The following is a 72089-nucleotide window of genomic DNA, read 5'->3' on the forward strand; positions in this document are numbered from 1 at the left end:
GGACTCCACGTTGTTGAAACGCCTCAAGGATGATCAATGGAAACAGGACGCACCTGAGCTCAACTTCGATTCTCATTGCAAAGGGTGTGAATACTTACACTACCGGTCAAAAGTTTTTCTTTATTTTTGCTATTTTCTACATTGTAGAATGATAGTGAAGACATCAAAACTATGAAATAACACATATGAAATCATGTAGTAACCAGAAAAGTGTTAAACAAATCAAAATATATTTTAAGTTGGAGATTCTTCAAATAGCCACCCTTTGCCTTGATGACAGCTTTGAACACTTTTTGCATTCTCTCAACCAGCTTCACGAGGTAGTCACCTGGAATGCATTTTTCTTAAAAGTTAATTTGCGGAATAACACTTTTTTGGTTACTACATGATTCATATCTGTTATTTCATAGTTTTGATGTCTTCACTATTATTCTACAATGTAGGAAATAGTACAAATAAAGAAAAACCCTTGAATGAGTCGGTGTTCTAAAACTTTTGACCAGTAGCATATATAAATAAGTTATTCTAAAAACCTGTTTTCACTTTGTCTTTATGTGGTGTTGTGTGTAGATTGAGAGAAAAAAGTATTTAATAAATGTTTTAATAAGGCTGTAACGTAACTAAATGTGGAAAACGTCAAGTGGTCTGAATGCTTTTTGAAAGCACTGTACTTGAGTATAGCTACGCTAAGTAGCTAGCTCACTTTTGTATGATTGTATTTACATGTGCACATATGAACCACGCTAATGATGTGTATTTTAGAAGGTTACTTTCTAAGAAATGTGTATCTAGTTGTCGCATGCTAATTGATAACTGCTAGCTAGCTTTGTGATAGGCGACGGCTAGTCTTCCATTTCGTCCTAGCTAGCTATTTTTAGCTTCTGTTATTGTTAGCTTTCCATTGGTTTATGTTTTATTTAATATTCAGGCATAAAATGGATTTGAATGTATTTGAAAATGTGTGTTTGCTACTGGAATTAATGTGAACAGATACTTTTCAACAAATAAATCATTTTGAATTATGGCTGTCAGAATTAAATCAGTTAATTCAAGTTAGTTAGTGCTAAGCGATACGTGCTTTTTGAAGTTGGCCCAGTTTCGGTTTGATTTTTTTTTTAAACACGGTATTCGCAATTTTATTAAATTTTTTACATTAAATGCACTATGTATTACATAGGTTGAATGCTGCAACACCACAGAATCAAACTATTATTAACAGTCCCATTGTCACGAATACCACCGAAGGTGGCTCCCCTTCCTGTTCGGGTGGCGCCGGTCTACTAGCTGCCACCGGTCCCTTTTTCCTTTTAGTTTGTTTTTGTCTAACTGTTTTCACCTGTTCCTTGTTGGGGTTTTGGGGTGGGTGTTATTTAAGTTAGTTTTGCCCGCTGGTGTTTGTGCGGGCTTGTTGTTATTGTTACGTTTGTGGTGTATCGTTGTCATTTGGGTTTTCGCTGTCCGTCCGGGTTTTGTAACTAAGGTTTTGGGTTTGTTTGCACCTGTGTTTAGGGCTTCACCCATGTTTGGACCTGTTAATTTGTAGAGGACATGAAAGCTTTTTTCCCCGTTTACTTTTGCTCTCTGCGTCTGACTCCACACCCATCACTCACCCACCGTTACACCCATGATGGTAGTGACTGCACAATACTGTCTGCTTATCAACCATCATTTAGTCAGATGACTTTTCTTTAATAAAACATGTCAGTTGTGTAAATTACATTTGATTTAGGCCTGTTTGATGACGTTATTATTTCATTCCAAGTCATCATCTCATCTCTATAGAGCTGCTTCCTATGCTGTCTTTAAAGTAAATAAGGCATACTTTTATTACTGCTGAATACCAACCATCATTTTTAGATCAAGTCATTTCAGGTAAAGATACCTCATGAATCAACTATTCTACCCCTCTCGATCGAGCATTCTTCGGCTTCTTCTCTCTGCTTCAGACTCGACAAGTATGGATTATGGTCATTGTAATTACTTACCATGTTTTCAGGGCTAAACTATGTAGAATATTGGCCTTTTGGAAACCACAACTCCCTACTACATCGGCAAAGTTCTGGCTTGATCTGATTTCTCTCTTGAGAAACTGCGTATTGCGTCACAAACAAAAAAATGAGCGAAATGGAATTAAAATAATAGAACCGACATCGGTCCATTAGTTGTTTAAAAAACAAAAAATAACATTTTGGGTAATTGCTCAGCACTCAATTTTAGTGCACTCTTTTTTTAAAAAATCGTGATTAATCGCATGGTCTGAAAGCATTTAAAATACACTGAAAACATCCAAAATACATAATCTATACAGCAAAAAACAATGATGCAATGGAAAGAAAATGACAATGAGTCTAAATAAAGTGTGCTTTATCAATTTACCAAAATTTGCTAACAGATACTTTACACAAAGTCAAAACATATTCTTGTAATGCTTTTGATATAAAAAATCGTAAATTACAGCTCAATTCGAGCTAATTCTGAATTTGGAATTAACAGTACACTGGGAGAGAAACCCATTGTTGGCCCTCTTGGTCTAATGGTCAAGACATTGGCTACTCCAGTGGGAGACCTGGGTGCTAATCCTGCCATTGACAAAGCACATACAGTATGTCAAATGTAGAATATCACATGTGAAGTGTTGGGAAACAACCTTTGAGTCATGTGAAACTTCACAGGTGTCCAAAAACCGTGTGTCTGATTGGTGACATTTTTCACGTGATTCATTCAAACATATGTCTTCATACCTGTATCTGAAAACCACATGTATTTTTTTGCAGGTGATTTTGTTGACTTTATTTTTGTAAGGCTTGGGCTGCGTCAACCTAACATGAGATGCATGCCATCATGCCATGGTGGAAACATTTAAGGTATATGACTAACAGGCTACTGTTTACACTTAAACATGATACATATCTCCCAAAAGTAAATATTTGCATAGATATCAGTAACAAATCAAAGCCCTAATTGTTTGACAGAATTGATCAAATGTGGTAAGAAGATAAAATATGAAAAATATGGATATGATGTCTGATATTTGAATGCATGCTGGGGATTTCCAAATATTCAAGCATCATGTTGTCACTAGGGATTGTGTTTTTTAGGTTTACTGAGTGTTGGCAGACGCCTGATCCGACCGATTTGTCCTGCACAGAGTTTAAAATTAGGAGTGCCAGAATCAATCGCGTTTTCTAGCCTATTTGTGCCTGTGCCAGCTTCTACTGGTGGTACGTCATTATCTGCGCGCACAGTTTATACTGCATATGCTTGGGGGCCCCGCGGTGCCATCGCGCTCACATTCAACAGGAGGCAAGTGGTGGATGCGGATGGAAACTTATACTTCGTATTTGCCATCTTCACCAAAGTAGAGGCATGCACTCAAAGCTAAAATTCTAAATGTGATGCGTTCAGGCGACTGCGGTGGAGTCGAAGCTGACAGGTCTTTTTATTCAAAGTTGAGATAATTTTTACTGGCGTATTGCGGATAGGTGCGTTGCGCGCGGTGGTGCAGCTAACTACTCTGTTTCTCTAAAGATTTCAAGGACACAGCCTGAAAAAATACTTATTCCACAGTAGGAAGTGACAACAGAAGTCACAATGGCAGCTGTGGCACTCAATGGATCGAACACAACAACGGGGAACTTTACGAATCAGTTTGTTCAGCCGCCTTGGCAAGTTGCCCTGTGGTCGGTCGCCTACAGCTCCGTTTTGGCGGTGGCTGTGTTCGGAAACCTCATCGTCATATGGATAATTCTCGCCCACAAACGAATGCGGACAGTCACCAACTATTTCCTTTTGAACTTGGCATTTTCGGACGCATCCATGGCCGCCTTCAACACATTAATTAATTTCATATATGCTGCCCACGGAGACTGGTACTTCGGAGAGGCTTATTGCAGGTTTCACAACTTTTTCCCTGTCACCTCCGTGTTCGCAAGCATCTATTCGATGACTGCAATTGCTGTTGATAGGTAGGCAACTGAAGCTGATCATGCCTACTTTTTAAATCAATAATGGTATTTATGTATTATGATTAACTATGAATTATTATGATAATGACGGTGATATATACACTTTATTATTCAGCACTTCTCTTGATTCATTACAAGCATTTTCCACCAGTAAAAAAACCATAGGATTCACTCTTCATGCTCAGCACTCTTCACCCCCCCCCCCCCCATCTCCCTCAAGTTGTTATTGAATGGAGATCACACACCATGGCTGTTTAAGGAAATGTACATTTCATTGTTTATTCTAGCTAGGCAGTAGGCTGTGTGTGTGTGTGTGTGTGTGTGTGTGTGTGTGTGTGTGTGTGTGTGTGTGTGTGTGTGTGTGTGTGTGTGTGTGTGTGTGTGTGTGTGTGTGTGTGTGTGTGTGTGTGTGTGTGTGTGTGTGTGTGTGTGTGTGTGTGCATACCTGCATGTGATGACAGTGGGTTGTGTGAGTTAGTGTGTGTGTGTGTGTGTGTGTGTGTGTGTGTGTGTGTGTGTGTGTGTGCATGCCTGTGTGTGTGCATGCCTGTGTGTGTGTATGCCTGTGTATGTGTGTAGGGTATATATTGTGTGTGAGCGTGTGTCTGTGCATGCATGCATGAATGTTAATTTGTGTGTGTGTTCGTTCGTGCCTACGTGTGTCTATGCTGGGGAGGGCAGTCTATTGCATGTGTAATCATGAGTTTGCGTGCGTGCATGATGCGTGCCTGTGTGTCTGTGTATGTGGATGCCTGCGTACAAGCATGTGTGTACATTTATGCCTTCGGAAGTCAGTGGAGAGGTTCAAAGCAGCACCGACCACAGAGGATTTTTTTTTTTTTTTTTAAAGATTAGTAACTGTAAAATTAGCAATGCTTTTCATCTTCTTGATGGAGGTCAGGGCAGGTGAAAAATATTTCTTAATAATAATATAATAATATATGCCATTTAGCTGACGCTTTTATCCAAAGCGACTTACAGTCATGTGTGCATACATTCTACGTATGGGTGGTCCCGGGAATCGAACCCACTACCCTGGCGTTACAAGCGCCATGCTCTACCAACTGAGCCACAGAAGGACCACTTACCTTGGCAGTCATATCAAGACACATGGACTATCCAGACTACTGCCATCTGTCCAGACCATCAGAGCACAGCTGTATTACAGGCTCTATGTTGGAAATGTCCTTGTGATTCAAACTGTGAATCTAGACGGAGCTGGTGTCAGGTTTCTGTAGTGTGTTCTGGCATATCAGTAACTGCAGGTTTGCCATCATTATGGCCCTGCTACGCTATAGACGACAGGCATCTGGTATTGCCGTCAGTCATCAGCCCATTGAGGGAATGCTTCCTTTGAAATCACTGAAAGCTGCTATACTATCCATGTTGTGCTCGCGTTGTGTCACGTCCAATGGCAGCGTTGCGAGCTCAAGAATCTCTGAGGTTCAGTTCTCGGTGGCTGACACACGTGTTAATTCCATCTTGTGAATTTAAATAATCAGAAATAAAGTTGATTTTGGTTGCATATGGCCTCCACTATAGACACCATTGGTTAATTTTACCAAGATTTATGAAGCCAAGAAGATACTGGCGAGAATAAACTCTAGCTTGCTACATTGATTATTTTCAGCAACATGTGTAATCAGAGGATCATTTAGTACAACCACTAGCAACAATTTAATGAGTACTTGTGAGAAACTGGACTAAAAATAAAAATAGAATAAGGACGCTCTTCCCCTCTGCTCCTCTGCTCTCAAAACAACATGCTCTGTGTAGCAGGTAGAATGTCACATTGACACAATGTCACATTGACTGATGGCCTACTTGCATGTGGGGTGGCAGAGTATTGTGTGTGTGTGTGTGTGTGCGTGCACGGGCGATCATATGCTTGCATCTGCGTAGGGGGTGGCAGTGTAGCGTGTGAGTGCGTGCACCTGTTTGTGTGTGTAGGTATACACTCATATGACCAAAAATAAATACAGAAACGCCAGTAACCACTCTTCACTGGCCTTTACTGACACTCGAGGAAACCAAAACCTACGTTTGGACAACGCCCCTAATTACAGTCGTTTGACAAATTGGCACAAGCCCGCACTGTTATTGGACATTGTCAGACGCTAATATCTTATTAATGGCGTCTTCAGGGGGTGTCACTGGGGAAGCCTACACACATTCATTCCGGTGATGGAGGTGCCTCTGAGGGTTGTGTTAGTGTGCGTCCACTTCACATCAGTTGACCATTCAGAGAAACGCTACCCCTTAGATAAATGTGTAGTTAAATATTGATAGTATGCTTGGATCGGCGCTGCGTTGCCAACTCCTATGGTCATTATTATTCCTTGTCATGCCAATACATGGCTTGATTATGATCATAGGAGCTGGCTATAGCACAAACGGATCTGGTGTTAACTATGAAGTGCATTGATATACAGTGTATGCACTGTATACACAGAGAGTCATCTCGGCTCTCTTCTTATTTCTGTAAGAAATTGATTGGTTGATTGGTTGCAGTGAATTTAAATGATTCACTCATTTGACAGCAGATTGATTGGAATTGGCGTTTTAGCTGAGTAGTATTCACTCAACGGGGTGTCAGTCAAACACTATGAGTTGCTGTCCTACTGTTGACACCATTCTCCGATAGTCTGCTAAAGAGATGAGACAGAGAAGACAGGACTTGTTGTTTTGACCTCAAAGTGAATTGTTTCCCGACACAACAGGCCTGAAGGGTTGTTTATACCCTAGCCAAAGCCAGATGCCAGACTTGGTTTGTAAAAATAACGCACGCACACATGCACACACGCACACACACACACACACACACACACACACACACACACACACACACTTCCATAAAAGGCATGCATGTACACACACACACCCTTGCATCAAACACAAGTGGCTTGACACACACACACACACACACACACACACACACACACACACACACACACACACACACACACACACACACACACACACACACACACACACACACACACACACACACACAAACACAAATCCCCCAATGGCTCTCTTGTCACTTAATGAGATTATCATTTCAAATGGGACTCTGGCTGATTTGATATTGATCAATATCCCCATGTTACATCATATACTGTAGAGCTATGGTGTGATTAATGGAGGAGAAGCAGTGAGTGTGAGCCACTGGTATCTCCTGCAAAGCTGCGACAACACAAAAGGAGCACCCTTTAGCTCTGCTCTCCATGACCTTCCTGCAGCCGAGGCAGACAAATTCCATCTTTTTAAGTTTGATCACCCCATGCCAGAGATGAGGAGAACAAGAGGACAAGAGAACATAGATTTGACCCAGATTGAAACACATAACCTCCAGTCCTACTTGTTGCATGGCTGAACTGATGTGCAGCGCAATCTAGACAGTCTGTCGCATTGGAAATGGCACAGGGTTGCAATGTGGTGGCCAACCGCAAATGTGCCCCCCCTTCTGTTAAGGGCAGAATGTGCCCCCATTCCACCCCTCCTTCCCTATTTCCTGTGTGAACAGCACTTCAGATAAGACTCCTACACACACCTATTATAAGAAAAACGGCAAGACATCCTCCCACACACACTCACTTTTAGCGGGAAGAGTGTGACGAGGTGCCAGTCTGTCAGCAAGTGTATTCTTTGAGATGGGACTGATTAGATTTACCATTGTTGGTAGTTGACACTCTTCAAGCAAGTTCCTCACTTCATTATTCTTCGTTGTTCTTAGACGGTCATGTTAGGCAGAGCAGCCCATAACTGATGTTACCGGCTGAGACTATGCAAGTTACAGAATCATTAAAGATCCAATATGCAGATGTTTTTTTTTTTTATCTCAATATCAAATAATTTCTGCATAAAAATGAAGTACCTTACTGTGATTGTTTTCAATTAGAATCGTCAAAAAGAAACAAGAATAGCGTCTTCGCAGAAAGTAATTTCTCAAGTAAGTTAGCTGTTATTGGCGGAGGTGGTGTCACCAGGCAGGATAAAACTCCATCCCAACAAAATAGGCTGAATTTAGGTGGTCTTTTCAAACAGCTCTTACACTTAAAGGTCATTATCATAATATTCCGATTTTTACATTCCGATTATTCCAACCTCATAGTGTGGAAATATATATAGAACACAGATAAATCCAGTTTTTGACTGCACTGGACCTTTAATGAATGAAATGCTCAAATTCTTTCATTGCTAATTTTGTGATGCAAAGGGAGAGTAAAGACATTTTAGAAGACTGATGTGTAGGCTACTGCAGGATTTTCAACCTCTACCCTTTTCATGCATTACTTCCACCCTTCATCCCTTTTATGCCTAAAGAAATGACAAAATGCTTCATTGCAAGTATCAATTTTGGTCGAAGCTGGGTATTGCTTTCGCCTAAGAAAAGGACGTCAGGAAAACACCATAATGAGATTTCTGTGATGAAATACAATGAAGCCCTGAAAGAGCAGCCCCCCCACACACACACACACACACACACACTTCATTCACCTGGACTGCTACTGAAGTTAAATTGACTAATTCCTCTCATCTCAATACCAGGGCCCAAGTGCCACTCAGACTAAATGCCAAGTGCTTACAGACAAGTTAAGGGACTGCACGGACTGCTCTCTAGTGTCTTTCCTTTGGGGGATTTCCGTCTGTCATTGAGGTGGCAGCCAGGGCTCTGAAAGTTATCAGAAACAGAGTCCGGAAGGGAACTTGTCTGTTTGCGAGGCACTTCATTCAAGGAAAGGAGATGATAATTAGCATTAGCATCAACGAGCCATGGCTCTCAGTAATGGACAGTCATAAATTGAGGCAAATCAGAGGACACAGCAGGATAATAAAGTGTGTCCCCAGGCTTACAGCGTGTTTAGAGTAATCTCCCACTAATTTGGCGATCCATTGTTTCAGCTTTGTTCCTGGCTTTGCTCTAAAGCCTCTGGTTTGATATGAATGAATCCATGTTACAATAGAGACCGCCAGACCTCAAGTGGAACATCTTTGTGTTTTGGAAACACAGGAGACCAAGAAAGGAGCAAGGTTGCAGTCAATTCCTTCTCAATTCAGTACAGGAATTGAATTAAATCATTCAAATTGCATGTCAAACATGTTATATAATCTTCACCCATTCATTGAAGTTATTTGCCACTACTAAAACTAAATGAACCTCTCTGGGATACTCGGGACGGTAAGCGTCTCACCCTGCCAACAGCCAGTAAATGTGCAGGGCGCCAAATTCAAAACAACAAAAATCTCATAATTAAAATTCCTCAAGCATAAGTATTTTACACCATTTTAAAGTTAAAATTGTCGTTAATCCAGCCACAGTGTCCGATTTCAAAAAGGCTTTACAGCGAAAGCACCACAAAGGATTATGTTAGGTCACCACCAAGTCACAGAAAAACACAGTCATTTTTCCTGCCAAAGAGTGGTGTCACAATAAGCAGAAATATAGATCAAATTAATCACTAAACTTTGATGATTTTCATCAGATGACACTTATAGAACTTCATGTTACACAATAGATGTATGTTTGGTTCATGGAACTTTAGATAAACTTCTCCTTAATGTAACCACTGTGTCAGATTTTTAAAAAAACTTTACGGAAAAAGCATACCATGCAATAATCTTAGTACGGCGCTCAGAGCCCAAACCAGTCAGAGAAATATCCACCATGTTGGGTAGTAAACATTAGTCAGAAATAGCATTATAAATATTCACTTACCTTTGATGATCTTCATCAGAATGCACTCCCAGGAATCCCAATTCCACAATAAATGTTTGATTTGTTCGATAATGTCCATCATTTCTGTCCAAATAGATACTTTTGTTAGCGCGTTTGCTAAACAAATTGAAACTCACGAACCGCGTTCACTAGGACCAGACAAAATGTCAAAAAGTTCCGTTACAGTCCGTAGAAACATGTCAAACGATGTATAGAATCAATGTTTAGGATGTTAACATTAATCTTCAATATTGTTCCAACCAGAGAATTCCTTTGTCTGTAGAAAAGCAATGGAACGAGGGCTAACTCTCTCATGACCGCGCGTCACAAGCCTGTTGCATTCTGCCAGACCACTGACTCAAACAGCCCTTATGAGCCCTTCCTTTACAGTAGAAGCCTCAAATAAGTTTCTAAAGACGGTTGACATCTAGTGGAAGCCTTAGGAAGTGCAACATGACCAATATCCCACTATCTTCAATAGATTAAATGAAATTAAATTAATGAGCGGACTTCCTCTGATTCAGAGGGGTTGGGTAAAATGCGAAGACCCATTTCAGTTGAATGCACTCAGTTGTACAACTGACTAGGTATCCCCCTTTCCCTTTCCTTATGTTTGCCCTTCAACCCCATTTCGACATCTTGACCCCTGCAGGTACATGGCCATCATCCACCCTCTGAAGCCACGGCTGTCGGCCACAGCCACCAAGGTGGTGATCATGTGTATCTGGGCGCTGGCTGTGGTGCTGGCCTTCCCCCTCTGTTTCTACTCCACCATCCGCATCCTGCCCCGCCGGACCATCTGCTATGTGGCCTGGCCCCGCAAGGAGGACGACCCCTTCATGTGAGTAACGGCACCTTTAGCCCAGTAGCCTCCTTTGTAGACTAGCCTCCTTCAAGCCTTATAAAAAATATACAGTATATACAGTTGAGGTCAGAAGGTTACATACACCTTAGCCAAATACAGTTTTTCACAATTCCTGACATTTAATCCTAGTAAGAATACCCTGTTTTAGGTCAATTAGGATCACCACTTTATTTTAAGAATGTGAAATGTCAGAATAATAGTGGAGAGAATGATTTATTTCAGCTTTTATTTCTTTCATCACATTCCCAGTGGGTCAGAAGTTTACATACACTCAATTAGTATTTAGTAGCATTGCCTCTAAATTGTTTAACTTGGGTCAAATGTTTCGGGGAGCCTTCATCAAGCTTCCCACAATAAGTTGAGTGCATTTTGTCCCATTCCTCCTGACAGAGCTGGTGTAACTGAGTTTTAATGACTCCAACCTAAGTGTATGTAAACCTCCGACTTCAACTGTATCTTTAAAGTTTCTTTGTTTATTGGATTGAGAGAGATCGAGGTGAAAGGCAGGAGAGAGAGTGCTGAAAACACAGTAGGTCAGATTTGAACTCATGCTGCCTCATTCTAGACGTCTATATGATTACTTCATATGAGACGCGTTTAACACCCTCTTTCATCATCAGAAGTGTCTTCATTTCACTCCGTTTTACATGGTTACACATTATGGTAGCTTATGCATTATGGGAACACTGCTGCTACCTCGCTCTCCAACCAAGGCTCATGAATTGAGGATCAAACTGAAGTGGGGAGGATATTCAGCAACTCTTGCAGGACAGTGGAAGTTGTTATTTCACCTCGTGGCCTTCTTCAGGGTTGCATTATGGTGCATTATAGACAGCCATATTGTGCCGGAGCGCTCATCACACATTGGCTGTGAAAATGGAAAGACGTGACTGTACCAGTTGAGATAGAGATGATTAGCTTGCCCTCTCTAGGTTAGCTTAGCATAGCCCTTCTTTTAAATCTTCTCTCTACATGTCAATGTGTTATCTCACCTCATCCATTTTGCTGTGTTACAGTATAAATGCGTCATCCTATTAGCACCTACAGTTGGCTTCTCTCTCTCTCTCTCTCTCTCTCTCTCTCTCTCTCTCACCTTCTGCTTTTCTCCTCTCTGGAAGTACACACTGGTCCTCTCTCTCTCTCTCTCTCTCTCTCTCTCTCTCAGATTTGAACTGCTCTTTTTATCATGTCTAGTTTACCTTACTCCATATTTTCCTCCCTCCTCTCATCCCTTACTTCTCTGCCCACATATCCTCTTTAAAAATGGGCCAGAGCCATCGTTGTTGTTTCTAATCAATCATCTTTGTTTACATTCTGGTTTTCTTCTCCTCCCTGTCATGCCCAGGTTTCATATCCTTGTGATGCTACTGGTCTACCTACTGCCCCTAATGGTAATGGGCATCACCTACACCATCGTCGGGGTGACACTGTGGGGGGGAGAGATCCCGGGGATTCATCTGACAACTACCACGGCCAGCTCCGGGCCAAGAGGAAGGTAAAATCCAGATTAGACCCAGGATAATAACCCACGACACAACAAACACAATGTATTTAACGATGCTCTGTCAGTACCACTGACCCAGAAAAGGCATCTCTGGTTCTGGGGTGACAGCGCTTCAGGTCTCAGGAACTTTAAGGCAGTAGCAATGCTATGTACGCCATCCACAATGATTTTCACAGACAGAGAGATTAATTGTTGTGTAATGAGTTTTTGACTGTATCTTCAAAGTGCCAAAAAAATCACTCTAGTGAGTTGGCAAAGGGTTAGTGTACTAGGGCGACATACAATACATCAAAACACACATACTACACACATACTGTACTAGGGGGACAAACTCAGAGTGTGTTCATAACAAGATAATGGAGGATTTACTGTATCTTTATGTGTTTCTTCATTCACAATAACTATTACGTTACAGTCTGGGTCACCTAATCCATCACATTGGTCAATCTCCGTAGACGTTAACCTAGCAACACAACCTGATCGCTGCAACACAGCACAGACCTTTAAGTCTATGAAAAACGAGTTTGAGACGTTAGTTTTTTCTGACTCGTGGTCGCCGTTCCTCCATCGACCTTGTTTTTTTGACATAGTTGCTTTTTGACATGCAGCGCTAGCTTTGAATGCTAATGGACTCCTGAGGCACTGTGAGCTTGGCCCTCCATCTCGTACTGATGTCAAAAGTCAAACACTTGGATATACTCTCCGGACTGTCTACTCTGTGAGTCACGGGAAAACTCAGACAGTGAGAACAGTTGACTTGTCAGTGTTGTTTTCTGGTTTTGAGAATAAAATGTGCTTCCTAAGAAAGTGGTTGTGTTAAACAGAAACCGGAAAAATTCATTGGAAACTGCCCCGGATTTTTGGTACACACTCCAATAAACAGATTGCATTTTGTTTGGGATTTTGACCCATTTTGTCTCTTAGAAATTTGTGTCAATGGGATTCAGTATCGACCACAGTGGGTGGGTCAGGCCCTGTCCATCCTGGCAGTAAGACTAAGAGGCTCCTTATTAAAGGGGCAATCTGGGATTCAATCAACAACGAAGCTGACACCCTACCACTTTTTTGCTAAACAGCTAAGGTATGGGGCTGGATAAATGTAACCACTCTCAAATTCATAGATGAAGATATGGATGCAAGAACTGGCCATCCATTTGAGTTAAAACATGTTTGTACTAATTCCAGATTGTCCCTTTAAACTGGGAGCCCTGCTGGGCAAATGGCCTTAGGCCGACAGGAAATATGGGAGATGCACCTCCACTGGGAATTAATATGAGTGATAAGGATTGGACTGGAGGCACTAGAGTGTCCACGCTCTACAGACCACAGAGACAAGAGAGATGGAGTGTGAAGTTGGCTAAAACACGAATGGACCAGGCGAGGCTATTGTATGTGAAGAGACCTTTCTATGTATCCGAACAATACCTCTGGATAAACCATAGAGTTTCAACCGTGAGAAGGTCACCTCCACCCCCAGGCCCATATTCATAAAGCATCTCGGAGTTGGAGTGCTGATCTAGTTTTGCCTGTAAGATCACAATGAACTAGATGGTAACTTTACATGAAGTAAAGTAGTTGGGCTTGATTTAGCTCTTTAAAAGTATTTTTGTGGTAGTGGAAGAAGTTTTACTTGACTATTTAAAGCAAAGCAGTTACTGTACATATAGTCAAAGTTAAATGTAGAAAAATAATTGGTCTGATTACTTTGATATACTACTATATATCAATCGTATTACCTTGGACTGTTTCGGCAGTTAGATCACACATTTAATCAGAAATAACTATACTAGGACTACTACACTTGTATACACTCTGCTACTAGAACACGACACTATATGCAAACTGTAATAATAGAACACAGAAGACAATGAGGCATTGCTTAAGTTTTATACAAATAAACCCCCCAAAAAATCACTATGTATTTGGATGAGAGTCCTCTCTGGACTGGAGGGAGATGAGTGGGAAGAGGGACCCACTGGCTGGAAAAGGGGAACCCCTTCCCTCTGAGCACCTTTAAACCCAAGGGACACACACATGTTACCTGAGCATAGTGTACATAGGGCCCTATAAAATCTATTTGATTTTTTGCCTGATTCGTCTTGTTTCTTCCCATATTCCGTTTCCTCCAATTCGTTTTTTCATGTTTCATTTCCCTCCTCATTTAAAAAAAAGGTTTTTGCTCTCAAAACCACACTTTGTAAAGAGAAAAACAGCACCAGTGGATGTTCTAAGTCCATAACAATGCGTAAACCTCATCAAGGGTTGCTTTTGAGGTCTGGAAAAAATATACATTTAGATTTTGGGTGTGTTGCAAGAGTTTGCAAAACAAATGGCCTTGGTTGTTTTTTCATTAGCATCATCACTATTGGCTACACAAAGTGTAGACACGCACGCACGCACATGCACACACACACACACACACACACACACACACACACACACACACACACGCACACGTTCCTGTGCTGTTTCAGAAAGCTGCAGGAAAATAAACATGACTGATGCTGACTGACTGAACCGAATAGACTACACAACTCTCCTTCATTTAAAATGCCTATGTTGACCCGTGTAAAAATTGAAAGAAGTTTTCACACGCAATAAAAAACAACGGGAAAAAGTTTTCCCCTTTAGCCTACGTATCAGATTCTAGTGTGTTGTTATTAGGGGTGTGGCAACCTGCCTATACTCGTATTCGTATCCATAAATTGACAGTTGATATTCGTGAATGGAAAAGTGTTTTATTATGCCTAAATATATGTTGGAAAAATATCTATCTGCAGGTTTATAGGACAAAACAGATGCAGATTAGGAACAGCATGCGGATGTGTGTGACTGTGTCTGTGTGTCTTGTCCTCCAAACCTGGAGGGCAAGCTGGCAGACAAGTTTGCTGTCACTCAGTCAGGATGCAGATCAGTGTTTCGTCTTCTTTCCCTCCTCTCACTTCGCTTGTTAGGTATAATTCACATTGATAGCTGCTAGCAAACGTCCTCCCTCGCCTATTGATTTATCATAGTAGCAGGCTGACAGGAGGCCGCAGTAATTTATATGATTAGGCCGAATCATGCGCTCAGAAGTGATTAGGTGAAATATGAAGCGAGTGAACGGAGACGGCTTCCATCTATCCAATCAGGGTAGCACTCTTCTACTTACAGACAGGAAAACTAGCCCGTTGAGTTATTTAGAGCATGGTGTACGATACTGAGAAGGAAGACGACACGCTCTTGGCTTGGCTGCCTCCTTGTAGCTTCTTTCTTGGTGTTCACAATTCTTCATCATCATTACACTATTGTTCTAAATTCAATCACCCTCCTCACGGTTTTTGCCTTCGCTGTCCCATGGGCTCCTCTGTGTGTGTGATTATTAATAGCAACGGTTCTGTTTGGGACCTCAGTGAAGAGACATGAGAGAGCTGTTAGCTGACGTTAGCTACTTTACATCACTCTGACAAACTGCTGTAACTTTTGATTGTTAGCAGATATTTTTGTTCCGATTTGAATAGTAGAGAAGTAGTGTACGATTTCATATGCTCTAACTTTTTGTCGAACTTGCTGGGAAAGTGGGTGTCACGTAAACGTCTGTCAGACCAAAGATGTTAAATGGAGTTAAAGGAATTGGTTCTCTCGTCTTTCAAGTAAAAAACAAACATGGCGGCGTGCACAAACTACCCATCGTCGGATAACTTTAGATTACTAGAAAGTGTTTTACTCAATTATTTCGATCAATGGTGAGCTCACCCGTGATGTGATGAATTATAAATAGTAATTGCTATTTCCTAATTCATATTGTAGTTTCTGTCAGCCGAGAGTTATCTAAATATGACAGCTTGTGTTATGTTAATCTTTTCTCAGTTAGCGCTAGGACAAATGTAGCCTACATTTTGCGGTTTGGAGAATTGTACTTCTCTGAATGTCTGAACATTACTACATCCAAAAATAAACTGTTCACATTCAGGACCTAACTTTGTAAGGACTGTGTTTGTGCAAAATGTTTCTGAAAAAACAGTGGCCAGCTCAAATGCTGACTGTTGCATCAATCGAAAAACACTAAACAACTAATGACCACAACCACAAAACGACTGACCACCACCACTGACCACAACTATGGACCACAACATCAACTGCTGACCACAACCACACAAATACAGAACACCACAACTACTGACCAAAACTACAGACCACACAACTATTGAACCACACAACTACTGACCATAACCACACAACTACTGACCAAATCTACAGACCACTTCTAACTAAGCATTCTAATCACACTGGTTTGAGCGTACGCTGCAGGGACCACTGTAGAAGGATCACACCTGTTTCTTGGTACGTGTGAAAAGTTTAAAAAGTATCAAATATATTTTGTTTATTTAAAAAGTATAAGATCAGCACTCCTACTCTGAAGCGCTTTATAAATATGGGCCCAGGTGAATGGGGTTCAGATAAGGTTAGGTGCACAGAGACAGTCTGAGTAGGGTGTTAGTGGCCTCAGGTACTGTTCTGCTCTGTCAGGCCACACTGAGCCTAGCTGTTAACTCTTAAGTTTCTTATTATCCTGTTTTCCAAAAATGAAATCAAAATTTGCTTGAGGAGTAGAGCACTGTATTGTCATGATCTGGATCCATTTGATGCGCACATACTGGATTATCTTTACAAGCCAAAGGTACTGTTAGACGAATGCCTGAATAATGGAAAATTGTGTACCCATGGTGCTGATCAAGTGCTGATCATGGTGCTGATCAATAGGGACTGTGGATGTTCTTTGCCATTAAACATATCTTGAATTGAACTGGCGCTGTCTAAAGGTTTCCTCTATTCCTCTATTCTGGGTCATTCTCTAGCTAGAGGACTCCTGATATCTCCAGGATTGATAAGTATAATTATTGTCTTTATATTTTGTTGTCTGGTTCTGTATTTTTTTAAATGTCTTTCTGCTTTAAATGCTGCCTGTGTTCCCAGCAGCGTACTTGGTGGTTAATGTGCAGATTATTGTTGACACATCAACCAGGATTAAGGGGGGCGGGGCAATTTGTGACTGTTGTTGTTTTGGTAATCAGTGGATGTATTAGAGGGGGAGTGGTTTCTCCTCTCCTAGGCAATTCGTACCGACCAGGAGGTATGCTCTTCACCTTTGCAAGGCAATTAGCAATTAGTATTAGTTCTTTAGACTCCCCTGTTTTCTCAGCGGCAGCTGAAACCGATGATCTCGTTGCAAAACTAAGACCGTCACCGAAACAAAGACGGTTCTGCAGAGTTGTTTGAGGTAGGAAAGAGAGGAAGGCTCCACACCACTCTCTCACTTGAGTATCTTACCTAGATATTTTCAGATGTGTGTTTTTTTTTTTATACCTGTTCACTCATCTCACTGAAAGCTGTCCAGATCCTCCCCATCCCTTGGCTGCAACCCTTCTAATTTAGTGTACCCTGTGTGCACAACCCATGTGGGATTCCTGGTCTCTGCCGATCTGCTGTCAAAAACGCGGAGTTCATCTCAGCCTATTGTGCCCTTCAGTCCCTTGACTTTTTGGCCCTGACGGAGTCATGGATCCCCACAGAGAATAGTGCTACTCCAGCTGCTCTCTTCATCTGACTACATTTTCTCTCATAGTCAGAGCTTCTGGTGGTGGCACAGGGCTACTCATTTCTCGTAAGTGGAGGTTTTTTCTTTTCTCCCTCGCTCATCTGTCCATCTACTCATTTGAATGCCATGCTGTAACTAACTTGTGCACTCAAGATTGACAATTTTGTCATCTTACATCATCAATGAGCTTGACACCTTGATAAACTAATTTCCTGACAATGGCTCACAGCTCTTTGTACTTGGTGACTTCAACCTCCCGACGTCTGCCTTCAATTCATTTATTTCTTACTCTTTCTTTACCCTCCTTGCCTATTCTGACCTCACCCTTTCCTAGTCCCCTCCCAATCACAAGGCAGTGAATACGCTTGACCTCATCTTTACTAGAGGCTGTTTGGCCCTTCCTTCCTGCTTCGTGGCTGAGTGACTAATTGTGAGCTTACAGAACAAGGGCAGCTGAGTGAAAATGGAGGAAAAACAAAACTTCCAGAGGACCTATCAACCTTTCACTCCCTCCTCTCTACCTCTTCCTCTTTATCCACTGCTAAAGCCACATTATATCACTCCAAATGTCAAGCTTCTGCCTCTAACCCTAGGAAACTATTTACTTGGTGGTTCCAAACTTCTTGCATTTTAAGAATGATGGAGGCCACTGAATTCTTGGGGACTTTCAATGCTGCTGACATTTTTTGGTACCCTTTCACAGATCTGTGCCTCGACACAACCCTGTCTCGGAGCTCTACGGACAATTCCTTCGATGGCTTGGCTTTTTGCTCTGACATGCACTGTCAGCTGTGGGACCTTACGTATACAGGTGTGTGCCTTTCCAAATAATGTCCAATCAATTCAATTTACCAGGGGCGGCAGGGTAGCCTAGTGTTTAGAGCGTTGGACTAGTAACCGAAAGGTTGCAAGTTCAAACCCCAGAGCTGAAAAGGTACAAATCTGTCGTTCTGCCCCTGAACAGGCAGTTAACCCACTGATCCGAGGCAGTCATTGAAAATAAAAATGTGTTCTTAAAAAATCAAGTTGTAGAAACATCAAGGAATATCAATGGAAACAGGATAAACCTGAGCTCAATTTCTAGTCTCATAGCAAAGGGTCTGAATTCTTATGTAATTAAGGTATTTCTGTTATTTCAACAACAAAATGTTTCAACCTTTTTTCTCTTTGTCATAATTGGGTGTTGGGTTAAATAAAAAAATGACATCAATCTACACACATTTTAGAACAAGGCTGTAATGTAACAAAATGCGGGAGAAGTCAAGGGGCCTAAAAGCGTTCCAAATGCACTGTATATCAGCTTGGATGTTGGCCCACCACCTCAAGTTCAACCTCGACAAGGTGAAGCTGCTCTTCCTTCCGGGGAAGGCCTGTCCACTCCAACACTTCTCCATCACGGTTGACAACTCCACGGTCCTAATCCAGGTGCTTCTCATCTCCCGTCTGGACTACTGTGACTTGCTGTTGTCTGGGCTCCACGCTTGTGCCATCAAACACCTGCAACGTATCCAGAACACTGCAGCCCACCTGGTGTTCAACCTTCCGAAGTTCTCCCATTTCGCCCTACTCCCCAGCACTCTCCACTGGCTTCCAGTCGAAACTCACATCCACTACAAGACCATTGTACTTGACTATGAAGCAGCAAGAGGAACTGCACCTTCCTACCATCAGTCTATGCTCAAACCCAACACCCCAACCCAAGCACTCCATTTTGCCACCTCTGGTCTCTTGACCCCTCCACCCCTACGGGAGGGCAGTTCCCACTCAGCCCAGTCCAAGCTCTTCTCTGTCCTGGCACCCCAATAGTGGAACCAGCTTCCCCCTGAAGCTAGGACAGCAGAGTCCCTGCCCATCTTCCAAAAACATCTGAAATTCTACCTCTTCAAAGAGTAACTTAAATAATCCCACAGCAACACCCCCCCCTCGCACTTCACCCCGATCCACATACCCCATGTTTATACAAAGTATTGCAGCTTAATATTATGCACATTTACTTCATCAGTGCTGAAGTTATCAATCAAGCTCCAACACTACTTTTTATTCAAGCAGAAACATCTAAACCAGGGGGGTGCATTGCAGCCAACAGGCAGTAAGCAGCACTGTGCTAAGCAATACCACTGGCCCTGCGTTTCTTAAAATGCTACGAAACGGGAGATTACACGCACCTGTGTGTTAAAGCAAACTTTCTTGCAACCAAAAACCCACAAGAATAAGCCAGAAAAAAAGTTGATCTCTCGTTGTTACCGTGTCAAATGATTATGATATCAGACAGCTGCATCGAGGTTCTCTACTCCCGCCCCCGAAGAAATGTCGACCTATTAGGAGCATCAGAAACTGTAAGGATGCTAAATGTAACAACACTTATTGGATTATAATAGGCCTATATTTCATTCAAACGTTTCATCTTAAATGGTAAAATAATATATGCCATTTGAAATAACTTTGTTAGCTTACATTTTCATTTGATAAAGTAAAGGCTGTATAACTCAATCACGGTTGACATGATTTAGTTACACATTTCAAATATGGACAGTCAAGGGATATTTTACCCCCAATCTTGATATGAAATTACCATACCAGAATTATTTTCAGTTAAAAACAGTTGTATTTAATGGATTACATCAATTGCAATCGAATAAAAAAAAAAAGTAGGAGTAGGCTACACCAATATCATGTCATTGCTCTGTGGTTTAATACAGGCTAGAAAGAGCCCAATCATAAACCTTTAGCTGAACAAATACCACTTTCTCTATAGAGTTCGCCAGCTTGTAGTCTTAAAACTCGGAAATGACTTACCTCTGGGTCATTCAGCCAATCCTATAGTGAAAATTAAGGGGGAAAGAATAGGGATTTGGGATAAACGCCAAAAATAAGGTCTGATGTTAACACAAGCTTAGGAGATCTTATACATTTTCTTCTTTGAGGAGATTTTATACATTTTCTTCTTTGAGGTAATATCAGTCAGTTAACATCACCTTTATGAATTATGAAGACTTCATGTGCTTTGTTTTATTTTATTATAATGAACAAAAATATAAACACAACATGTAAAGTGTCCCATGTTTCATGAGCTGAAATAAAATATCCCAGAAATTGATCATATGCACAAAAAGCTTTTTTTTTTTTCTCAAATGTTAGATTATATCCCTGTTAGTGAACATTTCTCCTTTGCCAAGATAATCCAGCCACCTGACAGGTCTGGAATATGAAGAAGGTGATAAAACAGCATGACCATTACACAGGTGCACCTTGTGCTGGGGACAATACAATGTTAATTTCTCTACTGTGAACCGCCTCCAATGTCGTTTTAGAGAATTTGGCAGTACGTCCAACCGGCTTCACAACCGCAGAACACGTGTAACCAAGCCAGCTCAGGTCCTCCACATCGGGCTTCTTCACCTGTGGGATCGTCAGAGACCAGCCACCCGGACAGCTGATGAAACTGTGGGTTTGCATAACCGAAGAATTTCTGCACAAACTGTCAGAAACCATCATTGGGAAGCTAATCTGTGTGCTCATCGTATTCACCAGGGTCTTGACCAGTCTGCAGTTTGTCGCCATAACCGACTTCAGTGGGCAAATGCTCACCTTCGATGGCGACTGGCATGCTGGAGATGTGTGCTCTTCACAGATGAATCCTGGTTTCAACTGTACCGGGGCAGATGGCAAACGATGTGTATGGCATCATGTTGACGAGCAGTTTGCTGATGTCAACGTTGTGAACAGAGTTCCTCGGGGTGGTGGGGTTATGGTATGGGCAGGTATAAGCCACGGACAATAAACACAATTGCATTTTATCGATGTCAATTTCAATGCACAGAGATACTGTGACGAGATCGAGAGGCCCATTGTTGTGCCATTCATCCACCGCCATGACCGCATGATTATCAGCATGATAATACACAGCCCCATGTTGCAAGGATCTGTACACAATTCCTAAAAGCTGAAAATGTCCCAGTTCTTCCATGGCCTGCATACTCACCAGACATGTCACCCATTGAGCACGTTTGGGATGCTCTGGATCAACGTGTACGACAGCCTGTTCCAATTCCCGCCAATGTCCAGCAACTTCGCACAGCCATTGGAGAGTAGTGGGTCAACATTCCACAGGCCACAATCAACAGCCTGAGCACCTCTATGCGTTGCGCTGCGTGAGGAAAATGTTGGTCACACCAGATGCTGACTGATCCACGCCCCTACCTTATTTTTTAAATGTATCTGTTACCAACAGATTGTAACGGTCGTCGTATGAAGGAGAAGAGGAGGACCAAAATGCAGCGTGGTAAGTGTCCATATTGATCATTTATTATCATAAGAACACTAAACAAAATAACAACGAAGCATGAACGAAACGAAACAGTCATGTCTGGTGTAGACACAAAACTGACAACAATCACCCACGAAACACAATAGAAAACAGGCTCCCTAAATATGGTTCCCAATTAGGGACAACGATTGACAGTTGCCTCTGATTGAGAACCATACCAGGCCAAACACAGAAATAGCAAATCATATAAAAACGAACATAGACAACCCACCCAACTCACGCCCTGACCATACTAAAACAAAGACATAACAAAAGAACTAAGGTCAGAATGTGACACAGAAGCATATCTGTATTCCCAGTCATGTGAAATCCATAGATTAGGGCCTAATGAATGTTTCAATTGACTGATTTCCTTATATGAACTGTAACTCAGTAAAATCTTTGAAATTGTTGCATGTTGCATTTATATTTTTGTTCCGTGTACATACATTCTTAAATAATTTTTTCTGTTATCCAAATAACGCCCAAAATCGCCATTCATTTCCACATTTGCTTTGTCCATAGCGGAGTTAGTGCTTACAAAAAGACGCCATTACTTTTTCTCTCCATAGTATGTCCTCTAATTTTTAAATGGTTAGCAGCAGCTGTCAATAATTAGAACAGAGAAAAAGCAATATTGTCCATTATGTTTTGTTAAAAGTGGAAGCCTACTTTTACCTCAGCACACACCAGAGGCTGTTTGCGTTCTCCCATTGAAGTGGAGTGGTACATATAATACATATAGTACAGATAATGGGCGCGAGAGTTTAAGATCTTCCAATAGGGTCCCTGAATCTTTTGACTTGCCCACTCTGTCATATTTTTGTTTATCATCCCTCAGTTACATAGCAAACCAAGTGGCTGGGCTACCATTTTGTTGTGGGCCTTTGTTTGAAAGGCTTTGAAGATAGATAATTTCTTCTGATGTATTTTTCGGGGCATTCCATCGCGAGGCCATGAGAAAGGTGAACAGTATATACAGTGAATTAAATACTAATCTCGGGTCACCGGCAGCCTAATTGATCTTTCTCGCTTTCTCAGCCAGGTGAGATGGACATGTTATTATTAACATGAGCACAGGTCAGGTTGGAAGTGTGTCAGGAAGCATTGACTAGCTATAAAAGCCATAATTCCCATCATTATTACATCCCGTCATCTCCATTCAACTGAAATGACGTCGGAGGAGGCTTGCATCTCCTTTTGTTGCTTGGACCCTCCACCATGCAGACCAGGCCTGGTAGTCCAGGTCATATTTGGTCCCAGTCTGTTGGCATACACAAAAGCTCTATCTCTGGGCAAAAATGACATAAGGCTTATGACCAATGCCTTGTAATGACACCTGAGAATCCATTATCCCATCTGGGTAAAGAGTGAAGTCGCTCGAAGAATCATCGATTCAGAGTGTCTGGCAGCGAAGCAGGATTTGAAAGCAGTTTGATGTATTTTGCTGTTGACGTGTGGGTGGTGGATAGATGGATTACCTGGGGAGACCTGAATTTTTTGCCTTTTAAAAAATCCAATAAGACTGTTTGGTAATCCCCACGGTACACACACATGTGATACACGGGCTCCTTCGGAGCTGGGCAGATAGGAGGGCAGGAGTAATCCTCCCAGTCTGACTGTTCATGCATTCCAAATGGTACCCTATTCCCTATATAATGTGCCCAGCGAAAGTCTACACATCCTTTGCATAGTCTTCACATATTGCTGCCTTTCTATCAGCTTGGCACAACTCTTAGGACAACATCTATCCATTGTTTTTGTCAACATTGCTCAGTATATTTGGTTGGGAATCATTGTTGGACAGCAATATTCTAGCCTTGTCTCAGATTTTTAGGCAGATTTAAGCCAGGACTGAGGCTGGATCATTTAGGAACACTCAACACCTCTTGGAAAGCCTTTGGCATTAAATGTATGTAATTGTTCCGCTGAAAAATCAAACTGTCCCAGGGTTATGTATTCAGAAAACTGAGGCAGGGTTTCCTCTACCTTTTTACCTGGGCTTTGCTCCATTCATTTTTCTTTTGATCCTGAAACTCGCTTTGCCGGTGACAAGAATACCCATAACATGATACTTCCACCACAAAACATTACAATGCTCTTTCTGTATCTCTCTCTTTTTCTCTCACTATTTCTCTCTCTCTCATTGTTAGTAGCATCCTCTGGTTTTCCTCTAGTGTAACTTATTGTTAGTCACTTACCAACATTACCATGCAATATCAATCTTATGTCGGGGACGACATGCCCCAAGACCGTTCAGCTCTCTTACTGAATAATTCAAGATCCATTATCCAAATTTAAATGATCATTAACATTCAGTATTTATAACACAAGGTTTCTCCCCCGGTGTTAGTTTAAATCAACTGATGTTCGTTTTCTATTTGCTTCCAAGTGGTTATTGTGAGGTCTTGAGGGCATAATATGGTAATATGGTATGAAAGAAAGAAAGGATAGACAGTTTATTTATTATAGCTTCTGGGTGTGTAAATATATATTTTCTGGTTATTTGAGTAGACTGTATATTCAAATCAGTAGGTGTTCTGTAGGACTGAATTCAAAGGATTTGTAGCTTCTTTGGGTTGAGCCAGGGTGAATTAAATATGCTGTATTTGTTTTGGGCTTTTGAAGGATTTCATGTCCTTACCAGGACTTGTCTTGGTAATGAATTGATCCCACATTAAATAGTACATTTGGTTGACATACAGTATTTTTAAACTCTTTTTGTCTATTTTCTTGAAACTGTAATCAGCATGTGACGTTCATAAATGTCTGTCACAATGTCACTCAACGAGCAGAAAGTACTGTACAGTCTTTCACATTAGTTGCATTGATGTTTTTGAAAGCATTTCTCAGTACATTTTTTTTTTTCTTTGAACAAATGAGCCTTTGAAACCAAAAATACAAAATTGGTCACTTGCTATTGAAGGCCTCAGGGAATGAGTTGGCCATTTATTTCCGTAATTTAATTTAATAACCATTCTCTTAGTTCTCTTATGTGAGAAGGAAAGAAAAACATGAAAATGGACTGCATTGAACATTGCTCTTAAGAGTTTTCTAAACTCTACAAAACAGATGGCCTGGAAAGTGCTTATCTCAACAGAAGACTCATTTTGAGGTTTGAAAACACCCGTTAACTTACCTAGCTTAGAGTGATGAGGTTGGTGTTGTGTTTTACCTCGCAATCAGTGAACCCTATAACCACAAAATCTCTTCCTTTCAGAGAGGATTGCGTGGAAAACACTATTTCCGAACATTTCCATCAGAGTTCCGGAGGCATCGATAGAGGCCATTAGAAGAAACCCACTGGGCAAACACTGGTTGAATCATAGTTGGAGTGCCATGAGATGGGCGGTGTTTGGGACTGTTCCATTGTACAAGGCTCAAGCTCAAACAAGTGCACCTGAAGTGCTCTATTTGAAAGTTAACACATACTATTTGAACCCAGGTCTAGCAGGGAGAAGAAACAGAACCGCCAGGTCGTGAAAACCCTGTATGGGGTGTGTGTGCCTGCCTGCCTGCAAGGGGTCATACCGTCCAGATAACTGAGTCACCACCAACACTAATGATTGCTGACAGCAGGCGGTTGCTTCAGATTGCGTAAATGGGGAGGGCAAAAAAATAGGCAAATTGGGCGTAATCAACCCACCTCATCACCTACCTAATCAGACAGTTACTCTTTCTGCGGAACACATCGCTCCTTCCCTGCCACCCTACGGCGAGTGACACTTATGAGTAAATACATCCCACTGCTCTCCCTATGAATGAATGCATACCTGATCCATTCTTGATAGCTCCGCAGGCTTTTAGGTTGTATTTATTCTTGCTTGTTTTTGAGTCTCTACCTCCCCTGCTCTTCAATGTGTGTGCTCGAGATGCCAGTTCATTTGCTTTTTACTAGGATAGTCATTGGGATGAATGATGGTTAATTCGTGGTTCATTCAGCTGGTTCGGGGTTATACTGTCCTTTCCATTTAGTTTTGAGCTGCTGTGTGTGTGTGTGTGTGTGTCTGCGTGCGTGCGTGCGTGCACATTTGTATGCATTCTCGTGTGTGTGTGTGTGTGTGCGCTCGCATGTGTTTGTTGCTGTGACTGTGTCTCTTTTACCCAGTGGTCAATAGATCCCCTAGCTCTTTATTTTCATGGCGTACAGATCAATAACAGGGAACCAACCCACTTAACGCAGACCGACAGAATCCATATGGCCTTAGCTGACCAGGCCAGCAGTAGTGTTACTAACACATTGTGTGACCGCTCTAGTCCCCCCCCCTCCCAATTAATGCTAAAACAGAATCCATATGGCCTTAGCTGACCAGGCCAGCAGTAGTGTTACTAACACATTCTGCGACCTCTCTAGTTTTCTCCCACCCACAGGCTTTTGTTTTGTTGAGCTGTCCATTCATTTTAGCAACAAGTGTCCTCTAGCAAGGACATGTCTTTTCTCCTTGTCAGAGAACAACCACCCTCCATTTTTATCTTCACTTAATGACATGGAAAAGGAGAAAATAATTCAGTCTGTTTTTATCTATATCTCCTGATATTTAAAGTGTAAATGCTTCTTTAAGGCACGTGTTGCTGTTATTTGCTAGGAGTAACATTTCTTAATGTTAATACATTTCTTTCAGATTACAAATACAGATTGTCCTGGAAAAATCTGAGATAAGTGATTGAAAATAGCAGTTGTCTGCTTATCTTACTAAAACTTAACAGCAGATGATAAGTCAGGGTTTTTGTCAGGTGTGCTCCCTCTCCGGCCTCTAGGTCACCAGGCTGCTCGATATGGCGCACACCTGTCACCATCGTTACTCGCACCTGCGCGTCATCAGACTCACCTGGACCCATCACTTCCCTGATTACCCTCCCTATATATGTCACTCCCTTTGGTTCCTTCCCCAGGCGTTATTGTTTTTGTGTCGTTGCTGTGCGTTGCTTCTTGTTTTGGATTGTTACTTTTATTTATTAAAACGCTCACTCCCTCAGTGCACTCGTTACAGCTGTCCTCAACTGGACAGAAGTAGTCGACTTTAAAGGGAATAGGGTGCCATTTGGTACACCACGTTTGTCTGTGACATGATGACTACCTGACCATTGTTTCTATTGGTTATTATAGGACATGACCTCATGTAGCCACAGGCAATGACTGGCATTTTACTAGGTATGCTAGTATGGCTTCCTTATCCTCCCAAGAAACACTGAAAACAACACATTTCATGTACTGTCCTTTTGTACAATACCGTCGATATGCCAGCCAGACCTGGGTTTAAGTAGCATTTGTTTTCACTGAAGTACTTTGAGAGCTTGATTGGGCATTGCCAGGAGTGCCAAGTATGTTAGGGTTTGCACTTTAGGAATTATGCCATTGGTTCCAATGGCTACATCAAGCCACACACGCTCAATCAAGGACAGAAATAAAACAAGTACTATCCACGTCATGGACATGCGAAATATAAGATCGTCTTGCCTTGTTTCAATTATTGCGCAGGCATCCGTGAACTTTTCTGTCACTCCATATTGGCTGCCAGAAATAGAGATGAGGAACATTTTTATTTTAGTTTTCTCTCCGGGTTGTTTTCCTTCCTACTTCTTTTTGCTCTTTTGCTCTCTGCCTGTCTGGGCTCAGTCGTGTGGTGTGCTCTGAACTTTGCTCTTCTGAGCCTCTGAGCTTTTATGAAAATCCCTTCTGTTGAATCACCCACTGTGAGAAGACAGCCGACTCTTTTCCCATGCTCGTCCACAGGTCCACTTGTTGCTGAGAGAGAGAATGTACGCTACCTGTATCCACAATGCAACACGACAGGGAAGATGGGTATATTTCCAGAATAAAGAAATCTTTCTACCTAGATTAAGGTGACCAGATTTCTGAAATTAAAACCGGGGACATTTCCAGTTCGGCGGTCAATATATCATTGAAATATCCAATGTTATCATCTATGAAATAAAAAAGGGGGACAATTCCGGTTTCATGTATTTAGTCTAACAGGCACATTGTGATAGACAGAGAAAACAACTATACTACAGAAACACTACAGACAAGACAGAACTGTCCGATCTGAACAGCCATTCAGTGGTCCTGCTAGTCTGGGTAGAACTGATCTGAACAGCCATTCAGTGGTCCTGGTAGTCTGGGTAGAACTAATCTGAACAGCCATTCAGTGGTCCTGGTAGTCTGGGTAGAACTGATCTGAACAGCCATTCAGTGGTCCTGCTAGTCTGGGTAGAACTGATCTGAACAGCCATTCAGTGGTCCTGTAGTCTGGGTAGAACTGATCTGAACAGCCATTCAGTGGTCCTGGTAGTCTGGGTAGAACTGATCTGAACAGACATTCAGTGGTCCTCCTAGTCTGGGTAGAACTGATCTGAACAGCCATTCGGTGGTCCTGTAGTCTGGGTAGAATAAGAGCAGAATAGAACAAGAGCAAAATTTAAAAAACAGACAATAGTATGTGTGAAATATTTAACAACATAATAAAGAAATAAGACGATGATGAGGTCGGTACCTACATTGTATACTGATACCAACCTAATCTGTATATTTCTCAGAAGAATGTATTTTCTTCAGGATTGCGCTGTCTTCTCCATGAACTCCTGGCAGGGGAGGTTGAAGTTTGTCACAATAAGCATGGCCTTGATGGTAGGAACAGTGAACCTATTTCTTGCTGCTGTCCATAGATCATTAATTTGGGAGAACACTCTCTCGACTGGTGCATTACTTCCAGGTAAGCACATGACAACGGACGCTAATCTAGCCAGGTTAGAGTGTGGGATGTCGTTCTCTTTGAAATGGGTAACCACCGTGCTCCATATCTGACTGAGCGGTGTCTCAAATGTTTTCCATTCTTCAAGCGATTTCCCCTTTTAGGAACTCTTGCAGGCCAGTAACCTCGTCACACAATGCATCCTCATTGATGGTCACATTGGGGCATTTTTCCTGCAGTGTGGCTGCTGCCTTCTGGATCTCTTCTCGCTGAGGTTGCCTTATCTGTGTGCTTTCCCCATGCTTGCAAGTAGTTCACAGCCGTAGTGAAGAATGATTGGGATGTTCTGAGAAAGCTCTCTTTACACATGGCTCCATTTTCCTCTCGTTCTCTCAGAAGTCCTCTGACCAAAACTGGAATTAAGTTCTCATCACGTCTTGCAGTCATTTTTGCCTCAATGTTTCTCAGAATTGCAGCGGACTCCACAGCACAGTGGTCCTGGCCTTCAAGCATCTTGATGGTGTCACTGAATACGGTCAAGTTTCCATGGACAAAGGCCAGCCAGTGGATCTTCGAACATTGTTCGCAGGACAACAGGGCATTTGTCTTCAGAAATAAAAAAGGATTTCAATGGCACATACATTTTCAGCACTCTCTCCAGAGCAGGGTGCATGGACAGCCAGCGAACATTGCTGTGTCCTAAAATGTTATGGTACTCCTGGCCAACAAAATCGCAAAAGCTCTTCAGTCGTTCTACTCTGACGGTGAAAATATCCAAATATCTTTGTGAGCAGGTACTCAACATCAAGGGTAATCATATCCAAAGCTGTTCTGGCCGTGTTATGAATGATGTGGGCAGGACAACCTAAGCCAATCACCTCCTGCTGTAGAGCACTTTGGTATTTGTGTTGTCGGCAGAGAATGCCACGACTTTGTTTTCCAGGTTACATTTTTGGATGACCACCAGGACCTCAGCTGCAATTTCCTCTGTTTCTCCTTTCAATTCAACAAAATCAAACAGTTTTGTTTCCACAGATGTGCTGCCATCATATATCTTAAAATATCTGACTACTATTGGCAGCAGCTTTACATGTCCACGATTGGACGCATCAATGGACAGGGACACAAATTCAACCTGGTCTAGGTCCTGTGTTACCAAAGTAGTTGCCCATGGTGCTAACACGTTACTCAGTATGGCTTCACATTGTGTCCTAGCACATGTAAACTTTGGCTCATAAAGCTTCCGTGTAATTTGTGCCGTGAAGTCCGTAGATCTGTAACTATGATTGTGTCGCATAGTGTGGGTATGCAAAGACACCCTCCTGCACAGCTAAATCATATTCTTCTTGGGAAGGCTCTACCTTCTTGAAGAATGTGGTGACAGAGGGCATACCAACATGGCCAATCAGACAGGCTTTATGCTTTTTCATCTGTTGATGTTCTACCACTGCCGTTCTTTCCCCGCTGCCAATTGAAAAAGAGCAATTACAACGGGTGCAGTGAACCATTCTATCGTCTTGACCTGAGCGTATAAATGGAAATCCTCTCATGTTGTCATTAAAATGGCATTTCCGTTTCTCGGAAAGAGCCATTGTGCCTCCTGTCTGCTCTTCGTCACTCTCTTTGTGTCACTCTTCTTACTCTCTTAACTTTTTCTTCTCCTCCAATCTTTCTCCTCTTTTCTTCACTCGTCTTCCAGCTCTTTCTTCCTTTCCTTCTCTTTACCTTTCCACCTCACTCTTCCAAACCCTCCTCGCTTTACTATTTTTACTCAATTTTGTTCCCTTCTCCTTCCTCTCCAACCTTTTAATAATAAATAGTACACTATTATAGATCAAAGACTTTGGTTAACAGATTCCCATTGCTTGCCTCATTTTTGTATTTGATCTCAAAAACATTGTTTGGAATAATACATTGGCAGGCTCTGCAATCATATCTTAACCTTTCCTCCTCTCTCTTTCACTCTTCTTCCTATCCAGTCTTCCTCCTCTCCACTCTTAACAGAAAACATTACGCTAATGTTATCCATGAAGATTTCGAAATCTATTTTCACACACTACTTATAATGCCAAACCATTCAAATTTGTAATCTACAAATAAATATTCTCAGAATTATGCATTCATTTAATATAATCATATTTTCAAAATAGCCCGTCCACTGCATGTTTCCATGAAAGTAGCCAAATAACGTTAACTTAGTCAACATAGCTAATGCTAGCTAGCAAAACCTATTTAAAACCTTATAAAGCAGATCATCTATCTATATAATAAATTGTGACATAATAACATCATTAGCTAGTATCTCAAACGATTGTACGTGGTGATGTGGCTAAACTTGACACTTTCTAGCTTCTGGCTGAGTTCTCCACAGCAGTTTTCTCGAAAACTAGCGCGAGCAAGTTGTCAGTAGAAGAGATAATCCCTCTGCTGGACAAAACAAGCACAACGTGATTGAGACGTTAACCGGTAGGCTTTGCTGCCCGGTCTTTCTTGCCACGTAAAATATTTTGTTCACTTTGCAGGCTGTTTTTAACGCACAGTTAAAAACGGGGACATTTCCGGGGACAGCTCCAGCCGGGGACAGGCCACCAAAAACGGGGACTGTCCCCGGTAAACGGGGACGTCTGGTCACCCTAACCTAGATGCTTTTCAGTATTATTTTTAAATTGACATACATATGCTCATCCTTCTATTTGGCATTAACACTGATCTAGTAAGTCTTTAGGTGTATATTTTCCTTGCTGTTATTCCGTTTTTGAATAAGTCCGTTCAACCTTGAACATGACCATATTTGCTTTTGCGATAACTCCTACCACCATCTAGCATCCACGCCATTGTGCAGCCTACCTACACAAAGCTAAGGGCTTAATCCCAAATTGCTCCCTATTTAACCTAACCCATAGGGTTAGCCTAACCTAACCCATATATAGTAGTGCACTACTGTATAGGGAAGATGGTGACATTTGGGACAAATCCAAGCTCTCTCTTCAGAAGCGAAGCCATGTCCTGGGGAATCAAAGGGTAACTAAAAATCAAAGAAGACAAAAAGGAGCGGAAGTCTTTTCTCAGCTTTCCTGCCAGTCTCTCGGTTGGCCAAATGGTCAGCTTCCGTTTCTTTAATCTTCGGGGCCTCAGGTCCTTTTGAGGGGAAGAGAGAGATGTGCAATCAAAATAGCAGTCTTTCCGCAATGGACACCCAGACACACACAAGCTCTGTTATTCTCTCCTGACTATCGGATCTGCCGCCCACCTGGAGCAAAGATCAGCCCTTCCTGTGAAGAGGATCGACCCTGAAAAGCGTCTTCGGTTTCTGAAATACTTCGGGGACTGTGGTGCAGACTACGGAATACCACCAACTGGTGATAAGAGACTGAAAGCTGGAGTTCACTTCTTCCCATTTCAAACCTGCTGTTGATGTGTCTTTCAGAAACAGTGTTTTCGTCACCAGTTTCTCCCTGATGGGAAATTAAGGTTTAAATGGCTGATGTGTGTGGCGTTAAAATTGGTTGGTTTTTGTGTTTTTTTTTTTTTGTATTTTGCTTCATCTTTGAGCAAAGGACCTGGATCTGGAGTGGGTTTTTTAAGCAAGAAAGGCATTTTGATATCTAACCAACACTAACATACAGTGTCAAGAAAAAGTATGTGAACACTTTGGAATTACCTGGATTTCTGTGTAAATTGGTCTCAAATTTGATTTGATCTTCATCTAAATCACAACAATAAACAAACACAGTCTGCTTAAACTAATAACACACAAATTGTTGTGTTTTTCTTGTCTATATTGAATAAATCATTTCAACATTCACCAGTGTAGGTTAGAAAAAGTATATGTGAACCCCAAAGCTAATGACTTCTCCAAAAGCTAATTGGAGTCAGGAGTCAGCAAACCTGGAGTCCAATCAATGAGACGAGATTGGAGATGTTGGTTAAAGCTGACTTGCCCTATAAAAACACAAATTTGAGTTTGTTATTCACAAGAAGCATTGCCTGATGTGAATCATGCCTCGAATAAAAGAGATCGCAGAAGACCGAAGATTAAGAATTGTTGACTTGCATAAAGCTAGAAAGGGTTACAAAAATATCTCTAAAAGCCTTGATGTCCATCAGTCCACGGTAAGACAAATTGTCTATAAATGGAGAAAGTTCAGCACTGTTGCTACTCTCCCTAGGAGTGGCTGTCCTGCAAAGATGACTGCAAGAGCACAGTGCAGAATGCTCAATAAGGTTAAGAAGAACCCTAGTGTCAGCTTAAGACATACAGAAATCTCTGGAACATGCTAACATTTCTGTTGACGAGTCTACGATACGTAAAACATCAAACAAGAATGGTGTTCTTGGGAGGACACCACGGAAGAAGCCACTGCTATCCAAAAACAACATTGCTGCACGTCTGAAGTTTGCAAAAGTGCACCTGGATGTTCCACAGCGCTACTGGCAAAATATTCTGTGGACAGATGAAACTACAGTTGAGTTGTTTGGAAGGAACACACAACACTATGTGTGGAGAAAAAGGCACAGCACACAAACATCAAAACCTCATTCCAACTGTAAAGTATGGTGGAGGGAGCATCATGGTTTGGGGCTGCTTTGCTGCCTCAGGGCCTGGATAGCTTGCTATCATTGACTGAAAAAATGAATTCCCAAGTTTATCAAGACATTTTGCAGGAGAGTGTTGGGCTATCTGTCCGCCAATTGAAGCTGAACAGAAGTTGGGTGACGCAACAGGACCCAAAACACGGAAGTAAATCAACAACAGAATGGCTTCAACAGAAGGTTGCTTGCCTACGGAGCTGTGAGGGGAACGGCACCTCAGTACCTCCAGGCTCTGATCAGGCCCTACACCCAAACAAGGGCACTGCGTTCATCCACCTCTGGCCTGCTCGCCTCCCTACCACTGAGGAAGTACAGTTCCCGCTCAGCCCAGTCAAAACTGTTCGCTGCTCTGGCTCCCCAATGGTGGAACAAACTCCCTCACGACGCCAGGACAGCGGAGTCAATCACCACCTTCCGGAGACACCTGAAACCCCACCTCTTTTAAGGAATACCTAGGATAGGATAAAGTAATCCTTCTCACCCCCCCTAAAATATTTAGATGCACTATTGTAAAGTGGCTGTTCCACTGGATGTCATAAGGTGAATGCACCAATTTGTAAGTCGCTCTGGATAAGAGCGTCTGCTAAATGACTTAAATGTAATGTAAATGTAAGAAAATACAACTTCTGGAGTGGCCCAGTCCTGACCTCAACCCGACAACTCGAGAGCAATTCACAACAGACAACCCAATAATATTGCTGAACTGAAACAGTTCTGTAAAGAAGAATGGTCCAATATTCCTCCTGACCGTTGTGCAGATCTAATCCGCAACTGCAGAAAATGTTTGGTTGAGGTTATTGCTGCCAAAGGAGGGTCAACCAGTTAATAAATCCCAAGTGTTCACATACTTTTCCCACCCTGCACTGGGAATGTTTACACAGTGGGTTCAATAAAGACATGAAAACTTATTGTTTGTGTTACTAGTTTAAGCAGACTGTGTTTGTCTATTGTTGTGACCTAGATGATGATCAGATCGAATTTTATGGTGAATTTATGCAGAAATTCAGGTATTTACAAAGGGTTCGTACTTTGTCTTGCCACTGTACATCTACAGTAACATACAGCTCTTACCAGGCTCACTAAGGCACACACACTCATTAAAGCCAATGCAGCTAGGTGATGTGGAAGAAGGAAACAGGCTGAAGCTTCATTTATCTTCTCCAAAGGAAGGAGAGACAGCTCTCTTTGCTCTCCCTTGAATAATAACTGCAGAGCGCACTTCACAACCTAATTAGCTTCAGTTGTCTAGCTGATCGAGTGGCAGGAGAATTTGCCTCTTTATCAGCAGACGCCACACAGTGTCCAGACAGCTCGCTCGCCTCACAGGGTTGAACGGGAATTGAACTAATGTTACCCCCCCCACCTCCCTCCCTCACCCCCAGGTGGTCAAGATGATGATCATTGTGGTGGTGACCTTCGCCCTCTGCTGGCTGCCGTACCACGTCTACTTCATCGTGACGGGCCTCAACAAGGCTCTGATGAGGTGGAAGTCCATCCAGCAGGTCTACCTGTCAGTGATGTGGCTGGCCATGAGCTCCACCATGTACAATCCCATCATCTACTGCTGCCTCAATAGCAGGTAAGGAGAATACACACATGTGCACACAGGGAGACCGCTAAGGCAAGCAGAAATGGGAGCATTCCCGGGCGGAGGCACATACACACACATACATACCCACATGGCTATATTTTCATAGTCGATGGTTGGAAAGGGCGTGGAAAGTATATTTATGCTGTTGGCCTGCCTCTGTATAGCTTCATAACAATCCTTGAAAAACAACTAAGGTGCATTAGAATCTCCTATATGAATACCCTGTAATCCTCTGAACAGAGCACACGAGAGATGTGCTTCAACAAAGGTCCAGGCAATGGCAACCCTGATAACAGTTCCTTTTGTGATGTTCATGCCCTCTTGAAAATGCACAACAACAAAAAATACCACACTAGGTATTTTAGGACTGAGGCTTGAGAGAGTAAAGCTACTCCAAGGACATTACTGAGAAATGCTGAAAGAGACCTGGAAATCAAAGCATCATTTCAATTGGTTACCATTGCATGCCTTCGGAACTTGTTCTTTTAAGCCACTCAGTACTTAAGGTGTGTCGTTCGGTACCTGTGTGACTCATTCTCTCTGCAAACAGGAACAATGCAGGTAACAGAACCTGGAGGTATGACGTCGGGTGCAGTCATATAAGACCCTCGTGTACACACACACTCCCACAAACCTACACGTGCTGTATCTGTATTTCCATGGTCAATTAGTCCGAATGGCATGAAAAGAGCATAGAAATTGTGTATCCATCTTGACAAGCTTTATGCCTTAGTCTGTCCTTTTGCCTGGCCTCGGAAATCTCATAACCATATTAAACACAGGGCAAGACCTCCTTGAAGAAGCTTCAGTGCTCTGAATCCAGACTCTGAGCGTTGATGAACACTAGCTTGTGAATGAAGCTCCCCAGTGCACTTAGGTTCACACAGGCAATTATCTAAAGCACATAGCGCTCTTACCATCGACACAATCAGGCTATTCAGGAAGGATGTGCTGTGTGGTTTCTTTGCCCCACTTCATGATGTGAATACATAAAAACAACATAAGTAAATATTTCTTGGCTATTATAAGTAAATCTGGTCCGAGCCAAAATCTCCAGTTTTGGTAGAGTTTGAAGTATATCCCTGGACAGAACTCTATATTACAAATGTTTTATTTGATGTATTTATTGAAGTACTGTATTTTGTTGTTTATTATCTGGGTCATTAGTTGACTTTAAATTGATGGAGAACACAGGGCTGTGTATGTTGCAGTCGATTAGGTTTAGTTTCCTGTTTCCTAATTGTTTATTTGTTGCTGTGTGTTTTCGGTTGATGTTTAATGTCATTATACAACTCTCTCTTCAACCTCACTGCACTGTACACATTAGTATGTCATTTGTTTACTGCTGCCTTGTGAAAATCAGATCATTATATTAAACCTGGATTGTGTTCAGTAGGTAGAAAACGTTCTGAAACGTAGTGACACAGGTGCTGTGCTACTTGAACTCATCCAATAAGAACACAGAATCTCCTTTTCTGTTGGAAAACATTATACAAACAGTGTGGCCTTGGAACACGACCCCGTTCGCAAAATCAAATCTCATTCACACCCCCCACCCCTCTCTATTCGCCCCTTTCCCCCCCCAGGTTCCGGGCTGGCTTCAAGCGGGCGTTCCGCTGGTGCCCCTTCGTCCAGGTGTCCAGCTATGATGAGCTGGAGCTGAGGGCCACCCGTCTCCACCCGGCCCGCCAGAGCAGCATGTACACCCTGTCCCGCATGGATACCTCCGTGGTAGTGGTGTATGACCCTGTAGACGGAACAAACAACCAGAACCAGGCCAGGAAGAAGAGCTACGTCAACCAGAGAATGGAAAATGGGCTTGGTTGCAATGGGAATGGGGCCAAGGCTAAGGCAGGCTGCGCCCCCAATGCTGAGGCTGAGGACTTCTCCTAAAGGGGGGCATACTGGATGCAGACACACACTGTCAGGCATGAGCAAACACACAGGCATGTGTGTACAGTACATGCAGAGACGGGTGGACATTACAAACATACATACACGCTTGTCCCTGTCAATACACACACATGCAAACACACACTTTTTAAAGGGTTCAGAGAATATCGCTGAAAACACATTTTAGATGAGAAGCAGGAATTCATTGTCAAACATAACCATCAGATAGCATATTGTTGTTCGGTCTGTAATACTATGAAAATCACTGAAGTGTACTGTATATAAAAACATCCATAAGAAAAAAAGATTTACAAAAAATGCCTGGCCAAGTAACATCCTTAATGCAATGGCTACTGAGTGTTTAAAACATGATGAACACCTGCTCTTTCCATGACAGACTGACCAGGTGAATCCAGGTGAACGATATGATCCCTTATTGATCCACTTCAATCAGTGTAGATGAAGGGGAGGAGAACGGTCAAAGAAGGATTTTGCTGCGGGGGTTTTTCCACGCTCAACGTTTCCCGTGTGTATCAAGAATGGTCCACCACCCAAAGGACATCCAGCCAACTTGACACAACCGTGGGAAGCATTTGGAGTCAACATGGGCCACCGTCCCTGTAGAATGCGTTCGACACCTAGATTCCATGCCCCGATGAATTGAGGCAATTCAATATTAGGAAGGTGTTCTTGATGTTTTGTACACTCCGCTCCAAAAGTATTTGGCCAGTGAAAATGTGTTTGCTGTTTTGGCTCTGTACACCAGCACTTTTGGATTTGAAATGATATGAGGTTAACGTGCAGATCGTCAACTTGAATTTGTTGGGTATTTTCATCCATATCGAGTGAACCGTTGAGACATTACAGCACTTTTAGATTCTCTCTGCTACAGTAGGTACCAGAGAGAAAACATTTTCTGGAGCAACCTATATCTTTAGGTAGTGTGTCCATAGCTACCATTTGTAGCAGTGTGTTTTAGCTGTAGTCTTATGTGATGTATAGAATGACTGGTCTCATTTTAAACAAACTACAACCGACAAAGACTTCATATAGCATACTGAAGTGTAGACTGTCAGCTTTAATTTGAGGGTATTTCCATCCATATTGGGTGAACTGTTTAGAAATGACAGCATTGTTTGATTATGCACAAATACCATAACCCCTCAAAAATGCTAACCTCCCCTGTTATTGTAATGGCGAGAGGTTAGCAGTAATGGTGAGAGGTTAGCACATTCTTCTCTGTCTTCAGTAGCAGGCTTAAAAGAAACAGAGTGGACAAGTAGATGAGCAATGGCTTATGGTCATTGTAGTTAATCACCACCTTTTATGCACTAAACTATGTGGAATATTGGCATGTTGGAAACTACAACTCCCTACTATATTGCACAGTTGTGCAATGTGCACATTGAGCTCACAGAAAACCTCAGAAATAAATGGAATTCAAATAATTGAACTGACTTTGGTCAATTAGTGGTTTTAGAAACTGAAAAAAGAATCTACATCTCGGTTAATTGCTCAGCACTACAAATACTAAACTTGTAAGTACATTTTTCCCACTGCTTTTGGTCCCCTAAAATGGGAGGAGTATGTACTGTACAAGAAGTGCTGTAATTTCTAAACGATTCACCTGATATAGATGCACATACCCCCAAATTAAAGCTGACAGACTGAATTTTAACGGCATTGTCATTGTATCATTTCAAATCCAAAGTGCTGACGTACACAGCCAAAACAGCAGAAAATGTGTCCCTGTCGCCATACTTATGGAGCTCACTGTATATAACATATTGTATATTACGAAATACTGTATAGATTTGAAACAATGTACAGAGTTCATGTGAAGAGCGACAGCATGCTACGTCATCAACGTATGGTTTACGCAATAATGTTGGCCAGTATTCCATTTTACAATGATGTGCTGGGGGGGAAACAGGCAGAATCCATGCCTCGCTGACGACGGTTCTTCTGTATGCACGTTCCGCATTGAGCTGAATGATCCTTTCTCATCACACACACACACACACACACACACACACACACACACACACACACACATACATACATACATACATACATACATACATACATACATACATACATACATACATACATACATACATACACACACATCAGCACGGTGGGAGATTTACAATTAACATGCCATGGAGGGGCCCATAAAATACACACGGACACCTCGGAGTACACCTAAACATTCCCTCCTTTGATCTTTTGCTTACGGAACTATGATTGAAACACTGGGCTTGCCGTGTTAGTTTCTGGGTCATGCTATTGTAAACTGTATAGGCTAGACGACCGTGTGCCAGATCCTCATGTGCCGCTCTAACATCAGCACATTTGATTGACCTGTGTTTTAAGACATAGGCTTGCTAAGAGAGAGAACATTTTCTGGAGCAACCGATATCTTTACGGTAGTGTGTCCGTAGTTACCATTTGTGGCAGTGGCTTTTAGCTGTAGTCTTACGTCATGTATAGAATGACTGGTCCCAGTTTAAACAAACTGCGACTTTTTATAAAGGCTTCATATGGCATACATACGGTCTTCGTAAGCACGGCACAGATTCTACGGCACGGCACAGACTGTCAAGTCTTATGTCATGTAGTTACATCCTGTATAGAATGACCAAAGTATCCGTCTATCCCTCCATTATGCCCCAGTTGTAACCTCTTTAGCCACTTAGTGATTTCCAATGGAAAAAACTGTTGATTAAACGCGCCAGTAAGAAATATCTTTGTTAATTGACTTTTGATGGCATGCCATCGCTGCAGTGAATCTGGTTTGATTACCAAATGGTCCCTCAACTTTTTTCCCCCCATAGTCCCGTGCGTGTGCAAGTGCGTGTCCTTGTGTGTGAGTGCATGTGAGAGTACACGTGTGTGTGTGTGTGTGTGTGTGTGTGCGTGTTAGGTGTTAGTGTGTATGCACATTGTTTTTCCTCCATAGTCCTACATGGTCAACATTAGGCCACCATTGGCAACAAAGCAAACTAACGACCACACAAATGTGCACGTAAATAACTAGCTAATTGTTTATTTAAAGCGGCGTCATTGATCTGAATCCGAATGCTTAGAACAGCGTAAATAGATGCCCATTTGTTACTGCTAATGTTTTAAAGCAGTGTCCATGTTTTTCTATGTTTGGGTAGCTTTGTGGTTGATACACGCTTTCAAACACGAAAACACGTGCAGGGAAAACTGATGTGGAATGGAATGAAAGTAGCAGATGACAATTGCTCGTCTTTGTTTTTTAGCTGCCCACCTCCTTTTATTTTGCCTTCATATTCCCATTGAGAATAACATCACCTCCTGCTGCATTGTACGTACATATAGTACTGTAGCTTTGAAAGAAATGGCCACAATGAGGTTTTTATACGATCACAGTGTTTAGATGTGTGTATGTGCATGTGCCCACGGAGCAGAGTTTTCATGATCACAGTGTGTGTGTGTGTGTGTGTGTGTGTGTGTGTGTGTGTGTGTGTGTGTGTGTGCGTCCACAGTACAGTGGTTATATATGACCACAGTGTTTAGAATCTAGATGTCAGGTAAAGCCTTGGGCCATCAATTAGAGGGGTGGTATTTCTCCCCTGTGTGTGTGTGTGTGTGCTTGCGTGCATGTACTATATATATATGTGTGTGTGTAATCCTTCTGGGTTTAAATCAAGTGCTGGCACTAGCACCAGGCGTCTCTTCAGCCTTTGTCTTGTTTGGCTCGACACTCCAACAAGAGAATAACCACGTTTGGTTTAGGGTATTTCTTCCCCTGACCAACGAGCCATGTTCTACCCAATAGCCCAGCGCAGTATGAAGACATTACATACCATAGCTCAGGTTCCACGGCTGTCTGATAGGGGGTCTCTAGGGGGTCTTCTGCCAACTCCCTCATGGGGCAAAGATGATTCAAAGCCTGATGCACCGGTCTTACCTTGGCCCCCCAAGGCCCTTGTATTCGGTGAAGTGTTGTATTTTGTCACAGTTTGAATTGAAATGTAATGGTTTTTTTTCTCCAGATGACAGACTACCCACCTGTGGCCCTCAGCTTGACTTAAAGATAACATGAAAATAACAGCTGTGTGGATGGAGAAGAAAAAAACAGCCGGTAGTAAAGGTAACAAACTGTAGGCACAACGAGTCACATTCAATAGCGTTATCAAATGTGACGGAATGTACTTATTTAGTGTAATAGTTGAGCATGATACCTCATTTTAAAGCAGTGCATTTATGCAATAAAATGTGAGGATTGGAGTCATTCTAGAAAATGCTATGGTGATACAGAGGCAGGAATTTGGCACGATGTTGTAACGGCAGAGAGCAGGTCACTCGAATGACATTAAGAGCATTCTAACTTTGATCAAAGACATTTTCTCGATGTTCTTTTCGTGACACGCACTTTCATGTGCTTGTTTTGACATGAGCTAATGTGACCATTCGATTTGATAGGGATGTGAATGCATATATTACAGTGAGATCAGGCTAGATTCAGTTTAATATCGCCATTCATCTTCTCTGCGAGGATTCCTTCCAACGTTTCCCTAGACGTGAAGTCAACACGGTCTTACCAGAATATGTGAAGATAGTGACGTTAAACCACTGTAGTTATATGCCACTTAAGCTTTTGTATTAGTTGTAATATCACTTACAATGACATGACTTACCTAATCTGATGTATTACTTGTGGGTCACTTATTGTTCTAATGTCATTGTAAAGACGCCATTGTCTCAGATTAGGGACAGGTTGTCCTAATGTTCTATAACGTCAACATTCTGACATATTTCTAATGAGGTGTGTCTGGTGTAGTGTTGCTGGGGAGTGCCAATAGAATGTTCTATAACGTCAACATTCTGACATATTTCTAATGGAGGTGTGTCTGGTGCAGTGTTGCTGGGGAATGCCAATAGAATGTTCTAAGCCTTTATGAAAGAATGTAAAGAAACGTTAGAGACGTTATGTTTCAAGAATGTAAAGAAATACTGTATTTGCGTCGTGTATTTCATTACGTGTTGTCATAGTGTGTTTTAGCTACAGTTTTTATCATTCAATGGCAAATCAAGCTTTTCATCGATACTCCAAGTGTTTTGATACAGTGTTGGTATTCATTAAGATATGGTTTGATACAACAAGAAGCAAAATACAGCAACAAACGGGGGGGGGATAAAATGTTGTGATGTCAGTCGTCCTTTGTGTATTTGTGTTGCTGAAGACAATGTTTTAGGTTTAATGTATAACTAATGGTGCCTCTATCAAATGGTAGGTCTTTTTGCTTTGCAGCTGTCCAGATTTAACTGATTTGATAACACTTAAATGTAAAGGGCCCTGAATAAGGATATACCACAGGGTAATCAGTCATCACACCTTCACAGTGCTAATGGCAGCAGACAATATGCAACAAACTCCCAGTTGACCAATGCTGCGTAGTGACTTAACATTGGCATAAGATATTATGAATGTTCATGTAGTGCTTATAAAGTTGTAAATGTGATGCTTATGCATGTGGTACAAAGTATTTCTGCTCAGCCTCTTCTAAAGTTAGTTTTATATGGGCCAGTTTCGTGTAGCCAGATTAAGTTTATTAACGGACTCAAAATGTGCTTTGAATAGGCTTAATCTAGGTATGTGAACCCAGCCTGCACTAAACAGTATTGTGCTGCTATCAATGTACAACATTCTGTCTTAGCTCAATGTCAAGGGTCTGTCTATGGTCTTATCGTGAATGTTTACATCTACACAACCAAAAATATCGAATTTACAACACTTTATTGTAATTCATTCCAAATTGAAGAAACATACACTTGGAAAATACTGTTTGCTTAGATTGAAAAGTGTTTATGAGTTACATGTACATTTACAAGCAGGATAAGAACAGTGACAAGCAGCATATGTATAACTTGCAGTGTTTCACAGTGTTAACAGTAGCACAGGGCCTTCCAATTTAAGACGTGTGATCATAAATCAATACATTCAATTCTGTACATTGTGAACAGTTTTGTGTTCGTTGTTTATGACCAACTGGTGGAGTTTTGGTTGACTTTCGTCACAACATGGACTTTGTCATTGTCAATGGAAAGTGATCCTGTAAATAAAATAGTTTTATGTTCTTTATTAGGTGTCCCTACTAATTCTTCTTGTTGATGCTGTGTCAACATTCTGTAGTATTTACATGATCATTATGCAGTTGTGGGAAAAGTACCCAATTGTCATACTTGAGTAAAAGTAAAAATATCTTCATTGAAAATATGTCAAGGAAAAGTAAAAGTCACCCACTAAAATACTACTTCAGTAAAAGTCTAAAAGTATTTGGTTTTAAATATACTTAAGTATCAAATGTAAATGTGATTGCTAAAATATACAAGTCAGTTAAGAATGAATTATTATTTACAATGACGGCCTACACCGGCCAAACCCGGACGACACTGGGCCAATTGTGCGCCGCCATATGGGACTCCCAATCACGACCGGTTGTGATGCAGCCTGGATTCAAACCAGGGTGTCTGTACTGTAATGATGCCTCTAGCACTGAGGTGCAGTGCCTTAGACCACTGCGCCACTCGGGAGCCCAAGCAAACCAGTTGATATTTTTCTTGTTTATTTATTTAAGAATAACCAGGAGTACACTCCAAGACTCCACACTAAAGTGTCTGGAATGTTATCTTGATAAGTGTGTGAATTTGACCATTTTCCTGTTCAAAATGTGACAAGTACTTTTTGGTGTCAGGGAAAATGTAAGGAGTAAAAAGTACATTATTTTCATTAGGAATGTAGTGAAGTAAAAGTAGTCAAAAATGTAAATAGTAAAGTAAAAAAACGTAGTAGTACTTTATAGTACTTTTACTTGAGTAATTTACACCACTGCCATTGTGTAGCAGAATTTAGCTACTGCAGTTTTTCAACAAAGAAAAGGGCCTGTGATTCAAACAACACAAAGTGTTCACCCCACAACACCTCACCAAGTTTTGTCATCCCCAATACCTCTTGAGGAAGCTCTGTCAACATTCTGGGGTACAGTATTTACATTACCATGGTGTTGCAGATTTTAGCTATTAGGTTTCCCTTGAACTTAAACTATTGTTAAAGCGGCGTGGGGGACTGTCAAAACAAAGCAGATATCTAACCAATTATCCTCAACTAAAGTCAAACAGATGCTTTCCTACTAGGAGCAGTCGTGCATCTGGAAGGGAATATTAGTCAATCGCTCGTCCAATCGGAACCCAGTCAGACGTGACTAACCCTCCAACTCCCATGTGAAACTTGTCTGGGCATTCCTCCTATGGAGGAGGCATAGAATTGGATAGAGGACTCATCTTTGCATCTTCCATGTGCATCCTTTATGCAACTTTATGGAAGGACAGACGACAAGCTGTGGAAGAACTTTTCTGACTGTAGTGTCTTTAATTTCTTCCAAATAATTTAGCTGCAGTTTGCTCGATTGAGCTTGCCAGGCACAGTGGAACCAATGAAATAGTCCCAAAAAGGCAAATGCAACCTACCTGGCACCGCAAACAGTCATAGTTAAAGTACAATATTTGAAAAAAAACAAATCATAACCTTTGGTCGGTTTTGCCACATGGTCAAGCTGAAGTATCATGTTTTTTTGGTTTTGAAATGCCAGAGGTTAGGCTACTGTTGTGCTGTTACTGTCTACCCCTTAGTTCAGAGACTTGTGAAAATGTATTGATATTCAAGAAGCAGAGCCAACACCATGACTTGCCTTGCCTTGAAACCCTCACACGACAATCGGATAATTCCACTTGACTGCACTCCAAATGAAACCAAAACTAACTCAGTCGTAATCGCCACTCACTTCAAACCCTGTCTGTATCTCAAATGGCACCCTATTACCTAGTAAGGACCCATAGGGCTCTGGTCAAAAGTAATGCATTATATAGGGAATAGGATGCCATTTCAGACTCAGCCTCATATGAGCTTCCTTATTCAATTGTCTTTACTTATAGAGCTATTTACAAGATCTTCGACCCACAGACACACATGACTTTAAGCTAATTGCCCACATATTTGCATCGACATGTACTATTACCTCCCTGTAAAGCTATTACATCCTTTCCTTTTAGTACATCATAGTAGGTAAATTGAAAGACTGAATTTTTAGGCATGCCTCACTTGGTATCAACTGGGTGTTCACTGTTCATTACCATTTTTTTATTACATTTTTTTAAACCTTTATTTAACAAGGCAAGTCAGTTAAGAACAAATTCTTATTTTCAACAGCCTAGGAACAGTGGGTTAACTGCCTGTTCAGAGGCAGAACGACAGATTTGTACTCGGGGATTTGAACTTGCAACCTTTCTGTTACGCGTCCAACACTCTAACCACTAGGTTACCCTGCAGCCCCATGAGCTGAGGTGGAAGCGTTGGTGTTGAAATCTTTTTTGAAAGAAAGATAACTACACAGAAAAAAGGTTGGAACAAGATATACTCTACGGTTGTTCTACTTACTTTTCCGACGTACATACAATTTCCCTCGACATTATTACATTTTGAAAACGATTTGCTTGCGGTCAGATGTTTTAGTGTTCCTTTGCCTCTCCCCTTCTCTCAGTTCTATATGCTTAGCATTGACAGTATAATTATCCTCAAACGTCATCATTTCAATATTTCTCTGTGTGGTCATTCCCTGAAGAGGGTAGAAGGAAGCCACGGGATGATGCAGGGTTGATGGCGTTACTCATTACATTAGTCTAAAGTGACATCATCACCGCAGTCTAAAGTGACATGGTTACTAATGTAGCGAAGAGACTTATTGTACTAGGGCCATCATGTTTATCTCTTGCTGTCATTGAAGCTGTTGTTGTTATTGCAGAAGTAATGAAGCACAATAAAGCTATTTCTCCGTCCTTCCATTCGCTCTCATCTTCCCACACTTCACCCCCCCAGCATCTGCTCTAGCTTGAATATGTTTTTGGTCATATGAATGTTTCATTTGAGCCCTTTACATTACAGTGTCTCCAGGAATTATTGCCCCCCCCCCCCCCTGGACTTTTCCCCATTTTCTTGTTTTACAATGTGGAATTAATTCTAATATCTAGTATTTTTTCGCCACTAAACTTACTCCATAATATTATATTAGATAGACTATATTAGATAAAAAAGATGAAAAACTGAAAATGTTATGTGTATTTCAAAGGTTAGATGTCTTCTTGGTTAGCGAGATAAAAAGAAAAAATAAGAAACACATTTTCTTCTAAATTGAATGCAGTGGTGTACTTAAGTAAAAATACTTGAAAGTACTACATAAGTAGTCTTTTGAGATATCACTAAACACATCCTTTGTTTGTAAATTATGTATGAGTGTTGGCTATCTATACATTTTAAAAAACAATAAAATGATGCCATCTGGTTCGCTTTATATAAGAAATGGGAAATTATTTATACTTTTACTTTTGATACTTATGTATATTTTAGCAATTACATTTACTTTTGATAATTAACAATATTTAAATCCAAATACCTTTAGACTTTTACTCAAGTAGTATTTTACTGGGTGACTCACTTTTACTTGAGTCATTTTCTATTAAGGTACCATTTTCTATTAAGGTACCTTTACTTTTTCCACCCCTGATTGAATGCATAATTCAGAGATCTGGGATCGTATCCCAGAGTGGAGCAGGTTGAGAGCTTCAAGTTCCTTGGTGTCCACATCACCAACAAACTACCAAAACAGTCGTGAAGAGGGCATGACAAAGCCTTCCCCCTCGGGAAACTAAAAAGATTTGGCATGGGTCGTCAGATATTCAAAAGGTTCTACAGCTGCAACATTGAGAGCATCCTGACTGGTTGCATCACTGCCTGGTACGGCAAATGCTCGGCCTCCGACCGCATGGCACTACAGAGGGTAGTGCGTACGGCCCAGTACATCACTGGGGCTAAGCTGCGTGCCATCCACCAGGTGGTGTCAGATGAAGGCCCTAAAAATTGTAAAGACCCCAGCCACCCCAGTCATAGACTGTTCTCTCTACTACCGCATGGCAAGCGGTACTGGAGTGCCAAGTATAGGCTGGCACTCAACAGTTTTTCTCAACAGTTTTTACCTCCAAGCCATAAGACTCCAGGTAATCAAAAAATGGCTGCCTGGACTATTTGCATTGTGTGGTTAGAGCCTGTAAGTAAGCATTTCACTGTAAGTTTGTATTCGGCGCACGTGACAAATACACTTTGATTTGATTTGATTATCCATATAGGATCAGGTCCCCATCTGTCTTTATAAAATGATTCATTTTGATCTAAAAGGCAGAACTGATCCTAGATCAGCATGCCTACACTGAGCAGCTTTGTGTCTTGGATAACAGCTACTGTGATTCCATGGAAGTGTTCTTTCAAACTCACACAAGTCATGGTTGGAATCACACCACTAAATAAGGCAATTGGCATGCATAGGCTCTTTGGAGGGTACTGTTACTGTAACAGCCTAGCAATATATCCTACCACCTACGCACTACATGGCAGAGCAGCATGTGCATGTGCGCGCGACAGCTTGTGGCTGCTCTGTGTCTGTGCTCTTGTCAGGTTAAGTATTAAGGTATACAGACAGGCCTTACTGCCATAGGCAGTTGTGGAAAATGTCACATACCTGTCAATTCAGTCCCATGGCTGCTAGCAAGGCAGCATAGCTTGATAATAATGCCTGTACACGTGTTTGACTCACAATGAACAGCCTTTCTTGGACATTTTTTTATTTTTTTCATTTGAAATTCAAAAGGGAACTAATTTCCTTTTCGAAATTAGACCCATTTTCGTGAGACATGCAACACGAATCAGAGGGGAGCACTGGTGTGGAAATTAAAGTCCCTTTAAGTAAGAAAATGTGTTTTTCTTCTTCTCAGGCAGAGATGTATTGGAAATACATATCCACTTTCATTCACCGCTCACTCTTTAGAATTTCCCCCCAGACAATGGAATGAAACACTTTCATGTCTTTTAAAAGACAGTTCCCTGAGTCCCTCAACTATCCTGTTTATCCTATATTCAGGGGTCCGTTTTTCAGAATGTTTATCTAGATCAAGAAGATCCTGTTTTGTCTTAATTCCAATCCCCTATGTTTATTCTGAAAAGAAACAAAGGGAATAAACACAGTATATGCGGTTTAATAATGATTTTGTTCCTTTTTTCCCCCCAAAATTTCATCCGAAAGCAATGAGGGACCACATCTGAAGGGAGGAATAGAATTCAACACAACCCATAATCCTTAAAATGTGGATTAAACATTCTGGACCCCTGAAAGTATGTCCCTCGTGAAATATAGAGTGTGAGGTGGAAAATCCCAGAGATTCACACTAGAGACACAATATCTAGTTTGTGTACATTGATATTGAGCCACGCCTCTTCTCTAAGGATTTTGATTATGTAAAGATGCATTCTGTGGACTTTTATCAAGGCAGAGACTCAAGACCTCAATAAAGTGACAAACTCTCTTTTTCAAATAAAAATAAATGGTGAAAGTGCTTGATGACTTTATGATGATATTTCCTATGAATTATTGAGGAGTCTATAACACAGAATTCCCACCATTTACTTTCACGGGCCCATGGAAATGATCGCCCCACTCATACACACATACACACGCAACACACACACACACACACACACACACACAGATTTCTTAGATGTAGTTTTTTCCCGTTGAAAACGTACCCTTGATCATCAATACAACAACAGCACTTCTATCATTTGCATTCATCTTCCTCGCCTGCTATCCAACTATCTATTCTAATTTGCACATCTTTCAACCTACACTGATGTGTGTCTGTGTCACAGGATGTATTGATGGGCTTTGATAAAGACATATTATTTACGCTGTCATTTCTCCCTTATTTTGATCGAAAGGTTACCCAGCGATTTATATACGTTTATATATGCATTTATGCCTTCATTTTCATCAATTTGAGCTCTGGCAATGTAGCTCAATCGTATCACTCTCTCTTTGGAGTCTGATTGGCTGTTGCGATTTGCGTACATTTGGTGTCTTTTTCTTTGGTGCTGTTTTGAAACTGCAGTGCTTCTCCCAAAAGGACAGAGAATGAAGCCCATGTCTGTTTACCACTGAATAGCTGATACACAGGGGGGGAGTATTACTTTAATGCAGTCGTTTTTATGTCAGTATCAAATCACTTCTGGCTAACCTTACTGTAACAGATTTCCATTCAAATAGGCAAAAATGGCTTTTTAACAAAAAACTATTTCTCAAGCAATAATTTGGCTAGGACTGTCTGGGAGTGGTCTGAGTGGGGAGAGGAAAACTGAAAACTAGCTGTTATTTGGAACTCTCTTTGTTTTTGATCTATTAACCAATTTACCGCATGGTGATGTCACCATAGAATGCCGAAACTCCCGCCCATGAAAACCTACTGATTACAGGGTCCTGTGTAGATTGTATTTTCAATCAGTAACTATCAGGAAATAACACGGATCCAGTTTCTTGACATTTTTATGTTTTTGTTTCATCAGCTGTTGTACCACATGATATAAAACAAAGGAAAAACAATGACTAAATCCTAAAGTATTAAGTACTAAATCCCTATAGTCTTGGCGTGAAGTGGTGGGAGAGTGATGTTCTTTATGTTGGTCTACTGCATGAAATGCTTGGGGACATTCATATTCCCCCACAAGCCTCACCATGTGTTCACAGCATGTTCCTACATGAGTACGAGTGCCTCTAGCTCCTACAGGAGTGTACCTAGTAGAAGATGCCCTTAAGCTGCACTTCCTGCATTTGTGTTTGTGTGTGTGTGTGTGTGTGTGTGTGTGTGTGTGTGTGTGTGTGTGTGTGTGTGTGTGTGTGTGTGTGTGTGTGTGTGTGTGTGTGTGTGTGTGTGTGTGTGTGTGTGTGTGTGTGTGTGTGTGTGTGTGTGTGTGCGTGCGTGCGTGCGTGCGTGCGTGCGTGCGTGTGTTTGGGGACAGATAGCAGCTTCCCCACTGTGCTTTGTGCTCCACTACTCCCACAGTTGGACTTCCTGACATAGGTGGAGGATCTCTTGAAAGTAGCCCTTGGGAGAGCATGTTTGAGAGGCATAGCGATACGGGTATGGTGGTGCTGGTAGGATTAGATGCAGGGTTAAGTGTCAACAGATATACAAGATCTCTCAGACCATGTCAGCCAGTTTGATATAGTGCTTGTAACTACTTTTAATGGAGACAATGTAGACCAACTAGACTTGTCGATCTAAACCAATTATATAACCACACTTCCAACTAGACTATACATCTAAGACAACTAAAAGATGAAGCAAGCACACCCATTTTCTTCAGGAAATGTATTTTTTCTAGTTTGATAAATGATACCAATGAGGTCGATCACAATGTAGAGGTTGAAGGGAGACCTGTTTTGTGGAGCAGATGCATTGGTTTATTCCATCTCTCTATTTCCCGGTGTGCACGGATGTTGGTTCAATGTCATTTCATTGAAATGAAGTGGAAACAACGTTGATTCAACCAGTGTGTGCCCAGTGGGTTCACCCTCGCCCTATATCACTTTTTGGTAAGCTTGACAAGAGCCTGTATCTATGAATATGCAATGATGTGAATATGCAGGTCGCATAATGCCTGTTGAACTTTTCTGTTTTAATTATCCGTGGACAAATGCCTATTGGCCAACTATTTTATTTTTTGAAAGGTCAATGAAATTGGAAAAAGGGATTTGTGTTTTGGTAGGACAAGCCAGATGTATTTTGAAATGACCAGTCAGGCGTAAGAATGTGAAGTGTAGGGGTTTGGCTGGCATTTGGGCAAAGAAGTGATCGACAGAGACTTTCCCAAGGTGGTATGGTATTGTATTGTATTAACTCAACATGTAATTATGAGATAATTGTTCAAAACGATCAAGTAATCTGTTTACCTTCTGCTGTTACCTTTTGAAATTCGAAATGCCTCATTTACATTGACTAATTACTTTTCACCAGAAAACGGGGGTATCACTTGGCAAAGTGCCCGACATCACGATAAAAAGGCTCCATTTAAAAAGGCTTAAATGAATCCCATTTTTTGTGCAGCAGCTTTGACCTCACAATCAAGTTGAACAATCAACTATAGACACGCAGTTAATGTATCTAGCCTCACATAGTACATTCCCATAGGGGAGAGGAACACACACAAACAAAAGAGAGTCAAGCTTATCAAGAAAACTACTTACACACACACACACTCACACCTTATAAATGAGTCACCAGGGAAGACAAGAACCGGCACCTTCCTGGACATAAAAGGGTGAGCATAAAGCTGTGAGAGCTGGTAGTTAAGTGTGGTTCTGTGTTGAATGAACAACCGGGAGCTTTTCCTGCATTGCTGTCTGTTATTTTCACCACTTTCCATCTTCCTTTCAGACCACCATTTTGAGATTTCTGAGTGGCAAATTGAAAGCGTCTCTAAGGTCCTTGGGAAGTGGAACGGAACATATCCACTCCTGATTATAATGCTAGTCACACATACAAAATGAAACATTCCATGCAATGCACAAACACATATCATATGTCTACAGTCAGTCAGATATGCCACCAGTATAAATAAATCAGTTGCCAGCACCAGCCATTTAAAACCGTGCTCGTTGCCAGCCCCTAAAGAGAGCTGGCATTCTTACATTAATCATGGCTGCCATTTGGAGAATCACCTGAGGCTAGGCTTGGGGCCTGATCAAACAGAAGGCACAATCCATTCAACACAGATGGATGGATGGATAGATAGATCATATCCAGTACCTCTGTTAAGCAGTACAGAGAGGTACCACAAACAGCACCTTACTATAGAAGGCCAGCATCCCAGAGTCGCTTCTTCACTATTGAGGTTGAGACTGGTGTTTTGCGGGTACTATTTATTGAAGCTGCCAGTTGAGGACCTGTGAGGCGTCTGTGTCTCAAACGAGACACTCTAATGTACTTTGCAGCTGTGGTTCCTGCCAACTGCACTGTCAAAGTCATCACAAAGCAACATCAATATTGGCTCTAATGGCAATTTTGTATCTTTAAGTACGGAGATTACATCGTTGATTTAGGCTTAATATGTAATTTTCGGGGACAAAATGTCTGTCTGCCTGCAGCCTTACATTATAATAACAATATATCCAATGTAATATATCTAAAGCTACATACATTCATGCGTGCATACATTTTCCGTGTGGGTGGCCCCAGTGAGAATCGAACCCATGACGTTGCAAGTGCCATGCTCTAACGACATAATCACACAGAACACTATTCCCATTGGGTTGTTGTTGTGTTTTAATTAACTCTTCTTTTCTTTTGCTTTCATCAACCTCACCTCAAAGCGTAATTTATCCCTGAATGGCAGTGGCTTACACACAAGCGTGAACACACAGTACACAAACACGCATGCAAGAACACACACACACACACACAAACTGTCCTCCTCAGGAAGATGTCAGTGAGACAGACTATCATGTTCTCCACAAGCAGATTACTCAGTCATGAACAGTGCAGCGGGCTTTGCAATCATACAAGCACTTCTCATTGGCCTGCCACAGACACAGAGTGGTGCTCTGTCAAACTGTGATTAGGACCTATAGAACGTTCTGGCTCCTTCACTGGGATGAAATGGGTTTTCCCGCTGGCTTTAGTGACCGACAGACGTTCCACTCAAGTCGAAGCGGAGCATTGGAGCAATAACCTGTGCCGCCTGACTGAGCCTTAGACAGTGAAAATAGTTGCTGCCTCCCAAAACAATGGTCAATCACATTGAGAGATTTTTCCAGACTGAGCTCAGGAGTTTTTTTTCTCAGCTTCCTCTTGGGAATCTTTAAAAAGCAATGAACAAAGACCTCTCGATCACAGTTGACAACTCCACAGTGTTGCCCTCCCAGAGCACAAAGAACCTTGGCATCACCCTGGACAACATCCTGTCGATATTACAAACAGCACCTTACTATGATACAGTCTACACACTGTATGATAACCTTTAGAAAGAGATTAGCTACATTTAGTGCTGTCTGTTGCCAAGAAAATCCAGCCTTTGTTAGGCTGTGGCCTAACAGGATACACATTCACGGATACACAATTCATCATTGTCCGTTTTTGTCCGACAAAAGTTCAACTCAAGTCAACTATTTCCGGACGAGTTAGATACTCACAAAGGCCAACATATTGTACATTTAACATTTTTCCAGAATTTAGAGGGCTCATTAACAGAGTCTGCCATAACGTTAAGAAAGTAGTTTGATTGGCCTGTTTAACCGAGGCAGTGCACCTATCTCTCAATCTCCTAAATAGCTGCCAATTTAGCTAACAGTCTGACAAGCCTTGGCCCAGACTTGATTTCTAATAAAGAGGTCTGAGAGTGCAGGAGGGTACCATGGATTAGTTCCGTTTTTGATTCTGAGTTGTTTGAAAGGGGCATGTTTATTATCCAGAGAGGTACAAATGGATGAGAGAAGCATAAGTGCCAAAACAGGGTTTGGTATGCTGCTAGTAGAAAAAAAGATCTGAAAAATATAGATCATGAATTTCTTAAAATTTCTCTTCACAATAATACGAGGGTCAGAGTTTTTCAATTTGATATCTCTAATGCAAGCAATAGGACAGTGGTCACTGATATCATTTGTAAAAACAACACTAGCCAAATACTTTTGGGGATGGTTAGTCGGGATATCAAATCAAATCAAAGTTTATTTGTCACGTGCGCTGAATACAACAGGTGGAGTAGACCTTACATTGAAATGCTTACTTACAGGCTCTAACCAACAGTGCAAATAAGATAAATCAATGAGGATAGACATATTGATATGTCATGAAGTATTGATCTTCTTCAGAAATCAACATGGTTTGCTTCCTCACTGACTGGGCACACCAGCCCGAGACTGATAACTAACACCGAAAGGCATTCACATCTTCAAAAAGCGATCTCTTCCTCTTCCTCTTCCTCTGAAAACAACATAAAATTTAACATGAATTGGGAAAGCGAGTCTGATTATTCACACTGAGGTTTTAAAAGAAACCCCCCCCCCCCACAAAAGCATGGATGGCTGCTGATATCAGAACTGGAATCAAAGGGGACAAGAGGATGCATGATGTGTTACGTCAGGTATCCTCTGACTCATGAGGTGGGGACGACAGCACCGCATCACCCTACATCACATAGAACCAAGGATGCACCACAGCAATCTTCGAAGCTCCACACTCCTGCTGGTTTTCGCTCCTTGCTTTTTGACAAACATTCCATGATCACCCGTGGAGATCAAACACCTATTTTTTGGGGGGGCCTGGTCGAAACTCTGTAGCTGATGATCAACAGAAGAGAACGAAAACAAGCAGACGTTGACGATGGCCCTCATGGGTCGAAATTGTGCACTGCTGCATTCACCCCATGTGCTGTTCTGTTAAAGAGCCACTCCACTCCAAGATAGCATAGAGAAGTTAAATCCCCCTCCCCTGACCCAATGTTCTTTCTCTGAGCAATCTAGCCTTGCTGAGCTAGAGGGGCAGCACAGACAGGGGTGTGATTGCTTAGTGAGTGCCTGGCAGGCCTCACTCTTTAATTTGGGGCCTGGGGGTCCATCAGGACCCTGAGTAGGAGCAGCATTGCTTTGAGCATTGTTTTCAAGGACCGGCTCATCTCAAAAGACCGGAGCAAAATAAGACATAGGCAACAACGAGAGGATAAGATAGTACTTGAATTGAATTGAGGCGCTTGGTTATTGCCCCGGAGCAATATTTTAGATATTGAATGCAGAGGAAATCTTCTCAAATTAATACAATTGTTTTAAAAAAATCTATTGTTCATTGCTTTTAAAAACTCCCAAGAGGAAGCTGAGAAAAAACTCCTGAGCTCAGTCTGGAAAATCGGGATGCAGTTTATCATTGTTTTGCAGCAGGGGAGGCAGCAACCGTGTGCTAAGGCTCAGTTGAGTTGTGCAGGTTATTTCTCCAATGCACCGCTTTGAATCGAGTGGAATGTCCGTGTATCACTGCAGCCAGCGGAAAGCCCATTTCATCCCAGTGAAGGAGCCGGAACGTTCTGTAGGTCTTAATCGCAGTTTGACAGAGCGCAACTCCGTGCCTGTGGAAGGCCAATGAGAAGTGCTTGTATGATTGCAGGGGCAACTGCACTGTTCATGACGGATTAATGGTTATTTTTGTATGTGTGACTACCATTAGACAAATATTCTATGTGTTTGTGTGTAGAATGTTTAATTTTGTATGACTACAAGAGTGCCTCTATAAAGTACATCATGACAATCGAAAATGGACAAATGGGTGATAACTCATACGGTGCAGCCAACTAATGGACTACCTACTATAGTTGAAAACAACATCAATTTAAACATGAATTTAAAGTGGGGAAGGGGAAATGGCGCTCCAAAATGCAGGTGTTTCAGCCTAGCTCAGCGCTTTCTGTGGGGGTGGGGCAGCCAGTGAAAAAATACAGACCGTAAGGGTTGGTAATGTTCTCTAGTTACGCCATGATTGGCTCAGTGTTCTGTCACTCATGGGGACACTATGCCTATAACTTACAGAGCCAACAACATGATAGTATAGTATCCCCTCCTCGTAACCATGTTGGTCAGTGACAGTCTCTTCCCATTCAAGTATTTTTGTTAAACAAAAAGTTCAGTAATAGACCCACGTAATTCCAGTTAATATTACAAGGGCTGTTTTGTTTGTTCAATGCTCTGTCAGCACGTCTGTATATTGTCCATAAAAGTGGATCCTCGTGATTGTATTGTCCTTCCTTTTTAGACCAGCTACTACTTCATTTGGGTAGGCTAACCGCTGAGTCTGGGTGACTTTGTGGTGACTTAAAGAAGAGTAAAGTTAAGGCCTCAACATCTTGCTGAATTTACCTGAACTAATGTCTATCGGAATTTCTGTCGCTGTCCATTTCAAAATTGCTGAAAGAAAGAAATCCACAAGGAGTCAATAGAAACCATATTTTTTTAATCAAGTCAGCCATAAATACCCAGTTGGGACAGCTTTATGTAGACCCTAACAGTTTGTGGCCACCATTTGTCACCGTTATCGTGAATTTAATGTATTGTTCAGTGGCTTCACTGGCATGCATCTAAAAAAAACTTGGTTGTTTGCCCCACCAAGATTGACATGGGGAAGATGGGCAGGGACTCTGCTGTCATAGCTTCAGGGGGAAGCTGATTCCACCATTGGAGTGCCAGGACAGAGAAGAGCATGGACTGGGCTGAGCTGGAAACTCTGTTAGGGATCCGTCTAAATTCTGGAAAACCGTTAATTCACTGAAGCGGGTTAATCCCTCTACTTCCCTGCCGAAGCAAGTAGTTTTAGACTCCTGCATCATTCCTGAAAAAGTTCAGATTTGGGATGCTTTTAACCAGCGTTTTATCTCAGCTGGTTTCCTACTTGAAAGAAATGGTGGTCATACTGGTCTTGGCCAGTCAGTTTACTGTTCCACAATGGCTACCATGCTTGTTGTACATGATATTGCAAACCCTTAGATAACCCTTAGATAATAGAAAGAAATGTGTGTAAACTCGTCAAAAGCTTCTGATACTGTAGACCATGTTATTTTGTTGAATAAGCTGTCCTCGATAGGGTTCCGTACTAATGCTTGCCGATGGTTTCGTCATTATCTTAATGACAGAACCCGGGCCATCAAGGTAGATGTGGTCAAATCAGAGTTCCTTGAATTACATAAAGAGAAACCCCAAGATGTGATACTCAGACTACTACTGTTTACAATCTATATAAAACAACAGTGGTAACGCTGTAAAAATGTTTTTTTATTCATTTGTATGCAAATGCATGCAGTGTCGTATTCCATTGCTCCATCGGTTGGCCAAGCCTTTTCACATCTGAAATCAGATTTTCCAGTACGGCAGAGGTCACTATTGGATGTAAAGTTAATGCCAAATGAAAACAAAACAAAATTCATGCTTTTTTTTAATAGCTCCCATAACCCAAATTTAAATGAATGTGTAATGACTAGTTTGAACGATGAGTTCCTTCCTACAAATATCTTGGTATCTGGCATGATGACAAACTGCCATTTATAAAACCTGTCACTTAGTTGGTGAAGAAATTGAACTTGAAGGTTGGTTTCTTTTCAAGAAACAAATCATGTCTGACTTTTGTTAATAGGAGGTAAATTGACCAGGCCACTTTAATGTCTATTTGAGATTATTGTGCTATTATCTACATGCATGCAGCATCATCTACACTTTAACAACTAGATGAACGCCGCAGCCCGTCTGGTGTTCAACCTTCCCAAGTTCTCTCACGTCACCCCGCTCCTCCGCTCTCTCCACTGGCTTCCAGTTGAAGCTCGCATCCGCTACAAGACCATGGTGCTTGCCTACGGAGCTGTGAGGGGAACGGCACCTCAGTACCTCCAGGCTCTGATCAGGCCCTACACCCAAACAAGGGCACTGCGTTCATCCACCTCTGGCCTGCTCGCCTCCCTACCACTGAGGAAGTACAGTTCCCGCTCAGCCCAGTCAAAACTGTTCGCTGCTCTGGCTCCCCAATGGTGGAACACACTCCCTCACGACGCCAGGACAGCGGAGTCAATCACCACCTTCCGGAGACACCTGAAACCCCACCTCTTTAAGGAATACCTAGGATAGGATAAAGTAATCCTTCTCACCCCCCCCCCCCTTAAAAGATTTAGATGCACTATTGTAAAGTGGCTGTTCCACTGGATGTCATAAGGTGAATGCACCAATTTGTAAGACGCTCTGGATAAGAGCGTCTGCTAAATGACTTAAATGTAAATGTTTTCCATTGTGCCCTTAGGTTTATTACTGGTGATGGTTCTAGAACTCACCATTGTGTTTTCTACCAAAAAGCAGGTTGGGCCTCTCTGTATGTAAGGAGAGAGCAGCATTCTCTTGTGTTTATTTACAAAGCACTCATGCAGAAACTTCCTATGTGTCTATCATCATTAATTCAATTTAAACGTACAAATTACCAAACCCGCTCACACGCTTGGATAACACTGGAGGCCCCGTCGGTCTCCACAGAGTTGGGTTAAGCTGCTTTTAGTTTTTTTTTGCACCATTTACGTGGAACATCTCACAGAGATCTCTGAAATGAGATGTTCTGGCCCCCTATTGGTCAGTTCAGAGAAATGATCAGAGACCTCTATGTTGAACGTGTCTGTTTTTCTTCATATGTTTTGTCATTTTGTATGTGTTTGATGTATTTCTGCAGGGCTCATCTGAAGATAAAAAAGAGACCCTAGTCTCAGTATGACTTTCCTGTCAAAATAAAGGTTTAATAAAAGAATGATATCATTCAAAGGAAATGAAAAAGCACAAGCTCTTTGCTCTTCGCTCTTTGTCCCATGTGGCTTAGTTGGTAGAGCATGGCGCTTGCAATGCCAGGGTTGTGGGTTCATATTCCCACGGGGGAGTAACACTTTACTTGACACCTAGTGTCATAACACATGAAATGTTCATAACTTGTCATAACATGGTCATAACACTGTCATAAATCTTTTTTTTTTATTTGTCACATACACATGGTTAGCAGATGTTAATGCGAGTGTAGCGAAATGCTTGTCATATATTGACACCTGCTGAATCCTTTAGTCATGTTTTTTCATCATCAACGTAGACTTCCGCCTAAGTAGACATACCCAAAAGTAACTGCTATTCACGTGTAATTACATGATTCTGACATGCTAAAACTTGGTATATTTGGAAAAAAAGACATCTGAAATGACCAGAAGATAGATAGGAGTTACTAGTTCAGAACACACAAGATCAAGCACACACAAAATACATTTCTTATTTATTTCTTTATTTAGAAAGTCATCTTTCATTGACAAGCTATAAGTGAATCATTGACGCCCAGAGCTGTAAACACATCATATGGCTTCCACAACATGAGAGAATATCAGAAAACAAAATGGGATTGATAGACCGAACAACTAGAAATGGGCAGCTGTTTTAGTAAGTGGTGGCAGGTGTGGTTACAAGACATTTCCAAGTGTCCTTAAACCTCTCCAATGTGGCATATGTCTGGAAATTAGATCATTCTAGTGCTATTACATATTTGCAATCCCTAAATGCTATCTGTTCAGTATAAAAACACCATTTCAACCTCACTCAAACATAGTGGTGGTGTTATGGGTTATCCAGGGTATATTCATGTGTCTTTACAACCGCTTCAAAGTGCCCAAATGTGGTAATTGCACTGGTTTTGCACACTGGATGTTCCTAAAGTTCCTAAAGTTATTGTTCACTATAAAAACGACATGTCTACAACACCAACCTCTTTCAAACATTGTGGTGGTGTCGGGGGACCTGCAAGGGATATCCAAGTGTTTTCATCATGTTTTTCAATGCGCAAAGATATAGTCACTCGGTGGACATTCGATGTTGCCATTACGTCATACGTCATCGGGTAACATTGGCAATATGCTCGATTTGTTCATACCAACATAAGGATTCATTTGATACCCACCATGTAGCTATAGCTCAAACACAGACCAAATAGAAGCTTACCTTGTAACATGTTTGCGGTTTGGTGAAAACGTTGTGTAAATAAACATTTTGACTCTCGGGGCTGGTGATGAATAAGGGTAGGTCACAAGCAGACAAATAAAATATCCTCATGCTCTGTGGAGTCCCGGCTTTCGGTGTAAACCAACGTAATCTGTGTTCATTTTGTTTATCCTTCACAAAGCTAACCGGAATGTAGGTGGCAGCCACCTTGAAATGAGGTCATCGGCTCGGCCTGTCCTTACACATTCGTATGCCCATATATGGTAGTATGTCACACCAAAGACTTTAAGGCCCAGATCAATAGGCAAGATACTAAGCTTTCCGCAGACACTGCTTTTGCAGATAGGGGCTACCGGTCTAATACCAGTCTGAATTGAATTTTAACAAATCTAATAGGGTACCCAAATATGGGGACTTTACATTTAAGAGGAATTAAATAACTTGTAGAAAATACACTTTCATGAAGCATTATGACCATTCTGTGTCACTTTACTTGGACTAAGAAAAAACACTTTATGACACTGTCAAGAAGCATTATGACCACCCTGTGTCACTTTTCTTGGACTAGGAAAATACACTTTATGACACTTATGACCATGATAATCATATAAGCCAGATAAGCCTATCACGTACCTGCTCTTATATCATTCATCAGTCAAAGAGAGAGTTGTCCTGCTCCTGAAATCTGCTCCTGTATTCATCCCAGTCATCAGCAACAGAACATTGGGGTTGGAGCAAGTCTGACATCAATGTGTGCACAATAACAATGATAATATTATATGGTCAATTTCCCAAAACATTATATAACAAAGACACACTGTTGATACCTAGGTTATGGTGTAACGTAATGTTTTGTATTTTGTGGTAGCTTTTGTGGGTTTTGACACTCTAATGTAAAGTATGTGTGTCAGGCATGTGCGTACTTGTGGTGAAGTCAGGTGCAGGAGAGCAGAGAATTGTGAACAGGTGCACACTTTATTTCGGCAGGAGAAAGATTACAGACGGACGCAGCTGCGTCAAAAACCTCCAGCCAACAAGGCAAAGGTGTAAAGCGAGCAAAAACAATCACAAAACATGAATGTTTAACAATTCAAACAAGCTTTGTGAAGTAACACGGAAATAAAGAACGCCAGCCTGGCGCGTTACAAAACACGTAAAACAAACAATATCACACAAAGACATGAGGGGGAACAGAGGAATAAATACATGCAGTGTCATTGGGGAACGTAAACCAGGTGTGCAAAACAAGACAATACAAATGGATAAATGAAAAATGGAGCGGCGATGGCTCGAAAGCCGGTGACGTCGACCGCCGAATGCCGGCCGAAAAAGGAGAGGAGCCGACTTCAGCGGTAGTCATGACAATGAAATAAAATAAAATAATAAAATAACTACCGAGGTAGGTTTTGTGGGTCTTGACACTCAAATATTTCTGTATACAGTGTGTGCAAATGAAGTAAGATCAGGGAGGTAAGGCAATAAATAGGCCGTAGTGGCGAAATAATTACAATTTTGCAAATAAACACTGGAGTGATATATGTGCAGAAGATGAATGTGCAAGTAGAGATACTGGGGTGCAAAGGAGCAAAAAAATATATAAATAAAATAAATAACAATATGGGGATGAGGTAGTTGGATGGGCTATTTACAGATGGGCTATGTACAGGTGCAATGATCTGTAAGCTGCTCTGATAGCTGATGCTTAAAGTTAGTGAGGGAGATATGAGCCTCCAGCTTCAGTGATTTTTGCAATTTGTTCCCGTCATTGGCAGCAGACAACTGGAAGGAAAGGCGGCCAAAGGAGGAATTGACTTTGGGGGTGACCAGTGAAATATACCTGCTGGAGCGCGTGCTACGGGTGGGTGCTGCTACGGTGACCAGTGAGCTGAGATAAGGCTGGGCTCCCCAATGGTGAGATAAGGCTGGGCTCTCTATAAGGCTCGCTGCTCTGGCTCCCCAATGGTGGAACACACTCCCTCACGACGCCAGGACAGCGGAGTCAATCACCACCTTCCGGAGACACCTGAAACCCCACCTCTTTAAGGAATACCTAGGATAGGATAAAGTAATCCCCCCCCCTTAAAAGATTTAGATGCACTATGGCTGTTCCACTGGATGTCATAAGGTGAATGCACCAATTTGTAAGTCGCTCTGGATAAGAGCGTCTGCTAAATGACTTAAATGTAAATGTAATTGTCTTAAATAATTGATTTATTACTAACTAAGTAATTCAGAGAAATGCATAAACAAACAAACAAACAAACAAGGTAAATGTGGTTACATGAAATGATAGGAGAATGTGCCCTAGTGGGCTAAACCGGCATGGCGGCTTGTTAGACAAAAGGGGACGTGGGGGTCGACTAAGAAGTCACTACAGAGTGATAATTATAACAATTGAAATGCTAATCCTTTGCACATGAACGCTCACTCATTTGGGAACAATTGCAATCAATATATATATTTACGCTCAGTCTGTCGTCTTGATCACTGGTGAAAAGTTTATTTTGTAGAATTGTCCGTCTCTCTCCCTCTCTCTCTCTCTCTCTCTCGTGGTTATCGTGGAAAGTTCAGAGTGACATTCATTCGTTTCGTTATAGAATGGATGTTTCGGCGGTTGTCGTTCTTCGCATTCAATGACACCGAATTCCTAGCTGCAGACTAGTAATTAATATCAAAGACTTGTTCTTATTCTGTTGGTATCGATAGTCTAAGAGTTTAACCACGTGGTATGGTTAAAAGATTCAGCAATGGTCTACAACCTTTGTCTCCCCTAATGGAGAAAAACATGGTCTGCAACCTTTAGCCATCTTGTAATTGAGGTAAGCTCGGTCTGCTGATCGAAAACCTGGGTGGGAGTTTTATTCTGAAGGCAGAAAAGGGTTGTGCCAGGATGCCTGACCCTAACTGGGCTCAGGGGCAGTCCTCTGATTTAGTTAACGCCAATCTCCTTTTTGAGTTTTCCTTCATTAAACAGTCCAAAATCACATTACACAATTTTACAAACAGTATCATTCTCACTCATTCATCTCATACAACAATTAGATGTAAACCTCATATCTGAGGCTATTATATAAACAGCGTTATGGTAATGTGGCCACACCGTCTCCCATGAGCTTCCTCAAGTTGTGACAAACAGACCAGTTCGTAGCTGGATTCTTCACAGATCTTTTATACTTTCTCCGGAACATGACATTTGTTCGTACCTCAAGTTCTGTGAGGTGGAAGGAATTGCTTTGTTCTCTATGAAAATGTACTCTGCCTATACTGTGTGTCCATGAGGAGATCCTCAGGAATTTATGACATCTCTCTGACCACAGCAACCTAGTTGAAGGAGGCAAGGGGGAGGCAGGGAGAGGGGAATGGGGCTTGCTATACCCAAAGAGGCCAACGTCATGACACCAGATTGCATAGCGGAGAAGGTACGGTGGGATTTGAAATGGTCGGTGATCTGTTTGTTACCTTGGCTTTCAAATACCTTAGAAAGGCAGGGTAGGATAGATATAGGTTTGCATCAGTTTGGGTCTAGAATGTCTCCCCCTTTGAAGAGGGGGATGACCGCGGCAGCTTTCCAATCTTTGGGGATCTCAGACGATACGAAAGAGAGGTTGAACAGCCTAGTAATAGGGGTTGCAACAACAGCGGCAGATAATTTTAGAAACAGAGGGTCCAGATTGTCTAGCCCAGCTGATTTGTAGGGGTCCAGATTTTGCAGCTTTTTCAGAACATCAGCTATCTATGGATTTGGATGAAGGAGAAATGCAGAGGCTTGGGCAAGTTGCTGTGGGGGGTGCAGAGCTGTTGACCAGGGTAGGGGTAGCCAAGTGGAAAGCATGACCAGCCATAGAAAAATGCTTATTGAAATTCTCGATTATCGTAGATTTATCGGTGGTGATAGTGTTTCCTAGCCTCAGTGCAGTGAGCAGCTGGGAGGAGGTGCTCTTACTCTCCATGGACTTTACAGTGTCCCAGAACATTTTTGAGTTTGTGCTACAGGATGCACATTTCTGTTTGAAAAAGCTAGTCTTTGCTTTCCTAACTGCCTGTGTATATTGGTTCCTAACTTCCCTGAAAAGTTGCATATCGCGGGGACTATTCGATGCTAATGCAGTACGCCACAGGATGTTTTTGTGCTGGTCAAGGGCAGTCAGGTCTGGAGTGAACCAAGGGCTATATCTGTTCCTGGTTCTACATTTTTTCAATTGGGCATGCTTATTTAAGATGGTGAGGTAAGCACTTTTAAAGAATAACCAGTCATCCTCTACTGACGGAATGAGGTTAATATCCTTCCAGGAGACCTGGGCCAGGTCGATTAGAAAGGCTTGTTCGCTGAAGTGTTTTAGGGAGCGTTTGACTGTGATGAGGGGTGGTCGTGATGAGGGGTGGCACTAAGACCGAACTCAACAGGAAAACACTCATCCAGAAGCGGCGCTCCTAGTGGGTCTTTAATGCATGGAAACTTATATCCGTTTTACCTCATTTCTACCAACATGTTAAATGTGCAACCAGAAGGGAAAAAAACTATAGATCACATTTACTCCACACACAGAGATGCGTGCAAAGCTCTAACTCACCCTCCATTTGGCCAATCTGACCATAATTCTATCCTCCTGATTCCCGCTTCCTAGCAAAAACTAAAGCAGGAAAAAGCAGTGACTCGGTCAATAAAGAAGTGGTCACATGACGCAGATGCTAAGCTACAGGACTGTTTTGCTAGCACAGACTGGTATGTGTTCCGGGATTCTTCCAATGGCATACACCACATCAGTCACTGGCTTCATCAATAAGTGCATCGATGACGTCATCCCCACAGTGATCGTACGTACATACCCCAACCAGAAGCCATGGATTACAGGCAACATCTGCACTGAGCTAAAGGGTAGAGCTGCCGCTTTCAAGAAGCTTTCACAGACGCTTATAAGAAATCCCGCTCTACCCTTCAACAAACCAAACAGGCAACGCTTTAATACAGGACGAAGATCGAATCGTAACATACCGGCTCAGACGCTCGTTGGATGTGGCAGGGTTTGCAAACTATTACAGGCCGTAAAGTGAAGCACATCCACGAGCTGCCCAGTGACACAAACCAACCAGACCACAAGCAACACTGAAGCATGCATTAGAGCATCAGCTGTTCCAGACAACTGTGTGATTACACTCTCTGTAGCTGATGTAAGACCTTTAAACAGGTCAACATTCACAAGGCCACACGGATTACCAGGACGTGTACTGCGAGCATGTGCAAGTGGCAAGTGTCTTCACTGACATTTTCAACCTGTCTGTAACCTGAGTCTGTAATACCAACATGTTGCAAGCAGACCACCATAGTCCCTGTCCCCAAGAACACTAAGAACACTAAGGTAACCTGTCTAAATGACTACTAACCCATAGCACTCACGTCTGTAGCCATGAAGTGCTTTGAAAGGCTGGTCATGGCTCACATCAACACCATTATCCCAGAAACCCTAGACCCATGCGAATTTGCATACCGCCCCAACAGATCCACAAATGATGAAATCTTTATTGCACTCTACACTGCCCTTTCACTCTTGGACAAAAGGAACACCTATGTGAGAATGGTATTCATTGACTACAGCTCAGCGTTCAACACCCTAGTGCCCTCAAAGCTCATCACTAAGCTAAGGACCCTGGGACTAAACACCTCCCTCTGCAACTGGATCCTGGACTTCCTGATGGGCCGCCCCCAGGTGGTAAGCGTAGGTAAGAACACATCTGCCACGCTGATCCTCAACACGGTGGACCCTCAGGGTTGCGTGTTCAGGAGATGATTGTGGACTACAGAAAAAGGAGGACCGAGCACGTCCCCATTCTCATCGACGGGGCTGTAGTGCAGCAGGTTGAGAGCTTCAAGTTCCTTGGTGTCCACATCACCAACAAACTATCATGGTCCAAAACCACCAAAACAGTTGTTAAGAGGGCACGGCAAAGCCTATTTCCCCTCAGGAGACTGAAAAGATTTGTCATGGGTCCTCAGATCCTCAAATTGATTTACAGCTGCACCATCAAGAGCATCCTGACTGGTTGCATCACTGCCTGGTATGGCAACTGCTCGGCCTCCTACCGCAAGGCACTACACAGAGAGCAATTTGTACGGCCCAGTACATCACTGGGACCAGGCTTCCTGTCATCCAGGACCTCTATACCAGGTAGTGTCAGAGGAAGGCCCTAAAAATGGTCAAAGACTATAGCCACCCTAGTCATAGACTGTTCTCTCTGCTCCGCATGGCAAGCAGTACCGGAGCGTCAAATCTAGGTACAAAAGGCTTCTTAACAGCCTCTACCCCCAATCGCTGTTGCGCCTTCTTCACAACTGCGTGGGTGTGTGTGGCAAACTCCGATCTTGCGGGGGTCCAGAGAAACTGCGTTATACCAGTGAGTATAAGGGCCTTCACCAGTGGTGGAATAAGTACCCAATTGTCATACTTGAGTAGAAGTAAAGACACATTAATTGAAAATGAAAAAAAGTCCAAGTGAAAGTCACCCACTGAAATCCTACCTGAGTCTAAAAGTAAGTCTAAAAGTATTTGGTTTTAAATATACGTACGTATCAAAAGTAAATGTAATTGCTAAAATATCAAATCTAGAACACCTACCCATTCATGAGTTTTTCTTCAATTTGACTATTTTCTACATTGTAGAATAATAGTGAAGACGTCAAAACTACGAAGTAACACATATGAAGTCATGTAGTAACCAAAAAGTTGTTAAACAAATCTAAATATATTTTATATTTTATATTCTTCAAATAGCCATGGGATTGTCATCTTGGTCGGCGTCCTGCGGCTGGGGCCGCACGTTGGGGAGGGGGGGCTGTCACATGTGCTCCCTCTCCGGCCTCTGGGGCGGCAGGGTAGCCTAGTGGTTAGAGTGTTGGACTAGTAACTGGAAGGTTGCAAGTTCAAATCCCCGAGCTGACAAGGTACAAATCTGTCGTTCTACCCCTGAACAGGCAGTTAACCCACTGTTCCTAGGCAGTCATTGAAAATAAGAATTTGTTCTTAACTGACTTGCCTAGTTAAATAAAGGTAAAAATTAAAGGTAACCAGGCTGCTTGTTATGGAGCCCACCTGTCACCAGCGTTATGCGCTTATTGACACTCACCTGGACTCCATCACCTCCTTGATTACCTGCCCTTTATATGTCACTCCCTTTGTTTTCTTTCCCAGTCGCCATGGTTCCTGTTCTATGTCTGTGCGCTGTTCATGTTTTTTGTTTTGGTCTTTTATTTATTAAATGTATTCACTCCCCGAACTTGCTTCCCAACTTTCAGCGTACGTCGTTACACATACAGAGATCATCCGTTCACCCACACCGCTTCTCACAAAGACACAACGGTTGGAACCAAATATCTCAAATTTGGACTCAAACAAATTTCCACCGGTCTAGTATCCATTGCTCGTGTTTCTTGGCCCAAGCAATTCCCTTCTTCTTATTAGTGTCCTTTAGTAGTGGTTTCTTTGCAGCAATTCGACCATGAAGGCTTGATTCACAGAGTCTACTATAAACAGTTGATGTTGGTATGTGTCTGTTACTTGAACTCTGTGACGCATTTATTTGGGCTGCAATTTCTGAGGCTGGTAACTCTAACTTATCCTCTGCAGCAAAGGTAACTCTGGATCTTCCATTCCTGTGGCGGTCCTCACGAGAGCCAGTTTCATCATAGAGTTTGAAGATTTTTGTGACTGCACTTGAAGAAACTTTCAAAGTTCTTGACATGTTTTGTATTGATTGACCTTCATGTCTTAAAGTAATGATATACTGCTGTTTCTCTTTGCATATTTGAGCTGTTCTTGCCATAATATGGACTTGGTCTTTTACCAAATAGAGCTATGGTCACGCTGGTATGAATGATTCGGGAGACAGGCGCAGGAATGCATAATAGTTTTTTTGATTTCTTACCCAAATTACAACGTGCCATGTAAAGGCACAGGGACTAAACAAAGACCAAACAAACACTATACAAAACACAGGGTAGAAACCCAAACAAAAGAGCGAAGGGTACCTTAAATAAATAACACAAGCGCACAATGATTTATACACGGGATGAGACCCGTAATCATCTGCGCAATCCACAATGGCACGAAAGCCAAAATACACAGCACAGGTACTCACATGCACCAATAGACATTGTAACAATAATCGACAGCCCAATGGAACCCAAAGGGCACACTTATACAAGTAATAATCAGTGGGAATAGGGGACAGGTGTGCATAATGAATGTTCCGGCGGGATCCATGACAGCTATCTTCTGTATATCTCCCCTACCTTGTCACAACACAACTGATTGCCGTAAATGCATTAAGAAGGACACCTGTTTATTGAAATGCATTCCAGGTAACTACCACATGCATCTAGTTGAGAGAATGCCAAGAGTGTGCAAAGCTGTCATCAAGGCAAAGGGTGGCTATTTGAAGAATCTCCAATATAAAATATATTTTTATATGTTTAACACTTTTTTTGGTTACTACATGATTCCATATGTGATATTTCATAGTTTTGATGTCTTCACTATTATTCTACAATGTAGAAAATAGTAAAAATAAAGAAAAACCCTTGAATGAAGTAGGTGTTCTAAAACTTTTGACTGGTAATGTATACATTTTCAAATTCCTTATATTTAGCAAACCAGACGGCTCCATGTTCTTATTTTTTAAGTTATGGATAGCCAGTGGCAACCGCCAATACTCAGACATCATTTACAAACAAAGCATATGTTTAGTGAGTCTGTCAGATCAGAGACAGTAGGGATGACCAGGAATGTTCTCTAGATAAGTGTGTGAATTAGACCGTTTTCCTGTCCTGCTAAGCATTCAAAATATACTTTTGGGTGTCAGGGAAAATGTATTGAGTAGAAAGTACATCATTTTCTTAAGGAATGTAGTGAAGAAAAAGTAAAAATCGTCAAAATTATGAATAGCAAAGTAAAGTACAGATACCCCCCAAAAACTACTTAAGTAGTACTTTCAATAATTGTGCTAAATTACTCAAATGTAAATGTAAAATGTAATGCTGTTCATTGCATCCACATCTATCCATAACATGTAAAATTGTTTTTTTTGTTTGTTTTCATATTAGGACCACATCATTCCAGCTAGCTCAACTGCAGATATGTGTGAGTGAGGAGTGTGAAGGAGCAAGGAGGAGGTGCATTTTCTCTCACCTATATTCGAATGGTGCTCCCTGGAATTTGCAGTGTGCTTAGCAAAACGGTGCCCAGACACACACACACACACACACACACACACACACACACACACACACACACACACACACACTGGATGGATGGAAATGGCTTGCCTTTCCACCTGTAAAAAAAAAAAAAAAGAATTATCTTAGTGTGTTGGTCCTTAGCGGGTGTCACATCACTAACAACTCAATGTGCCCTTGGCGTTGGAATTCAACCGTCCAACTGAGGTAGGCTATTAAGGGAATGTGTTGAAGAACTAACAGCCTACAACAACATTTTAGCTATCCTATTCCCCCACATAGTGTCACTACCAGTGAAAGCATACTGGACATGCTACTACAGTATATAGATAGCAAGGACATGGGAATTGAAGAATGGCACATGTAGGATTATTCTATCTATAGCATTTGACTACAGCCAAGGTAAATTATGTTGTATTTTCAGTGGAATATCCCTTTAAGGGAAAGCACGTACAAGATTAAAGGAAGTTCAATAAATGTATTCCAGGAAGTTATATTGAAAGCATATTTGAATGGTACACATTTTTTTTTAAATCATAAGAAGTAGCCTACAGTGCGTTTTTCATTCCAGGCCAGCTGGCATCCATTTGGTAAGAATCAACATCTGATTAGGATGTTTTCGCATTTCAGGGAATCTGCCACCAAATGTCTCTCAGGGTGATGTGCCCTAGTCTTGTGCCATCATCTGTTGCTATGTGACCGTACACCACAAGCAGCCACCTGCCTGATGCATCAAGGGGAAAGCAAACAATCAATCTTCTGGAAACAGATGGGCTATTCTACTGATACCATCAAACATTGGGAGATTGGACCTCCCTGATGGAATTATCCAGCTTGCAAAGCTTGTTTCTATCTTTATCTTTATTTTGTATGTGTTTTCCTGGAGTGTCTCTGTACAAACATTGATGAATTGAATTTGATTGAGGTTGTCAAATGGCATGACATGTCAACTTATAGGGTACACATTGTTTCATGCCTACTACTGTGCCCTCTTCTGCTTCAGTGGGTGCACTTCCCTTCTCATTGCTGTAGGCCACATGCTACAGATGTAGGATCTTAATTTGATCACTCTTTTGTTGATTAGAATTTTCCTGCACAGCAGTAGTGTATTCAAGGTTTTAAAAGGCTTCCAAAGTTGGTAATTTACACTTTAAAATGTCAGATTTGTTTTGCCCTAACATAAAATGTATGAACCCCTACAAAAATGTCCATTCATTCTAATCCACGTAATAATTCACATTTCCTGTTGCTGCAGGAATGAAATGAAGATCCAACATCGATATGTGTTTTTCTAAGTGAGAGATAGCAAAGAGATTTTAGTGGACTGATGCTTGTTTTCAATTAAGAAATACTAATTGCATTCTCTACTCTACTCAACAAACTGGATGCAGTCTATCACAGTGCCATACGTTTTGTCACCAAAGCCCCATACACTACCCATCATTGCGACCTGTACGCTCTCGTTGGTTGGCCCTCGCTTCATACTCGTCGCCAAACCCACTGGCTACAGGTTATCTACAAGTCTCTGCTCGGTAAAGCCCCGCCTTATCTCAGCTCACTGGTCACCATAGCAGCACCCACTCGTAGCACGTGCTCCAGCAGGTATATCTCACTGGTCATCCCCAAAGCCAATTCTTCCTTTGGTCGTCTTTCATTCCAGTTCTCTGCTGCCACTGACTGGAACGAATTGCAAAAATTTCTGAAGCTGGAGACTCACATCTCCCTCACTAGCTTTAAGCACCAGCTGTCAGAGCATCTCACAGATCACTGCACCTGTACATAGCCCATCTGTAAACAGCCCATCAATCTACCTACCTCATCACCATACTGTTATTTATTGATTTTGCTCCTTTGCACCCCAGTATCTCTACCTGCACATTCATCTTCTGCCGATCTACCATTCCAGTGTTTAATTGCTATATTGTAATTACTTCGCCACCATGGCCTATTTATTTCCTTAACTTACCTCATTTGCACTCACTGTATATAGACTTTTTGTTTTCTTTTGTTCTACTGTATTATTGACTGTATGTTTTGTTTATTCCATGTGTAACTCTGTGTCGAATTGCTACGCTTTATGTTGGCCAGGTCGCAGTTGCAAATGAGAACTTGTTCTCAACTAGCCTACCTGGTTAAATAAAGGTGAAATAAATAAGTAAAATAAAAATTCTGTCAGAGTTCAGATATGTTATATGATATTGCTTATCCCTCAGATGCTAATAACTATCGTCCTATCTCTAAACTCCCTATCCTGGCCAAAGTCTATGAATCCCTAGTGAACCCACAGTTAAAAAAACATTGTCATTGAAAAGAACGTACTAAGCTGGGTTCAGTCTGGCTTAAGATCGGGGCACAGCACCGCAACTGCAGCTATGGCCGTGGCAAATTACATCATTAATGTACTTGATAAAAACAGAGCAGCATTGTGCTGCTCTGTTTGTGGATTTATCAATGGCCTTTGATTCGGTTGACCATGAATTGTTGCTCGCTAAACTCAGTAACATTGGTCTCAGTGAAGGGGCAGTAAATTGGTTTAGAAACTATCTTTCTGACAGAACACATAGTGTATATACTGGCAATCACAAGTCTAGCTTTCTTGAGATCAATAGAGGTGTGCCCCAGGGTTCCATTTTAGTTCCTGTGTTGTTCTTAATTTCTATTAATGACTTGGGAAATGGGATGCAACCAGCGAAGACATCTATGTGCAGATGATACAGTCATATATTCATGTGTACATTCTCTGGTTCCGGCTGTTGAAGAGTTCCAGACTGCTTTTCAGTCACTGCAGGCCTCCCTTAATGGTTTCAAACTGGTCTTGAATGTACAAAAAACAAAATTCATGACCTTTACCAGAGCTCAAACTCTGCCAGAGAAGGTTAGCATTGTCACATCTGGTGGCTTATCCATTGAAAAAGTGTCATCCTACAAATACCTCGGTAAAGTTGTCCTTTAAAGTTCATATGGATCATCTTGTGAAGAAACTTACATTGAAATTGGGTTTTTATTTTCGTAATAAGGCTTGCTTCCCTCTTATGGCTAGAAAAAAAGCTTGTTCATGCCACTTTTCTCTCTGTAATTGATTATGGTGACTTGTTGTATATGCATGCAGCCTACTCTGTTTATCATCCATCCTTGCGCTTTATTACAAATGTCAAGTCACTTACCCACCATTGCACCTTGTACCAATGGTTGGTTGGACCTCACTTTATGTATGCAGAAAGATACATTTGTATGTGTTCATTTACAAAACCCTTTGGGTAAACTCCCTCTTTTGGGTAAAATACCACTCGACTCCCGAGTCTAAGGCACTGCATTTCAGTGCAAGAGGTGCTGCTACAGTCCCTGGTTCAAATCCAGGCTGTATCACACCTGGCTGTGATTGGGAGTCCCAGAGGGTGGTGCACAATAGGCCCAGTGTTGTCTGGGATAGGTTGTCATGGTAAATAAGACTCTGGGTCTTAACTGACTTGCCTAGTTCAATAAAGGTTCAATAAAAATACAAATAAAAAGAGATGTGAATTAAGCCTGTGATGCCAATAGTCTAATATCCATTTTTAATTGAGTTTTGTTTGTTTCTCACTAACTCACTCACACACACTAGGCTAGGTCCCACACACAGAATCTTTCAAACTAAGTTATGAATCTACTTAACTTCCCGCATTGCTGCTTTCTCTCCCACAACTGTGATTTCTGAAACCTGACAGTAATTTTTCTT

General features: G+C 41.8%; 1 protein-coding gene across 1 annotated transcript; it reads left to right on the top strand.

Annotated features, from left to right (window-relative positions):
* Window positions 1-3290: 3290 nt before the first annotated feature.
* On the top strand, window positions 3291-42819 carry tacr3a (tachykinin receptor 3a). The gene is given in 6 exon segments (XM_035789096.2): window positions 3291-3965; window positions 10337-10525; window positions 11895-11989; window positions 11992-12044; window positions 34605-34801; window positions 36400-42819. Coding segments are annotated over 6 exon segments (1215 nt in total). The 5' UTR covers window positions 3291-3591; the 3' UTR covers window positions 36707-42819.
* The last annotated feature ends 29270 nt before the right edge of the window (window positions 42820-72089 follow it).

This window comes from Oncorhynchus keta, chromosome 16 (assembly GCF_023373465.1).
Source record: "Oncorhynchus keta strain PuntledgeMale-10-30-2019 chromosome 16, Oket_V2, whole genome shotgun sequence".
Taxonomy (NCBI): domain Eukaryota; kingdom Metazoa; phylum Chordata; class Actinopteri; order Salmoniformes; family Salmonidae; genus Oncorhynchus; species Oncorhynchus keta.